Raw genomic sequence first — 72089 nt, 5'->3', positions numbered from 1 at the left:
GCTACTGTCTTAAAGTGTTAATGTTCAAAATAAGCAGCTCTCTACACTGTAAAAAAACATAGCTGTACTGTATCTCTTTCATATCCCTCGATCACAAACAATTGTCTTCCTATGTAATATAGCTTCCTCTAAAAAAATACTCCAGGCTGAACAAATCCCATAATCCCAAAGGAAATACCTGCAATTAAATCTCACACAGACACAAGACAGGAACCCCAGACTGTCTGAACACACAAAGAGGAATAATGGCAGCAAAATAAATGGTTCTGAAAAACAGGAAGCTGTAAGACCAAACTAGGGGCTCCTGTTTCATGAAATTACTGTATATAACTAAAACAACAATGGTGCTGACTGTGTTTCACTGACAAGACTTTCACTAACAATCTACTTTTCTAGGAGAGTCAGTGCTATGTAGCAGGACTTGCGTTCTGTACTGGACAGTATTATCACTCTGCCCTGGTGGTATCTGTGTCCAGTAACACCCCATAACAAAGACAGGCTTCCTCAGTAATTAATTTGACAAGATTCTGTGATAAAACTATCCCAGTCTCTAGAAATGCTGCAACAATTATCTAAATATGTCAAATAACCCCTGGCACAAACACACTACTTAATAAAAAAGGTAATTAATAGTCTTCTTATTAACACAGTATGCACAGAAAAGTTCCTACAATTAAATTACTCCACTCTACAAAATGACATAACTACTGTATTATCCAACCTTAAAATGTCCTTGGCTCAAAATACTCCAGTCTTTTACAACACATTTACCTCCAGTGATGTCCCAGTCTCTGATAATTCTCTATTTAACAAACATGATATCAATGATACTACACCTGTGTGACATAATTATTCAGGCTAAAGATCTCACCTTCAGTAGAAATACTTTTCTCTTTCATAAGAGTTCTATCTCTAATTAAGCCACAGTCTGTAATAATAAAATGGAATCTCAATAATACCTCAGTCTTTAACACACTTAGCTCTTTACATACTGTACATCTGACAGTAATAATAAAATGGCTGAGTCCCACTTACTGGCTGAGCTGTGCAGCACCAGGACAGCGAGAGAGAAGATGGACAGGCAGCTCTCCATTGTCATCAGGACAGAGCGCAGCTGAGACCCCTGTCTTCACCCCTGAGCCCACAGGGCAACTGAGCTACTGCTCCGCACCCTGGACCCCCAGTAACAACACAGCCCCCCGCCCGGCCAATCACACACAGCACTGCCTTTTCAGACTGACAGCAGGAACCTCTCACACAGGCGGGACGGCCAATCACACAGGGCCCTTTCAGTCTTCTCCATATATATCAGAGACACATCACTGTTTCCTCTCCCAGCAGCGCGGAGGAGAGGAGAGACAGGAGCAGCTCTGTGTCTCACTGGAGGAAACACAGATACAGATACAGATACAGATATGACAGACAGCAGGGCTACAGTACAGTCAAATCTCCACCAAACTTTGAGGTTCAATGAAAACTTAAGCTACAGTACTAAGCAAATAAAAAATATGAAATACAATATAAGCATATACATGAGAATTGGATAGTTCTAAAAAAAATGTATTTTGATCATAATAATTATGATATTAACTATTCCCCATCCAAGCACAGAAATGTATAAACATTGCCAACCATTCAATTAGAATTCCAAGCATTCTGGGAATAAAGCACAGTGCCCACCAGAATAACACAATCCAGCGAAGATACCGGAAAAAAAATCAAATTGGAATATCAACCTCACTTTTATTTTTGGCACAAATAATTTCCATAGCTGTGCTGGTGACAAACGGGGGCACTACAGTTTACTTTTCAATTACCCACTAAGGATAGCAGATCACTTCTTCTTCTGAAATTCTTATTTCATTAGACTATAATCAGCCAGTATGATTTTCTCAGTCTGATATCCACGTGACTGAGGGAGCTAGAATATCCCATTTTAACAATAGAGTGAGATCTTGTCTTGACATATTTATTAATATCACAGACCTCTGAGTGTGTCTGAGGACCAGTACAGGGCTGTTCCTGTCAGAATGGAGGCTGACTCTCAGAGCTCCAGTGTCAGTATGAGGAGAAGCTCTCAGACCTGACTGCTGCCAGAGCCTCTGAGCCTGAGTGGCCATGATCACTGAGCTCCTCAGCAGCTGAGAAAAGCCTCCTGTCTCCTGTGGTCACAGTGTGGTGTGGTTTAGTGGGGGCACAGTCTTCCTGCTATTTGCTTCCTGTAAATACACCTAATCTCCCCTTCAAATCTGTCAACACATGCTGTAATCTGCCCATCTCTCTCTTCTCTTTAACGTCATCCTCTTTCACATGCTAACTGCATTGGCAGGTGATAAGCAGAAATGAAAAAAAGTATGAAAAAGTATTTTTCTCCTTCTTGTTTTCTTATTTTCTTCTTGATCACACACATATAATATTGGCTTTTCTTACATAAATCTCTCTAACTGCCATTACATCATATTCAGTTTTTCCTTTTCTTTTTGATTACAATGAGCAGCTGGAGTAGGATCAATTATGGCTTTAATAACACCATTTGGTTCCGCTTAGAATGAACAAGGTGTTTACTGCTTTTATGAAGCAAGTTGTCTTATTTTATATTTCGTTAAGTTCCCCATGTAGTTGTTCAAAAATGATTTTCCAGAACAATCGCTCATGTTTGAACTAACGTCCTTTCACAAAATTCAGTCTAACCGGCTCATGGTGTACATGTCATCAGGCTGGAAAGAGAAGAAAAGAAACGGTGACACCTCTCTCCTTCTGTTTTCAGCCTGGAATAAACCTCTACTGTGTTCCTTTGCAGCCTACGCATGCTGACGCAGCTGCCCTACTTGAATTAAATGTCGTCGTGACCGGCATTGTGACGTCACACTGGGACGATGCCGTTAAACGAAGTGACTCTGGATTCTTGCTATCAAGCTGTTTACAGCTCAGCGTTACTTCTTAAATGTGACTTCTTTAATATTAGATTCACATGTGAGTCTTCAGTCTTAGCTGTGTGCATTATCTAACTGCCCCTCCCAAAATTGCGTTCTTTGTCCCACGTAATCCCAAATGATTTCCGCTGTTTGGTTTAATTTAAGTGAAAAAAAAAGTTTTCCTCTGTGTTTCGCTTCGCAAAGAAAAGACCAGCTTCGCTGGCTGGAACATACAGGTGACGTACATGTGCCGTCTGTGTTATTGTGACACAAGTGTTAACCCGCTTTGTAACAGCTGACACGTCGAATGCTATTGGCTGCACATATATGAGTGAGCTGTGAGGACAAGGCTCTTATGACACATTTGTTTTTGCAGTTAATGATAACTGGCACATGTTTTTTTTTACAGTACCTAGCGACTCCAGACTCCTAGCGCCAGATGTTTCCGCATAACCGATAAACTAACCCCTATGCCCTCAGCCTTAACTGGCTCAGGCTGTGTTCCCGTTAATCAGTTGCTGCGGAAAAAGCCATGAAGGTCTTTGCGCTGATGTTTCTCTGCTGCAGGGATCTTGTCCATGCGGGTGGGTGCCAAATGTTTTGCTCTTCAAGAAAAGCAGCAAGTTTCAACACCAGCGGCACTTTGGGGGAAATTTGAAAAATTCCCGGTCTGAGTGTTTGTGTCTGTGTCTAAATAATAGACACATAATTTGTGAATTTTGGTAAAACGCCAGGAAATTAACACATTGCAGGTCTTTTTGTCTGTTTCCAAAATAGTAACACCAGCTGTCAGTGGGGAGGATAGCAGAGGGAGGAAGCAATGAGGATAGTTTGGCCAGTTTGGGTTACAGCCCTACTCTTTTTGAGTAACACCCTGTGGTTTTTGATCATCTCTTCTGAAGCACAGCATCTTTTTACAGTGTAGTATCCCCGTCACTATACTGGGGCATTAGGTCCCACACAAGATCGCAGGGTGAGCTCCCCCTGCTGGCCCCACTAACACCTCTTCCAGAAGCAACTTCAGCTTTCCCAGGAAGTCTCTCACCCAGTTACTGCCCAAACTCATACCTGCTGAGCTTTAGTGGGTTGCTAGTTGTGAGTTGCAGGGTGATATGGCTGCTGGTGTTTTGTAACACTCTAAACACCAGGTTGTTTTGTAGAGCGATGAGCAGGGGGCATGGCTTCTCAGTCAGTTAAAATGTTCTTGTGTCCTGGAAAAAAAAACATTAAGTCACCAATGACTGGTTAACATCCAGTGGTCCAGTTATCAAAATAGGTCGTAAAATCATGGAAGCACCGATTTGCTTAATGACCACTTGATGGCGTGTGTAAAAACCGGTTAACAGCGCTAGTCTTTTTTTTTCAATGTAACACCAGTCTAAAAATTGCTGCTGTACATAGGTGCTGTGTAGCTTGCGCCCTTGATTTTCTGTTTTAAAAATAAAAAAAAATCCCTTTTCCTCTTCATTCCGATAGTTACAATTCTGACAGGCACAGCAGTGTTGGGGTCTGAGAGTTGGAAGTGAAACTCATCAGTTGGGCTAACAGCTCAGTTAAACGGTTCATATTAAAATGGCCATTAACCGAGTTGAGCTGAAATCTACAGTGACTATATTCTGTTTCTCTATAGATTCTATATACGCCACTATCAGATACACTCTTGCACTGTGCTGGGAATCGGTTCAATTACAAAGAACAGCATAGTGTCCAGCTGGATTTTCAGACATGTTGCAGATCAGGTTGGAACGATCTCTCACTCTTATTCCCTCTGGTTAATCTGGACTCTCCAGATGGGCCAGACCCAGAGTTAGTGGTCAGGGGGATGGTGGGCACTGTCCAGTTCATTCTCCTGTCCTTGTCCTGTTTCCAGACTCGCACTCCCTGTGGTATTTCTTCACTCTCACGATGGGACAGACCCAGATGCCGGAGTTTGTGGCTGTGGGAATGGTGGACGATATCCAGGTGGAATACTACGACAGCGAGATTGGGAAGATCATCTCTTGACGACACTGGCATCCAGGCTCCGAGGTCGAGGAAGCCACGAACAAGGTTCATTCTATGTGGAGTTTGCATGTTCTCCCAGGGACTGCATAGGATTTTTCGGTCTGGTCCAGTTTCCTCCCCATCCTGGTAGCCTGGTTATATTATCACACTGACTTTCCCTCAGACGCCACAGGCCACAGTTTGGAAAGGGATATTTGCAGAGGTGCCTGATCTGTGCGTTGCAGGTCAACGGACCTACCAGGCAGTGGCTGGCTGTGAGTTGGGCGATGACGGTACGGCCCGAAACGAGAGCTGGGACGCTTACGATGACCAGGATGTGGTGGTCTACAACATGAAGAGCCACAGCTGGACTCTGCTCATCCCACAAGTAGTCATTGATATGGCACGGCTGCAGGCCACTAAGTTCTTGACAGAGAATGTCTACCAGCCACTGTGTGGCCGGATCCTGAAGAGCTACCTGCTGCAGGAGAGGAACAGGCTGATGAGGAGAGGACAGCTCTTTAGTCTATGTGTATTTCCTCTACAAGTGGCCAGAAACATCCTGAGCTGTTTCCACACTGTAGCACTCTCCCAATGTTGGTGTACTGTCCATCAATTCCCTAATGGAGTGATGATGTTGCTACATTTTTTTTTCCGGTTTCTTTGCTGGAATGTGTTATTCTGGTGGGCACTGTGCTTTATTCACAGAATGCTTGGAATTCTAATTGAATGGTTGGCAAAGTTTACACAGTTCTGTGCTTGGATTTGGAATAGTTAATATCATAATTATTGCTACTGTGGTTTGGGTCAGTGAGCAACAGACAGCAGAATGACCCAGATAGTGGGCACCCCTTTATTTGCATGGCTGTGGCCACACATAGAGGTCAGTGGTATCAGGGCATTAGGGATGTGTAAAAGACCAGTAACAGCTGCCAGTGCGTTTGCTGTAATCAGTGTCCTGTATTTTTCTCTCTTTTCTTTACAACTCAGCATCAGGGCTTAAAGGCAATGTGAAATATAACTGGTAACTGATACAGGGAAGCCAAGGTAGGAGTCATATGATGACAAAACTAGTTACAGTTCATGCATTAAAATAATGCAAGTTTTTTTTTTCTGTACAGCAGAAAGGACAGTTAAAGAAACCTGCAAGCAAGACATTGTGGTAGTCACTGCCTGATGACATAAAAGATCAACTTTCTATGTAAAATACTGTTACTCTTTATTCCCACATGTTGCAGTGAAGCCCAAGGTCAGGGTCTTTCAGAAGAAATCTGGGGTCTCTGGGGGGACAGAAGTGGTCTGCCTGGCCACTGGCTTCTACCCCCGGGCCGTGGAGGTGACCGTGCTGAGAGACGGGCATCCCATCCCAGAGCAGGAGCTGAGAGGGGGGAAGGTGTTGCCCAACGGAGACGGGACCTACCAGCTGAGGAAGAGCCTGAGAGTCAGTGAGGAGGAGCAGAGCGAGAGACGCAACTATCCCTGCAGGGTCCAGCACAGCGGTCTGGACAACAAGATGGAGGTGAACTGGGGTGAGTGAGAGAGAGACCTATCCCGGTCTGGTGATCAGTGCTCTCCTGCACTGTCAGTCTCCTGGATGACTGGGACTTTGGCACAAACTCTCAAGACCTGCACTGCCAGGCCAGACCAGCAGGATGTCCTGAGAGACGCACTGGTGTGTGGACTGTGATCAAACCTTCAGAATAAGAGCTATGTGAACAAGTAACACAGGAGAGTGAACTACTGAAGCTGAGAATCAGCCAGGAATCAATTTGTTTCGGTGTCGATGTGCGGTAAAAAATGCACGACACTTCTCACAGAAATAGAAGACGATGTGTGAGAGAGATTCTCCACAGTTGGATCTCTGTCCCTAAAGACAGAACAGACATTCAGCTGTTGGGCTCAGCTCTGCAGGTTCTTGTTTGACATTGTGACAACCCGGGTGTATATACCAATTCAGCCTCATTCTAGAATGAGCACAGAAAACACTGGATACTAAATCACACACAACGAAACAGACACATACTGTACTCTCATCAAGAGCTCAGTCGTCCCTCTACAGTGTTGACAGATCCAGAGCCCGACGTGAACACTGGGCTCATCGCTGGGGTGGTGATCGGGGTTCTGACTGTGGCTCTGCTGCTGCTCGTTTCTGCCTTTGTCCTCTGGAGGAAGAAACGACAAGGAGAGAGAGGTGAGAAGATCAATATGGACAGCAGACATAAGAGATAGGAGACAGGGTGAGACAGGAGAAAATGAAAAAAAAAAATTTGGGGGGGAATTTCTGTTGGATCTGCAATTAAGTTGTTGCAATGTATCTGAGTTGCTTATTATTATACGCAGGTGGGGTTTCATCTGACAGTCCATTAGCTACAACACAGCTCAGATTAGAGCACTTCACTGCTGTCTCACTAACACTGATCTGTGATTTGACATCCTAGGAGCCCAGAGTCCCGGCTGTATGAGCACTGAGGTCAGATACACTGCAGCCCAGGATGACTGTGATGAGTCCTGACAGTGGGAGGCCTCTCTGACTGTAGGAATGTTATGACATATAATGTAACTATTGTACAATTGCCCGGCAACACAGCTGCCAGCTTGTTGCTGTAAGATAAACACAATAAGTTGTGGGAATGGGGAACAAGCTGCCCAGCCATGTGGTGCAAGACCATAGCCCGGCTTCTGTCAAGACACAACTGGAGGAGGTCCTCTAATCAGGATAGAAGGCTCTTCTCTACACAAAGGGTGGTGGAAGTGTGGAACAAGCTGCCCAGCTAGTTCTCTCTGGGCTTCTGTGTGACCTTCTGACCTCTCCTGTTGTGTCTTGCAGGAAAAGAACAGAGCAACACTTTTTCCAACAGCTCTGGTCCCTGAAGAAGCTGTACAGACAAGGCGAAAAACTCTACATTGTATGGGCAGAGATGTCACAAGGCCTACATTATTTTTTGAAGGATATTTTTTAAATATTAGATATTTTTCATAAGTAAAATGCATCTGACCGGACTGTATTTCCCTATGGAACAGGACATAGAGCACAGGCAGGACAGCGGCAGGAAACCCACTGGAGAATGAAGGTCTGCGTGTTGTACAAGGTGTACTGACACTGTTTGGTCACCGGGAGGCACTGCAGGGGATGCCAATTCAACACCACCGGCCCTGAGCCCCATGATCCAGGTGTCGCTGGTTCGAGCCCGGGTCTTGTTATGAGCCCCTTAAAAGCAAAGGCTTTAGGGGGTAAAGAGCTATGAATCTGATCACCTAAATTCTTAATTACTGATGTGCATAATTAGGCATTTTTACCCTCCTGGTAAGGTCTATGATCAGCAGATGAGACTGCAGGAAAAATCCTGCAGGATTGTGTCTGTGACACCCTGGATAGCTAACCTCTTTTATACTCTTTTAAACTTAATACTCTTTTATATCTTAAGCTAATCTGTATTCTGCCATACATGGGTGTATTCTATAGATGGCTATATCCTATTGATGTACTGGATTACCTCCTGTTACAGCCCAGGTACTATTGGAACTGAGGTGCTATAGGACTTGATTCTCATTGGGCCACCGCTCAACTCTACAGGTTTTTAAACCATGAAGCCTTGATTACAGTATTATAGGAACAAGTAATAGGTCTATTCCATGCTGAAAAGAAAAGAAAGAAAACACATCGTTTGGGCCGTTGAGCCTTCTGACACGTGAAGAAGGCTCCACGGCCCAAACGATGTGTTTTCTTTCTTCTCTTTTCAGCATGGAATAGACCTATTACTTGTTCCTTTGCAGCCTACACATGCTGATGCAGCTACCCACCTGAACTACTACAGTATTATAGGGTCTGTTTTCAACTTGTAACCTAATTAGAGTCTTAGTTTAAGCTAATTAGACTCTAAGTCTCAGTATTATATTTAAGAAAGTCAATAAAAGCTCTGATTCTCTGCATCACTGGCTTGGTGCGTTGTCGTTATTGAAAAGACAAGAGTTCTGGGGAAGCCCAGGGTTCGACCCAATGAGCTGATCAATACAGCTGATCAGAAGAAAGTGTCAAGATGGGTCCTTTGTCTTCACAAAGACCAGTAGCTCTGTAACGCAGCCAAAACCAGCAGCCATTTCACTCTGCAATTCACAACTGGCAACCCACTGAAGCTCCGCAGGTGTGAGTCTGGTCAGTGCCTAGATGGGAGACCTCCTGGGAAAAACTAAGGCTGCTGCTGGAAGAGGTGTAAGTGGGGCCAGCAGAGGATGCTCACCCTGCAGCCCATGTGGGTCCTAATGCCCCAGTAAAGTGATGGGGACAATATACTGTAAACAGGCACTGTCCTTCAGATGAGATGTAAAACCGAGGTCCTGACTCTCTGTGGTCATTAAAGATTCCAGGGTGTTTCTTGAAAGGAGCAGGGGTGTAACCCTGGCATCCTGGCCAAATTTCCCATTGGCCGCTTACCAATCATGGCCTCCTATTAATCACCATCTATGACCTGGCTTCATCACTCTGCTCTCCTCCACACTGATAGCTGGTGTGGGGGGAGCGTTCTGACGCAGTATGGCTGCCTGTCGCATCATTCAGGTGGGACTGCACACTGGTGGTGGTGGGATTCCCCATTACCTGTGAGCGCTTTAAGTGGAGTGTCCAGAAAAGCATTTCTTATTATTATTACTGAACTTGAAGGTACTAATATGTACTTCTGTGCCTGCAGGCCTTGTGGGTTTTATGAGAAATTGGTCCCGCTGAATAAAAAGAGGCTGTTTTGAGAAACAGGATGCAGAGCGGTTGCTAAACAAGGTGAGGATGCAGCTGTTGAGCCGTTGAGCCAGTTACGTCAGAAACACGCATTGCTGGGCAGGGAGCCCGCTCTCGGCTCCACAGCGACCCCCAGTGGACAGAGAGGTAAGGTGAAACCCCAGTCCGGCTTGAAGAGGATGACGGGATGCTCAGGAAGACACCTTGCGTGACGGAGAGTTTTTCCTCAGGTTTTAACAAAACGTCAAATAATACAAAGGAGAAAAGTGATCCAAAAAGGCAAGTGAAAATAAAAACACACAAAACACTATTCTGCCAGAGGTAATGAAAAATCTGAATACAATAACTTAAGATTTTTACATACATCAGATGTGTTATTTTTACCATTTTTAAAGGAGTTCAAGTAATATTTTGCATTTCTGTCTTACACGCCTTAAAGCATGGAGAAGTTTTAGACCATTTTGTATTGCAAATGTGATATTTACCTGTTATTAATAACACATTAATTGGAAAAAAACATTTTCTTTTCCATATTATAGCTCACAAAGTATAAGAACTATGTTGTTATAAGAACTAATAACTATAACACCTAATAACATATCAATGTCCTTACATCTGGCATTCACATTTAAATGCTTAAAGATAAAGCTTTACTAAATCTATCTAAACAACTTTGTATATATATAAACAGCTCAAAATAAATGTCAGAGTTCTTTTCCTTGCCTTACATAAATCATCTTATTCATAAAACCTAGGACGAGTTTTAAATGTGATTTATTTTACCTTGTTTGTAAGGCAGTATAAGTCAGAAGTTGTCCAAACTAATTCCCAGATAATGTTTTAAACAGTGTTCCCAGAAGATACACAGGGAGGATTGAAGGAGTGTTGACATGGATTCTTTATGTGGTTATTGTTGTCATTTTGTCTTCTTTTCCATACCTTCCAAAAATACATTAATTGTAAAATCTGGAATACTGACAGTTAAAAATTTACTTTGAAGAAACTCCCAGCTTTCTCAGGGATCAAAGACTGGAACCTGTCCAAAAATTCAGTGGATTGAAATTGGGAATCACTTTGCATAGAGAATTATTGTTTTGAATATATTGTAATGGAAAGTTACTGAAGAAAAGTTTTATCCTAAAAATGTCGTGCACAGGCAGAGCTGTGTTGTAAAAGCAGTTGGATTCTATGAACAAAGTGAGATTGTACCTCAGCGAGTCAAGGGCACAGGATGTTCTAAGAATATGTATATCTCTGCCCCAGCAAAAAAGGCAGATACAAAACTGCACGTACAGTAGCTGTCTTCTCTGTCCTTCAAGGCTGCCTGTCTTTGTATTACAAACCAACTATAATGAAGTAAGAAAGTTGAGGTGTTGCATCAGCTAAGTGTATAAAATAAGGGACCTTTCTCTATTTTACTTTGAAATCAGCTCCCACTTGCTGCACAGACTAGTGGTTGCTGTCTTTCCCTATTGCGCAATATGAATAAATGCCTTACTGAGTGAATGAGAACACCTCTCCTGGCTCTTCTTTGATAAAGATTCCACGACAATAAAGTTTCTAATTTCAGTTGATTTTGAAAGTTATATTTTAGTTACAAAATTCTAATATATTCAAATTCAGTTCTCGTCCTACTTTACTACAGAGAATCAAGAAGGTCTTTGTGCTGATACTTGCTTTGGCGCTGATACTCTGCTTTGGCGATCTGGTCAATGCGGTTAGCACAACATTTTGTTTTTCAATGTCTTTCGATTACGGTTTGACTTCCAGCTTTCGTCTCTGTGTGCGCGAAGTTCACACTCGGCGTGTTCGCGTGAGTCTTGGTGAAAGAAACGCGCATTGTGAAATTCACACATCACAGCTCTTTTGGAGATCGGAAGTTCTCAGTATAAGAGCAGCCAGAACTCGCTTGGAATATTTTCCCTGTATCATTGGCCGGGGGTATGTTTTTAAACAGACCTGTGGGCCCCATTGGTCCATAAAAATGTTGAATAGTTTGTGAACCAATGATTGGTTAGATGCAATGGTTTCGCAGTTCAAATTTATTTTAGCGGATGCATTGGGTGATCTCGGGTACAAGTTTACAGTAGCCGGCCTCAAAATGTGCGGTAGAAAATATGATAGTGGGGCACAAGAACGAAAAGCACAGCGGTAAAAAGAGCAGTGTGAGCAGGATCGACATAAAAAGATCCCCAGATTGACTGGTTATTTCAAGTTTGCTGAGCCTGACCCCCATCCTGGGTTTGCGGCTAACATTGCAGCCAGTGCTACAACAACCGCGGTTGAGAAGTTAGCTGCAGCGAGCTCTGGCCGAGGCGCAGTCTACATCCACGCCGCTCATGAGGACGAGCAGCTCCCGCAACGGAGTCACAGGAACACGAGTCAGAGGCAGAGCCGTCCGAAACGCCACCATCTCCACAAGACCCACGAGCCGTGTCTGGGCCGCCGCCATGGCTGTTGCACCTGCTGCCGTGGAGCTAACAGAGGCCGAAACACCCGCTCCCGCTTCCTAAAGCTCGGACCCAGCATGCTGGGGTAAAATAGATTTAGGCCATACGTGGCTAAATTGGGTCCAAAATCGTGTCAAAACCTATTTTTTGCGGCTTTGCAGCATCAGAAAGACAACATAAGAGGTATTTCTCTAAAACCCCCTTCAAAAGAAAACTCAGAAATGACGAGTAAATTATCTGGGGACAGTGATAAGGTCAGTCCGGACTGACCATAGGCTATAGAGACTGGAAAAGAGCAGCTGCACGCTTGGCTGAACACGAAGTGTCGGAGAGCCCTAGGAAGGCTATGGTTGTATACGTTATGCACTGGGCTGATAATAGTCTAATAGATTCAGAACTAAAGACAGTTCGACAACGAATATGAGTATTGGACTAAAATCTTGAAAAGGGTGGTTACAGTGGTGAAGTTTTTAGCAGAGCAAGGGCTGCCTTTACAAATAATTGCTACAATACATAGAATACAGTGTATACAATACATTGGTAATCGTTAAATAATTCCTAGAATCCATTTTGTGAGATAATGCAAAACGATTTCAAATTTACAAAAAATATATCTAACGTTAAATGTAATGATTGAGGGGTATTTCCTAGTGCACTAATAAAAAAAATAATGCTCAGATGTAAGCTATTTTACATTTATTTTAGAGGAGTTAGAACTCATTTTCTGTAACCAAATGTTTTTCACTTTAACAATGATTAGTAGCTTATGTTGATCGAGGAAAGCCTGGAATTGCAGTGTGAAAGATGACATAACTTGATCTCTTTGTAGCCAGAGCACAGGGCAGACCTGGCAGGTTAATATTTGTCTTTTAAAAGGAACTAATATGAATTATAGGAATTAATATCAAGTCTTGCTATTTCACAATGTTTCAAAGGTGAATCACCTAAATAGATTTACTGTATATAGATATAAAACCCATATATATACAGTATAGGCTACTATAATATATACAGAATTTTAACTGAACAAAATGTTACAATCTTTTTGCATTCAGCTATAAATTTATTTCCCTTTTAAACCTACAAAACTGTGTGCATTATTCTCAAATTAATTCCAAATAGAACGTGAATATAGTCTGAAGATGTTACATAACAGTGCCCACCTACGACCAGACAAAACTACAGCAAGTGATTGTAAGAAACATGCCAGACACCGGAAGCAGTTTTTTAATAATCCATTTCCAATAAAATATTTGTACCATAACATTTCAGTCCCTTTCTTTCGACGTAATTACAAAAACTGCAGACCCTTAAAAACATAAAAATGACCTCTCCACGGAAATGATCTTTGCAGTAAAAAAAGTGATACCCTATTATGTTACTAAAGGAAAATCACTTTACAATAAATAAGCATAACCTGTCTGTTCCCCCGGTTTAAAAGAGTGATGCAAACATGATCATCCAACTGTATATACCTGCAAGACATTGTACTTTGTGAAATGTTAAGCTGTGAACCTGAAATCAGTGAACACCTGTTCCTTCAGAAATCAAAGCACTTTTCCAAAACACACAGCCGAATTAGTCTTCATTTATTAATTGCACCTTAATTAACCCAGGCGATTTGTTTTACTGTCGAAATTGCCAGTCTTCTTTTGGAGATTTGAGAGCCAGTGTCCTACAGATCTCCATGGTCATGATTGTGTTTAAATCTGAGCTCAGACTTGTGACTCTGAAAGGATGTCCCTGGAGTCGAGAGCAGTACTGTTGGACATGCACACCCACCCCACGTGGGCTGAAGATGGTCTTTATTCTTCTGTCGTCACCACAGGCTAGTATGGCCCAAATCACAAGGTGGACGCCTTTATGCACTTCTTACCCTACTTAACTCTGAAAAGGGATGCTTCTTTTTCTGCAATGATTTAAAAGGCACTACAGAGCCTTGCTCTGCAGAAGGGCCGCCCTGCTGCTTCGACAGCTGACCTCCGTGAGATCCGTGCTCTGTTCATGTCAGCTCAGTACAAGTTGGAGTTGGACTGCTTCTCCAGAAAGCGCCACTTGAGCATTGTCAGCGCTCCCGGCAGTGACAGCGGTCATGACAGCACACGTGGACTTGCGATTCACCAGCACAGAGGGCGAGAAACGCGTGTCCCGAACAAAGAAAAGAGTCCGAAGTGAAAAGGGAAAGCCTGGGGCACCTCCTGCTGATAGCTCCAGAAAGAACTGACAGCAGCAGAGTGTTTATGCTCCAAGCACTAACCAGGCAGGAGCTTGCTTACCTGAAACAACTGCTCCGCTACTGCCATGCACAAGCCCCATGTAAGTGATGTGAATGAATAGCGCTTTACAATGCAGTGCATTTCAATCAGAGAACAGGAGAGACTTGTTTACGCCAAGAGTGGTCAAAGTATGGAACAGTTTGCCAGGCCCGTTGCTGGAGTAGATATCCTGGCCTCGTGATGAGATCCTGGGCTCACTAAGAAGCTCCCGGTGGTTTGCAATCTTTATGTTATTTTGAGCTGCTTTGGAATTGACGAAAAGCTCGTCTTTGTCTCTCTGCACAGCCAAATTGCAAATTATCAGCAATTTGGTACGAGATGCCATGAAGGCACCAGAAATACATTGGAAACAAATGGCCTCTCTCTAGGGATCTTTAAGCAGTAGAGATACATGCGAAAAGAGGTGGCTTTTTTCCTCCCGGTTTTGAACCAGGGAAGCTTTCGCATGTTAGGCGAATGTGATAACCAGTACACTATGGAAAGCTGCGGGCACTGCTTTTGCTGCTGGCTCTTGTTGTGAATGCAAGGAGCTGTGTTTTTTTAATCTCACGCCATGCATCATTAACCAAAAGTGCCAGTGCATTTTTCATTATGTCACTTGAGCAGTGTGGGGGCTCCAGAGGGACTTGGAGACACGAAGGGTCTAGTTTGCGTATCGGGCAGAGAAAAGGACGCATTACTTTAGGCAGGGGACACTGGAGAGAGGAACAAAGGCCACAATGACAACAGTGTTTCAGCTGCGCATGCAGGAGCTCTCCCACCGCCAGCTCTGGCCTTTGAGTGTTTCAGCATGAGCACACCCACCAAGAGGAGCGGTAGAGTGGTACAGGAATGCATGCGACGTCCAGGAAAGGATTAGCAACAGCACCGCACTGGGTGTCCAGGCATGAAAAAATTGCCACAATTTAGGTTCTGACATGTGAAGGTGTGAGGGGTTGCTGAGCCAGTTTGGACCAGAAGTTGGGTGGAGGAGGGAGCAGGGAAGCAAACACCTGAAGTTCTGCACAATCACAGCTCTCTAACACCCCTAACATCTGCTCAATAATCTACTGAACATACCTGCCCCTCACAGAATCAGTGGAAAAGCCCCCGAGTGGGAGTAATGGAAGGCACAAGAGCACAGCTCTCTAACGCCCCTAATCCCTAGTGGCTGACAGGAGGCACAAGAGATAGGGGTCTTCTCTTCCTCTCACGAACTGTGGGACACAGCAGACACACGGAAGGCTCTGCAGCGCCATTTTTGTAAAAATGCAGTTGTGTCATATGACATAGTCCAGCTCCTTGCACCTCTGGGGCAGAAACGTCAGCCTCAGACGTTCCCACAGCCATGCCGGCTCGAAGTGGGGGGAGATTTTTCCCCAAACCACCTCAGAGACTGGCACCCTGAACTGTTCTGCCACAATCAGCCTGTGGACCACGCTGGTTGGGGCACCCCATTAGGTCCCCAGACTTAACCATCAACCACCAGTCACAGCTTCTCCAGCCAGCTGTCTGGGAGGCTGAGCTTGAGCTGCTCAAATTCCTGGCAGATCTTACTGCCAGACAGCTCATCGTCAACCTCCCGCACAGTGTCGACAATAGCCTGAGCAGGCAGAAAGCCGTCCTTTATTTTGTAAAAAAAGATCCATGTACTTAGACAATCCAACATCATAACAAAGTCTATTCCATCGATACCCAATCAGGGTGGTTGAGGAAAAGAGGCTGCTACAGCAGCTGGGCCCTCGTCTTCAGCATGTAGGAGACAGGCTGCAAGACGAACTCCCCCATGCCTGCAAGACTTCCCTGTAAAAGGGGGGCAGATGTTTCACCAGCCCTGGACTCATCAGAAGAGCCTTCCACCCCACGCCCCCACAGGTCTTGAGGTGACGCCCCATACAGATCTTCCAGACGCTATGATTATCCATGTCAAGGAACCTCTTCAGCTTCAGGCTGACATCAGACAGCCCCAGCCCACCCCTGGAGACTTCTCCAATAACGGTGTTGTAGGCAACCCATGGAGGTTCCCCCCCGACACGAAGCATTTGCATTTGCATTTGAGGACTTTGCATTTGTGAAGGAGAAAAGAGCAGACCGAAATCTTCTATGTGATATTGTACGAGAGACTCAGACTTGTAACTTCTTCACTGGACCATGTGAGTCAAAACTGCTTAATATTGTATATGTTAATAGTCTGGATATGCATGCAAGGGAGAAATTCCTCTCTGTTGCACAGAAAAGTAGTGTGTCTCCCATATTGTGCTGGTTATGTCCTTTTCCCTCTTCTACATGGAATAGAACATAATCCTGTTCCATGAAGTAGTTGCAACTTTGCTTCTGTCTGCTCTTTTCTCATGGTTAAGTTTAAATTTTAAAGTTTGTGAGGAATTGCTTGTAGTGAATACCATCTAACACCAAATGTATACATAAAGCAGAATGTTTATTATTGAATTATGTGTTTCATTGAGTATAATCATTATAAGCGAACACAAGTGTAGTAATCAGCACCACAATCTGAATTAAGACTCAAAATTAAAATGTGTCTGTTTCAGGTGATGTGGACACGCGCTGTTTGGATAGAGCAGGAGGGGGAGGTTGAGGTCCTGCCCTCAAACTGGGTGGAAGCCCGAAGAGAATATGTGTGGTGGCTGAATGATCCAAAGCAGGCCACAAAACTATACAAAGAGAAGGCCAACCCTAATAAAGATACAGATGCAGCCATTCAAAGTGCACGGTACAGACACGTACCGGAGGTAATTGGCTACGGCGTCACGCATCGTGACGCAAGATGACGCGGGGTACCGCGGTACGTGATTGGTTGACCGACAGGTTCACTCGTGGTCCGTTGGTCTGTTGTAGAAAGATTTACAGTAAACATCTTTACTGTGCCCGTTGTAGTATTGAATATTCATATGGAATTTTACCACTGAAGGAAATCTTAGTAGCTGAGCATAAAAAGAATAGGAGCATACTGCAACACGTGTGAAGGCCATAAACGATATTAATTTTGGAACATAAACATACAGTATATGGCTGGTCTCGGTACTTTAAAGAAAACATACACGAAACATGGTTTCATTATGAACAGTATCGGTCTTGAGATATGTTTAACTAGATTTACAGTATTTGAGAGGTATGTCTTGACAATGATACTACGTAAATACTGCTCACGTATATGTTTCTAGGTTTATATTATGCATTTCATACGGTCAAATTACTTTTGAGCAACTGATAAGAAGCGCGAAACGGTATGCCCAGGGCGTTTTAGTTTTCGTTTTGTTTTAATGCAGTGCAGTGGATTGATTAGAGGTATCAAGTACATACAAGTCATTTTTTAAATGTTGTAGTTCGTCTTGTAAAAATGTTACGAGTACATCATCTGTCAACAATTACACAGGTTCTGTTTCCATATTGCGGATTTTGGTTACGTAATATTATTTTCTAATTTCACGTTGTGAATATATGATTTGGGCAAACAGAGACGCAAAGAAGTACATTATGGGTTGTTGTTTGTTTTTTTTGCAGTTTTATCTAGAACAAGCGATGCTTAAACCTTTGTCTGATTCTTGTGAAACTATCCACATTTCTGTATGAACCAGCTTAGAGGGCTAAAGACAGCTTGTGTTTAAATTGAGTATAAGGTAATTTATGCTTCTAAAGTCATGGTCAGCATTTATTATTGTACTGTGCTGTAAACTTCTTCTGTGCCTAATTACATTATTTTATAGCTTTATCAAATCTGTACATTGTCTGTCAATAATGTTTCTGTAGTGCTTTTTCAGCCCTCAGCATGTGACTGTGCTGGTGGCGCTGTGGGTTAGGTTCCTGACTTCCATTTCACATGGTCTGTGATTGAATCCTGTGGAACTATGACTATTTCTTAACAAACATTTCTTTGAAAAAATGAAACGTTTCCCTTGGTCAGAGATTAAATAAAACCTCACTCGCACCAAACAAATGTATATTTCGAAATATCATAACATGATCGAATTTAAGTCTTTTTAATAACAATGAATAGTCACCTATGTGTTACAAAATAAACATTTATATTGATTTGAATCGCGTTTTGATTTAAATCGTAAACGTGTGTTTAAATATATGTGTTTAAAGGCGATATACTGTATAAAAGCACTGATTCTTATGGAATGTGTTCCGCCGGGGATTCAAAAATTTTTTTTTTAATCACGTATCTAAAAGCAGTATAACTTTGTTCATGCACATCATTATACAGTATCTCATTTTGTATTTCTATAAAAAAAATTTGTTTGCCCAGCCACTATTGTTGTTATTGTTTTTATCCTGTAAAGCGCTTTGAGGAGCACAGCTTTCTCACCACTTAGATTACTTTTTGACACCATCCTTACACAAAGCAGAAACTGATTGTATTTTCCGATGACATACAAGTGCAAAGATTACAGATTTTAATCGTCTTTTTTCTGAACCAGGGAAAATCTGATCATGTTTCTCTATAACAATAATAAAAAAACTTTATTTTACATATCACCTTTAAAAGTGGCATCTCAAAACAATACAGTAGATGTAAACCACAGATTACAAAGTAAATACCCAGACAAACGCAAACGCGTTTTTAATAAAATGCTTTCATTCATTCAACAGAGAGAGAGCGTAAAACCTGGGTGTAACAGCTGTTCCTTTTTCTGATCACTCGCTCTCTGGATAAATGTCTCGCCTGTCCAGTTCTTTGTTTTCCTAATTTGCTGATTATGCCTGCTGCGATCCACTCCTACCCTCACACCTAAAGAAGACTATTTAAAATTTATTTGCGCATCCTTAAGGTGATATCACATAAAGGTGATACGTAAAATAATGTTTTTATATTGTTGTTATAGAGAAACATGATCAGATTTTCCCCGGTTCAGAAAAAAAGATCTAAAGTATACTAGTTAAGAAAAATAAATCTAAACGGGGAGAAAGCTATGCTGAAAGTTTATTAAGATACTTAGAAGACAAAGATATCAATTTATTTTAGTCAAAATTTTATATATCACCTTTAAAAGTGGAATCTCAAAGCAAAGTAAATACCCAACACTGATTGTACCCATCTGTCATGCTAATAAAACACCTTGAATTGAATTGAATTGAATTGAGGGAGAGAGGGGGGGAGGGCGAGCGAGATAACCAGGACGTAAGGCAAATAAGATACACTCCACAGGCATTCACAACAGCAACATATGGAACGTTTGCACATATAGTTAAGTTATTACTTGGTTTTCAAAGTGCAATGAAATACAATATTGTTGTTGTTGCTGTTCTTGTTGTATTTATCCTGTAAAGCATTTTGAGAGGCCACCTTTAAAGGCGATATATACTGTAAAAGCGCTGATTCTTATGGAATGTGTTCCGCCGGGGATTCAAGTTTTTTTTATTTTTTTTTAATCGCGTATCTAAGGAAATCTCAGTATAACTTTGTTCATGAACAAACAGTGGCATGTTACATTATTAATTTGGGTGTCTTAATTTGATGTATCTAAAGCAGTGAACTACTGTAGGTGTAACATAACATTCAGAAATACAATAATGTAACCGGGCATCCATATGAATCAAGTAACAGGTTTATTCCATACTGAAAAAAAGAAGAAAGAAAACACATTCCATAAGAATTGACTGAGCTCTGCTCTGTACCACGCAATGATCCCCCCAGAGTCTCTGCCCCGGGTTATTTGGGTTTTTAGACAGAGGGTAAAAAACTCTCTCTCTGGCTTGACCTCCCCCTCCCTGTGTATTGTCTGTTTTTTTGTTAACAAGGCTCGCCAGCTAATGTGAATCGAAACCTGTCTTTCTAGCTTTTAAAGTCGTGCGATGTGTAAGCCACAATTTCTCAAATAGAGAAAAAAGAGCTGACTGACAAGATTTAAGATGTGGCTGTCAATGTTGGATTAAAAAAAAAACACATTGCCCGACGTTTGTTGCATTGCTTGAAAAATAACTTTATTTCGAGAGACTAGATAAGTAATTCAAGTGTTTTTTTTAACTTCCTGAAAAACAACGAATAATTTAACTATATTAGCAAACGTTTTATGATATGTCGCTGTTGTGAATGTCTGTGGACATGTGCTGGCTGGACAGGAGGCTCTACTGTACACAGAGAGGGGCGGGAGGAGGGGACAAGCCGATAAATACTCTTAGAGTTTGATTAATAGGGAATATAATACAAAAATATAGTACTAAAAATAAGATACACTCTACAGACATTCACAACGGCGACTGTCAGAAGATAGGACACAGCGGCTCAGGCACCCGCTGAATGGAAAAGGGGCACTTTAATGTTCTGTATGGCTAATACTAAAGCCAATACTAATATTCAATACTTTAATATTCTTTTCTGTATGTTTAACAATAGTGGGTTACTGGCCTAATTCATCCCTGCTCCCGTTGTTAGGTGTTAATGTGTTGTTAAGTGTGAATTTGTACTTGTTTCCCTGAGGTCTGGCTTTTTTTCTGGAAAACCATAACTCTGGTCTTGTCCAGATTGACTGTCGGCGCCCAGGTCTGACAGTGCTGCTCCAGCAGTGCCAGGTTCTGGCGCAGCCTCTGTTCTGTGGGCAACAGCGGGACCAGGTCGTCTGCAAAGAGCAGGAACTCGATTTCCATAATTAATGCAGATCAGTAAATCAAGGGACAAAACAACTATTGCTCCCGGGTCCTCAATGGGCTTTGACGTGCTAATGCATTGGTTTAACAGTCCGGGTGTGGCAAGCCTCTACTGTTTAACCTTTAACTGTTTTTCCATCTACTGTATTGCTTTGAGATGCCACTTTTAAAGGTGATATGTAAAATAAAGTTTTTCATTATTGTTATAGAGAAACATGATCAGATTTTCCCTGGTTCAGAAAAAAAGATCTAAAGTGCTACACCTAGCTTTCTTATTTCGATGTATTTAAAGCAGTGAACTACTGTAGGTGTAACATAACATTCAGAAATACAATCGAGAATAGTTTTGTGGTGTTTGTTTAGATGAAACGTTCCTAAAACGTATAATGTAACAAAATTAAAGACGATTAAAATCTGTAATCTTTCCACTTGTACTGTATGTCATCGGAAAGTTTCTCCTTTGTGTAAGGATGGTATCAAAAAGTAATCTTAAGTGGTGAGAAAGCTGTGCTCAATGTATTTGAGGGACTTAAAAGTAAAAGGAGATGCTTCATATTGCTTGACTAATTTTAAAAACTAAGTTATAAATGCAGTTATAAATCCCTCGGTGCTGCGCCGGGTGTAAATATCAAAATATACATTCATCCCGGGCAGAGGCCGAAGAGCGCCCGGCTGGGGTGCGCAGGGAAGAGCAGGACAGGAGTGAAAGGCGGGGTTTAGGGAGGCGTCCAGTCTGGGCAGGTATAGATTACACTTTTCTAAAACGTATTTGAAAAATAAAAACGATTACAATCTAATCCTTCCACGTTTGATCCCAAAATCCCAAGAAAAATAAATCTAAACGGGTAGAAAGCTATGCTGAAAGTTTATTAAGATACTTAGAAGACAAAGATACAGTATCAATTTATGTTGCATTAGCCTGATTATGATTAAAAAAACACATATAATTAAACACGCGTTTGTGATTTAAATCAAAACACGATTTAAATCAATATAAATGTTTATATTGTAACGCATACTGTCCAGCCTCCATTTCTATATAAAATTGTACTCTATTACACACACACACAATAGAAGCAGGAAGCAGAAGCAGGGACCGTTGTCAGAAGGGAAGAAGGTGACTATTCATTGTTATCAAAAATGACTTAGAATCGATCATGTTGTGATATTTTGAAATATAAAAGTCAATTTATTGTCCATAATATTGCTATTGTATTTTTTCGAAGAAATGTTTGTTAAAAGAAAAGTCCAGCACCAGCTGGATTTAAACACACAACCCGTGAGTTGGTAATCGGGCACGTAGACCAGTGGGCTACAAGGGAAGTCACATGAAGAGAGTTGAATGATAAGTGTCGCATTTTAAATCATTTTTGTAGTTAGAAATTATGAAACGCCCTGTTAAAAGCAAGGGAGTTTTTATGCCCGTTGAAGTAAAACAAAATGCCTGACAAAGTATGGCTTGGACAGATTCCAAGTGCTTGTACAAATGTGCTAAAGAAATTATACTTTGAGTATACAGCTTGTCCAAAGTCATTCATTATTAATACTATTAGTAATATCTTTGGTAAAGGCTTTGATGCATAAATATTTCTGATAAAGGTAGGTTGTGTACTTTTGTCCAACCGAGCAATCATGCTTTCATAAAATATACCAACATTTTAATGACTGATGATTAACATGCTGTAATACACAGGTCAAAATTAAAAGCTCAAATGCTGTACATGAGAGGTTAAGCTCCCCCTGGAGGTTTTACAAGGTGACGCCGGATACGTTCCGGCATGACGTCAAATGACGCGATTAACCGCGTGATACTGCGTGATACCGCGACACGCCCACCGGGGTATGCCGCGAAATGCCCCACCCATTTTGAGTGGCTGCATCTGTACATATTTTTCAGGTGTGAATGTGTATTTTCAGAATAAATTTCAAAACTAAATCATTGGCTTGGTTTACTAGTATTCTTACTGTCATGTTCTTTACCACCCCTGGGTGCTATAGGTGGACTGGTGTCACATTATGGGCGATACTCTGCTTTGCACCCACTGCTTGCCAGGATTGTTCCAGTTCCACCACAACCCTGAATCGAGTGGATGGGTATATTAATGTATATTAATCATCTTACATATTCCTGTTCTTCACTCTATAGGCATCCTCTCACGAGGCACCAGTAAATGTAGGGGTTTTGTGCTTAACTGGGACAATTATTAATTATAGCAGCAAGTCACAAAACTTATTCTTTTGATGGCTATTAGAATCAACCTTGCAGGATAACTCAAACAACGCACACACGCAGATACTAATACACAACAATACATTTATTAATACAAAAAATGTGCATAAACATAACAGATCTTATAGAGGGGGTTAGCAGTATACCAAAGGTATATATTCAATCACGAAGAGTTACAAACCAAGAGGGACATACATTCCATATATCATTCATTTAGACCATTTTGTAAATGAACTTTGTTACAACTTGTACATTAGATACTCAAAAGCAAGTACATGACTCATAGGAATTAAATTGCTATCAACTCAGGTTGAGGTAACAATTGAATTCTCGAGCTGTAATGCAGAAAGTTGAATACTCATCCGCTCTATGGGGATTCAGATCTCCCGCGGATGCAAAGAAGCAGTGGCAGGCTGTTGCCGTGTCCAATCGGTGCTCTCTGGCCTGGTGCAAGGCAGTGCTGGTTCGACTTGAGAGAAGGAGAAGGAGGGAGAGATTTCTGCTGAGGTGCGCTGCTGATGCTCTCTGAAGACCTGTGTTGGCTGAAACTAGCAGAGTTTGCACACAGAAAAGTCACACTCTTTAGACAGGAATAAGACCGGTTCGTTCCCGATGTAGCGCGAGTCCTGAATACTGATATTCAGCTGTCCACAGTTCCAACCGTAGTTCACTCGTTGATCAGGTGAGCATTCGCGGTGGGTTCACGAGGCTTGCTGCTGGGCTAACCTCGGGTGGATCCTTTGGTTACACGCTGGCAACCTCCATTCTCAACTCTTAGAACAAGGAAAAGTCCTGGCACTGGGACACACTGGCCATTACGTGACTGTCTGAGCCAAGTCTGAGGATGTCCAGGAGGAGCTGGAGTTGTACCTGGAGGAACTATGGTCGCTCATTGGTTGAAAGTTCGTTGGGCATTCAAGAATCATTTCGTGACTTACTGCTACAATTAACAATTGTCCCGGGAAATGCACAAACCCCTACAGTTATTGGTGCCCCGTGTGAGGATGAGTAACCATGAACTCTGACCTTGGGGTTGTAAACCACTTGGGATGAGACTCTCCCTTGGAATCTCCCAGACAGCAAGGCACCAGCGATGACCATTCACGTGTCTCAGCTTTGGGAGTTGTTCCTTATCAGAACACACTGTCAGCTAGAAAAACACCTTAAATGTGAACCAAATGGAATCGCCTCTCTGTGTCCAGCACCACTTGAGATGAGGGAGAGAGAGACTGGCAAGGGAGCAGCAAACTTAATTCCTGTATTTTAATAAACCTTGCCGCTACAACGGTCTCTCTCCTGAGTGAATGCGCTGGTGGGTTTTTAAGTCACTTGACAGACAAAACTCTTCCCAAACTGACTGCAGCTGAACGTTCTCTCTCCTGTGTGAATGTGCTGGTGGGTTTTTAAGCCACCTGACCGACTAAAACTCTTCCCACACTGTCTGCAGCTGAATGGTCTCTCTCCTGTGTGAATGCGCTGGTGGGCTATTAAGGTACTTGACTGACTAAAACTCTTCCCACACTGACTGCAGCTGAACAGTCTCTCTCCTGTGTGAATGCGCTGGTGGGTTTTTAAGTTACTTGACTGACTAAAACTCTTCCCACACTGACTGCAGGTGAACGGTCTCTCTGCCGTGTGAATGCGCTGGTGGGTTTTTAAGTTATTTGATTGACTAAAACTCTTCCCACACTGACTGCAGCTGAATGGTCTCTCTCCTGTGTGACTGCACTGGTGGTCTATTAAGTTACTTGACTGACTAAAACTCTTCCCACACTGACTGCAGCTGAACAGTCTCTCTCCTATGTGAATGCGCTGGTGGGTTTTTAAGTTACTTGATTGACTAAAACTCTTCCCACACTGACTGCAGCTGAATGGTCTCTCGCCTGTGTGAATGGGGTGATGCCTTTTTAAGTGACTTGCCTGACTAAAACTCTTCCCACACTGACTGCAGCTGAAAGGTCTCTCTCCTGTGTGAATGCGCTGGTGGTCTATTAAGTTACTTGACTTACTAAAACTCTTCCCACAATGACTGCAGCTGAAAGGTCTCTCTGCTGTGTGAAGGTGCTGGTAGGGTTTTGAAATGCTAGACTGACAGAAAAGCTGCTCCTCCCCGTGCCATAATGGCAGTTTGTCCACTCCATCTGAGCAAGGCCTTGAGTGATTCTTCCTCATCCTCTGATCGTGCTGGAGTCTCTTATTCTGCAAATGCTCCATGGAATGGCCTTGCTCTGTGTGCTGAAACAGAGCTGTGTTTTCTCCACCGTGACCTTCAGTGTGCTGCTCAGCAGTGTGAATCATCTGGGGCTCCTTCTCCAGCCCTCTGACACTTAAGCCGTCCAGTTCATTCAGCTGTTTCTCTCTTTGCCCAAGAACAGACATCCTCTCCCATTCATTAAAACTTTCAACAATTTTCTCAGTAACCAGATTATTAAACCTGTGTGTAAACTCAACAGAATCTAAGGGATCATATGATTGTTTTAGACTGTGCAATGACAGTCTCTCCACTTGAACAGAACAAGGCCTAATTCTTATCAAGCCCTGTAGGAGCTGCTGTTGCTCCTCCCTGTACTGACTCTTCTCAGTGTGCTGTGACTCAGTACTTTTCTCTTTACCAGACACATCAGTCTGCTTCTCTGCAGGGTCAATCAACTTGGGATCCATATCCTGCTCTGTAAGATATAAAACATCCAGTTTTTTACTGTGCTCTTGTACAGAGACGCAGCCAAGTTCATTACAACTTTGTGTAATATTGATTGTGTCCAGATTATTCATCTTCTCTGTAAAATCATCACATACTAAGAGCCCAGGTGGCTCACTCTCAGGCTCTGTCTTCATCATGGGCACAGAGTCCAGATCCTTGACACTCTGTCTGCTGTCTGTGTGCTGCTCACTAAGTGCCTCTTTCCCTTCTGCGGCAGTGAGCTCTGTCTCCTGCATCAGACTGGAGCTCCAGTCCTCCTTCCTGTGCTGCTGTTCAAGAAGAGCCCTTTCCCCAGCATCGGAGAGAACACTGGCCTCTGAGCCTGTAAACAAAGGACAAGAAGACACGACCTTTATAAGAATAAACTTTATTTTATAGTTTTATACCTATAAAGAAGTGGCTTCTCAAAGCATTTTACAGAATGCCAACAACAAAAAATACACAAAATTTGCACGATGAGAATACACAGTTAGAGGAGACAGTAGACAGTGGTACTAAGTACAGTAGGAGCAGAGGGGTACAGAACAGTTAAATAAAGGCTTTTCTGAAGAAAAAGTTTTTGAGTCTGGATTTGGAGTTTAGAGAAGGTGACTCTCCGATATCCTTAGGGAGAGAGTTCCAGAGCTTGGGGGGATAACAGGTGAAGGCCATGTCACCCATACAATGTAGACAGGCTTGGGGGACAGTAAGGAGAGCAGAATTAGAAGAGCGAAGGTTGTGAGGTGGGGAGTAGGGTGATAACTCAGACAGGTACCGAGCCATGGAGAGTCTTATAGGTGAGCAGGAGGACTGTTAGGTCGATATGAAACTTGACAGGAAGCCAGTGCAAGGACTCCAGGATAGGAGTAACGTGATCATTTGTACTAGACCTGGTCAGGATTCTGGCTGCTGAATTTTGGACATACTGGAGTTTGTTCAATGGGGATTTAGAATCCCCAGAGAGTAGAGCGTTACAGTAGTCGATTCAAGATTAGACAACACTTTTCAGCCACAGTTAGTGATAACATAGGGCGTTGTCAAGCAATATTTATGAGGTGAATGAAAGATGTTCTGACAACATGCTGCACATGTGGGTCGAAGGTCAAATATCATCCACAAGTTTTTCAATTTAGACTGAAGCTCAAGTACAAGACCATCTACAGATAGAGTTACACATTGGTTTTACAAAGTTGATGGGTGGTGCCAATAAGCATGACTTCAGTCTTGTCACAGTTAAATGAAGGACATTTTGAGTCATCCAAGTTTTTATATCGGGGATACAAATAAATAGAATAGAGACAGCCACATCAGTGTCAGGTTTGATATGGATGTATATTTGAGTATCATCAGCATAGTAGTGATAGCTGAGGCCATGTGATCTTAAAAGCTTTAAACTACACACACGCATACAAGTACACTCACAATCAATTCGGGTTGTTTAAACATAGTGGAATAAGTGGGTATAAGGGCGTGTTCTGATTTAGCTTCGTCAGAAACCTAACTACCATGTAAAAAGTCTACTGTAATAATATCACAATTACATTACATTTACATTAACAGTGCACTGAGAGAGAGAGGGGTTCATACAGACACACTGACTGCACACTACAGGACATTAACACTGCACTGAGAGAGAGGGGTTAATACTACGCTGGGCAAATGTTCCGAGGTCAAATGCTTCCAGCACGGGGGTACCTTTAAAGCGGAGATGACGGCACCGAAATTTTTTGGCGCGCCTTCTCTTTAAAGCCCTGGCCAAATATGAAGACAGTACGTACAGTTATAATTCAAACAGAATTAAAAACTACACATCCCAGTTACCATGGTGGTGCTTGTGATCATTGCGTTTAACCAACGAAACAGGGCGAAAAATCAGTCACATGACTTTGGGGCAGAGTTTCGAAAGCTTAACCTATCAGCAACAAAGCGAAATTTACACGATAGGCTACCTCAAACTGTCAGTTACACGACTGTGTATGTCGCTTAAGCCACTCCTATTTGGCATTTTAGTTATGGAGGTGAGAAGACGCCCCCCCCCCCCCCCTCTGGGTGTCTGATTTGCCGCCATCTTTAACTGTTCACTGTCCGAATCGTAGTAGCTACGCGTATGAAATGAAGTTAATCCCAGCTACAAAACATATATTTTTGTGGTAAGAGGGTGCAAAACATCAGTATTTACTGCTATTAATTACTGTACGATTTATAGTTGAAATATGAGCCTAGATATAAAGTTAAAATCTCGATAAAGCAATGTAGGAAATAGAGAAAATAAATCCTTTCTGACATCTAAAATCAGTTTCGATCAAGGTCTCTAAAACGAACAAGAAAAAGAGGATTTTCGGAGGGCAATTACGCTGTGTTTATATAGAATAACTGATTTAGGAGCAATCTAATTTCTTGTTCGTATAAAACAGTGAAATGTCAGCTGCAAAAGATCGCACCAGAAACGGCACTCTCTCTGCCTGTCATAGACGTTCAGGAAAGGCTGAATGAAGTCATGTCAAGTACAATAATTCGGTGATCAATAATAACAGTTGTAGGACAAGAAACAAAAGATAGTGAAAACTTAAGGCTAAAACTCAAATTCATTCTACAAATTAATGCAAATGAAAATTCAGGACGTTTAAGTGCTAGAGGTGTAAAAAATACAAAAATGCACATGGGCAAAAAGTTTTAGAAATGGAGCAGGTGTTGCTTTGAAATAAGCAAACAGAAAAAAAGCCATGACTACAGTGCAGAAGAGGGATGCAGGAACACTTGCTTAGATATACAAAAAAATCACAAAAAGGTGTATGTTACAAAAGAACATGCAAACATGTTCATCATGTATATGAACATGTACATCAATTTCCCTTCGCGATCAATAAAGTCTTATCTATAAACATGAAACAGAGTGAGGAATCAGAAAATTATCATGCATAAAAAACAGCAATTCTGTCAGTGAGCCCTAAATGAATTAATAGCAACCATGGTTTCATGGAGGGCTTCTCAGATAGTTGGGCATTCAGGTAGATTGGCAGGTGAAAGGATCTGTAAACATATTTTGTTAAAGCAAGTCAGTTTTTTCCACAACACATAAAATACATTTTTCCAAGTTTAGCCTTTGTCACTAATGAAACCACTAAAGAAAGACATAAATATAGGAATCTTAAGATTTTTTTTATTCAATGTTGGTAGCAGGATGAACTGTCAGGTTGAGCTAAGTGTATATTTTGTCGCAGAGTTGCTGCAAGATGTTAACAGTGAAAAAAGGTATTTAGAAATGAGTTATTTCAAGAAGAACATTTTCAGAATAATTGCAAATCTAGCAGGATAGAGAAAGCACAGAAAACAGGCAGTTAGATTGATCAGATTAGTATGAAAAGTCATTTAGCAAAGGGAATGAGAAGAGTGACAAACTAGTATACTTTAGATCTTTTTTTCTGAACCAGGGAAAATCTGATCATGTTTCTCTAATTTCTGAACCAGGGAAAATCTGATCATGTTTCTCTATAACAATAATAAAAAACTTTATTTTATATATCACCATTAAAGGTGGCATCTCAAAGCAATACAGTAGATATAAAAACAGATAAAAGGACCACAGATTACAAAGTAAATACATATAAGAAAGACAAGCAGTTAGAGGTGCTACCAAAATTAGAAAACGAAGCAGATACAGACACTAAGTCTTCTGAAAAGAAAGGTTCTGAGGTTAGATTTAAATGCATTTAGGGTACGTGACTGATATCAAATACAAATTGAGAGCTCTGGGGTGCAGCTAGAGAAGACCCTGTCACCCACAGAATGTAGATGTTCTTGAGGACAGCTAATAGACCAGAGTCAGACGGACAAAGGTGGGGAGTAGACAGATAATAAGCCATATACTGTAGGTACTGAATGAGGATAAGGATTTTGAAGTTGACTCGAAACCTGATAGGTAACCAGTGCAAGGACTTGAAAACAGGTGTAATGCATCCCTGATAGGATTTTTGCTGTCATATTCTGAACATATTGAAGATTGCTCAGTGTGGATTTAATTTCCCCAGTGAACAGGATGTGCATTTATTAATTCTAGAAAAAAAAGCCTTTCTTGATTTCTCTAGTTCTTAGTTTCTCTAGTTCCTTTAAAATAAACTATTATTCTACAATGCAGAGTATTACATGGCCAGTATGTGTTGGCTGAGTTATTGCAGGATAAAAGACTAGAGATGTTGGTAAGAAGAAGATAATTTGGGGAAAGCTGAGGAATACACTGATAACAAGCACACTTCCTAATGGAGTTAGGCATACTTTTGATGAAGATGATGAAGTTAACAGACTGTATGTTTACATAGATACTGAAATGAGGATTGTATTTTAGATTTTGTGTAGTTGCTGGCATTGAACTGTGTGTTGGATGCACATGAATTGAAGGAATGGGCAAACATAGCTGATGCAGATCCACAGAGCCAGCATATTAAGATGTTTATAATTAGAGGCAATTTGTTTAAATAACTAGGTATGGATACTGATGTGCAAGAGAGGTGGAAAGGCTGTTTCCTTAAGCCAGCACTATAAAATATTTTATTCTCAGTGAGATGCTACCATTTCATAATGGGTTTCTAACACTGTGTATAGTTCCATCCACACAGTGCCTTTACTTCCATCCATTTCTAATCTCTTTATCCAGTACAGAGGATTTGGAGCCTATCCCAGTAAGCAACGGACACAAGGCAGAATACACCCTGGACATAGCGCCAGTCCATCACAGGACAGACAGACACAAACACACACACACACCAGGGCCAGTTTTCCCATAAACCAATTAACTTACCAGTATGTTTTGGAGTGCGAGAGGGAGTCATATCACACATATGGAGAAAAACCATGTAACCCAGAGAGAACATGTAAACCCCACACACAGGAATACATTTTATTATTCATAAACAGTTAACATTGTTAGCAAAATATTTTGAATTATATTTAACCCTATTTTTTCTTTAGTTTTGTATTTAACTTATTATATGATAGTCAGACTTAATGTATATTTGAACAATGAAAAAATATTTTTACAAGATGCGGGGGAAAGTGCAACAACTTATTACAGTGCTAAATTTAATATTATTGATTGCTAATAGTTTATGCTAACACCTAACTTTCTTAATTAGATGTATTTAAAACAGTGAACTAAGTGTAACATACTATTCAGAAATACAATCGAGAATAGTTTTGTGGTGTTTGTATGGATGAAACGTTTCTAAAATGTATAACGTAACAAAATTAAAGACGATTAAAATCTGTAATCTTTCCACTTGTAATGTCATTAGACAGAACAAGAAGTTTCTGCTTTGTCTAAGGATGGTATCAAAAAGTAGTCTAAGTGGTGAGAAAGCTGTGCTTAACGATAATTAAGTGACTTAAAAGTAAAAAGAGATGCTTCATATTGCTTGATTGATTTTAAAAACTAAGTTATAAATGCAGACGCGATCGCTGCCATAAGCGCTCCAGGCAGCAGAACGTTCGTTCTGTACTGCTGCGCTCTGCGCCTCCTCCCTCTCTCGGTGCCGCGCCCCTCTCTGACGGAGCGCAGTGGGCGGTACGCTATTTTCAGAGCCTCTGATTGGGAAAAAAAGACCTGCTGATCAGTTTCACACACCAGGAAGAGAAAAGAATGGGATTTTTTCTCTTTGAAACGTGTGTTGTCTTTATGAAATTCGTGTATTTTAAACGTTTAATTAAGAAGTAAAAACCTTACAGCGTACACAAAGATTCTGAGCTGATCACGAGGAAGAAAAATCACCTATTTTTCGCGCATAAAAAGTGGTTTTTAACTCTCGAAACCTGTTTTTATATGTTTTTTTAAAGTCGTGCAATGTCTAAGTTAAGCAGGAACACATCATTATATCTCATTTTTTATTTATTTTTTAAAAATTTTAAAAATCGTTTGCCCAGCCTATTAATACAGACACACTGACTGGACATTACAGTACTTTAAAACTGCACAGAGAGAGGCGGGTTAATACATACACAATGACTGGACACTACAGTACATGAACACTGCACTGAGAGAGAGGGGTTAATACAGACACACTGACTGGACACTCCAGTACATTAACACTGCACTGAGAGAGAGAGGGGTTCATACAGACACACTGACTGGACACTCCAGTACATGAACACTGACCTGAGAGAGAGAGGGGTTCATACTGACTGGACACTCCAGTACATGAACACTGCACTGAGAGATAGGGGTGAATACAGACAGACTGAATGGACGTAACAGCATGTAAACACTGCACTGAGAAGAGAGGGATTAATACAGACACAGTGACTGCACATTACAGTACTTTAAAACTGCACAGAGAGAGGCGGGTTAATCCATACACAATAACCGGACACAACAGGAAAAAGACTGCACTGAAAGAGGGCTACACACAGGCACTGCGACTGGACAATACAGCACATTAACACTGCAATCAGAGAAAGGGGTTAATAGACACACACTGACTGACTGGACACTACAGCACATTAACATTGCAATCAGAGAAAGGGATTAATACAGACACACTGACTGCACATTACATTACTTTAAAACTGCACAGAGAGAGGCAGGTTAATACAGACACTGACTGGACACTGCAGGACATAAAGACTGCACTGAGAGAGAGGGGTGAATACAGACACAGTAACTGGACACTACAGCACATTAACACTGCACTGAAAGAGGGGTTAACACAGACTGACTGGACACTATAGGACATTAACACTGCAATCAAAGAAAGGGGTTAATACAGACACACTGACTGCACACTACAGGTCATTAACACTGCATTGAGAAAGAGAGGGATTAATAGAGACACACTGCACATTACAGTAATTTAAACTGCACAGAGTCATGTTAATACAGACACACTTACTGCACAGTACAGTACATAAACAATGCACTTAGAGACAGAGGGGTTAATACAGACACACTGGATTAATATTCCAGAGGAGTTAAAACAGACACAGACCCTGGACGACAGTAATACTTAAACCAATTAAATAATGTCTATATACACAATCATTAGTATACTTATAAAATTTAGACCAATACAACGTAAATACAATATTTATAAATGATGTTTCCTAATGACGTTGGAGTACAAATTGATTCAAAAGTGAAACAATTGTTGAATGTGAACGAGGTGTTTTCAGCACCGTAACCGGACAAAACAGTTCAGTTTCCAATAAAGAATCCCGTTGCTACATCACACGTCTGTCCCACGTCACTCAGCATCTCTCCACTATACTCTCACCAGTGAGGAAAGTTTGATGACGGTTTGATACTTTGTTAGAACGCGTACTGATAATGAGAAGGTTTACTATTGTGAGATGTTTTTTTTTAAATAAAGTTTGTTGTTTAAAAAATCTCACCATTGAGTTAGTTATAGACACTGGTTTTTAACAAACACACACTCTGACTTCATACAAGTCACCACACTGACCTGAGAGCTGCAGTTCCGTGTCCATTTCTTCTTTTATTTCTGCAGTGACTTCACAGAGAAGCGTGTGTCCAACACGATCTGTCTGTCCCTGATCTCCTCCTGCTCCCGACTCCTTCTCGCACAGCTGCAATCTCACCTTCAGGCTCTCGTTCTCCTTCTTCAGCTGCGCCATTTCACTCCCGACACTGTCCTCCACACACTGTGTGATTTTAATCACGGCCCGTCTCACCAGAGTTTGGACGCTGCGGAGTTTGTCTTGAAACTCGTCATCAGAGTCAGAAATTCTGTTTCCAAAAACTTCTGACATTTCATACACAATCGATTTGAGCAAAACCTGCATGAACGAGTCAAGCTGGGTTTGCAGATTTAACAAGCACTCCGCCATCCTTCTTCAGAGTCGATCAGAAACAAAGGCTGACTTGCGATGTTTAAACAGAACTGCTTCTTTATTTTTATTCTTCACAGATTCTGTTGTCAGGGCTGTGCTCTGTTCAAGCATAAACACAGTTGACAAGATGCTACGTTTTCAGAAACTGAAGTTATTAAAAAAAACAACTTTCTTCTTTATAGAAAAGAAATCATTCAAGCACCCACAGTACGCTGTGTAGCGCCGTGTGATGACGTCAGTCGTTAGCGCGGCCGCGGCTTCAAAACAACCGAGAAGCGGAGCTGAGAAAGAGGAGTTTCTGCAGACGGATATAAACGTCACTGCACCTCCTAGCGCCACCTAGTCAAGAGGAGTGCGACTTGCACCGTTCGTAAGTGTGAATTTTGTGAAACGGAACAGATTTATTGTTTTGCCCTACCACAACGAAAACGTCTCCCTTTGCAGGTTTTTGGTTAAAGAAAAAAATGCTGTCATATTCTTCCCAGCTGGCAGTATTTATTCTGCATCATAAGCAAAATTTGTATTTCATATTTCGCAAATTGTATGCATTTCTCGAAAAACACGTTGTCCCAAGAAAGGAAATAAATACTTCCATTAACAAAATCAAGCCATATGTGATTGTCCTTAATGATACATTCTGTATGACAAGACAGGAAGAAACGCACCTCAGGATTCCAGACACAGGATCTCCTGTTTATTGAGAGAAGTTTTAACCATCTGTCAGTTTTCATGTCCAAGGAGCTCAATTTGCATTCCATGTACAACAGCGTGTCCTCTACACCCGCCACTGAAGCACAGCACAGGCTCAGCATCTTGACATCTCCCTAACAGAGACACGCAGAGACCTTTTGGTGGGCAGTGGCTCAAAAGGGGAGAAGAGACAATTTCTGGAGCAGGATTTGTTAAGTTGGAGTATTCTGGACACAAATCAGTGCCCGCTTGTATTTCTGTGTTTTTTTTAATTTTACAAAAAGTTTAAATGTGACTTTTAAGGCATTATAATTCACAACCTTGGCAAAAAATGGTTGTCCATAATTGTTGATTATGTTTGATTAACAGTAAAAATATGACAACCCCTCTACTGAGCATATACTTTATTTTCCTGATGTAACAGATCTTAACAAGAGGGCAAAGTAAATAAAATAATTAGCATCTAATTACATGCAATACCAAATGCAATCTCTTTCCATCTTAAGAGCAAGGGTTCACATGATACATCAATTCAATTTTTTTTCCCAAAAAAGTGTGTATTGTGGGACAAATAATCAGGAAGTCGCTATAAATTATCATCTGGTACCAATTTATTTATGTATATCAGAATCAATGATGCTCCAGGAGATGCTGGAACTCACAATCTCAACATGACTCTGCTGTATAAGTATGCTGACCTATTGTGCCACCGGAGCAGCATGAGTCCCTCTCCTCACACAGACTGACGCTGCACAAACAGGGTGAAACAAGCAGGGTTTTGGCTGTAGATCCATCTCTACATGAGGGAAGGGGAGAGTAATACAGCAAGGAAAAGACAGGAGAAGACACTGAAAGAAATGTGCTCACTGCAAAGGAGGAAGGAAAGATGTGGTCAGACACATAAAACAGATTGGTGCATAATTTGAAGTGACTTTTTTATTGTCAATCAGCACACGGATTTCCCTTCATCTGTCTTCCTGTGGAGGACATGACGGGAAAGGGAGAGAACATGAGGCTCATGTACAGGGGGATCATGAGGTGTGTCAGGGTGAATGGTTCCCTCACGATCTTCTTTCCCGTGACCAGGTAAATGTGGCAGGGTTGCCCTCTGTCTGCCCTGCTCTACTCCTCAGTGGCTGAGCCCTTGGGCCTGGCGATTCTCAGGAAGGAGCGGGTGCACGGGTTGCCTTGCCTGGGGGCGCTGCCACCTCACTGATCTATTAATATGCCAACAACACCATAGGTGGTGCAGGCCTACTGCACTGCCTCGGGCACCAGGGTAAACTTGGAGAAGTCTGAGATCATGCCGGTGGGGAGGGTAGACACTGACCCGCTCCTTGGATACCCCTTCAAGGTGGAGACGGGTCACCTTAAGGTCCTCACAGTCTATATTGGTATTGATGAGTAGGCCACTGGGCTCCTGCTGTGGAAGGAAAAGCTTGTTAAGATGAGGGTCAGACTTGGCAGGTGGAGATGCAATTCCCTGACCTCTAAGGGAACGGTCTTATTGGTCAAAATGCTGTGCCTGTCCCTCTTGTGGTACCTTCTATCTGTGATGCCTCTTCCCTAGAGGATTGAGAGAGAGATTCAACAGCTGGTGGTGGGCTCTGTTTGGAGAGGGGACCCTCCACAGGTCACCTACAACACCCTTATTGGAGAAGTCTCCATGGGTGGGCTGGGGCTGTCTGATATCGGCCTGAAGATGAAGAGCGTCCTTAACACGGATAATCATAGCGTCTGTATGGGACGTCACCTCAAGACCTGCAGGGGTGTGGGGTGGGAGTCTCTCTTGATGAGGCTGACTCTGGGGCTGGTGGAACACCTGCCCCAATTTTACAGGGAAGTCTTGCTGGCATGGGGGGAGTTCATGTCTCCTACATGCCAAAGATGAGAGCCCCGCTGCTTGAGCAGCCTCTGTTCCTCAACCACCCGGCTCAGGTCTCGATGGCGTAGATGTTTCTATGAGGCTGAATTGTCTAAGTTCAGGGATCTTCTTTACGAAATAAAGGATGGCTTTCTACCTGCTCAAGCTATTGTCGACACTGTGCGGGAGGTTGACGATGAGCTGTCTGGCAGTTAGATCCGCCAGGACTTTGAGCAGCTCAAGCTCAGCCTCCTGGACAGCTGGCTGGAGAAGCTGTGACCGGTGCATGGCTCAGGGAGATGACAGTGAAGTGGGGGGACCATGGGGTGAGCCTCCTGGGGTGCACCACCAGCGTGTTCCACAGGCTGATTGTGGCAAAGCAGTTCAGGGCACCGGTCTTGGAGGTGATTTGGGGAAAAATCTTCCCCCACTACGAGCCGGCGTGGCTGTGGGCATGTCTGAGGCTGCCTTTCCTTTCCCAGAGGTTGAAGCAGCTCGACAATTTCATCCAACATAATTGCATCTTATGAAAATGGTGCTGCAGCACCTTCTGTATGTCTGTTGTGTCCCACGGCTTGTGAGAAGAAGAGAAAGACCCCTTTCTATTTTGCCTTCCATTACTCCCACTCGGGGGTCTTTCCACTGACTCTGTGAGGGGCAGGTGTGTCCAGTAGATTATCGAGTGGAAGTTAGGGATGTTGGAGATGCAGCTCCTTGCATTCACAACAAGAGTCAACAGCAGCAGCAGCAGTAGTGTCTGAAGCTTTCCATACTGTAGTGGTTTCGCCTAAACGGAAGGTTTAACAAGCAGAAACAAGCCACCTTTTTTCCCATGCTTCTCAACTGTATAAAGGTCCCTAGCGACAGGCCATCTTTTGTCAATGTATTTCTGGTGTTTCATGGCATCTCGTACCAAATGCACTTTCCTTCTGTACATGGAGCTGATCACTTGAAAATTGGCTGTGCAGAGAGACCAAGATGAGCTTTGTCGACTCCAAAGCAGCTCCTTTGTAAAACGCTGTTTGTTCACATCACTTATGTGGGGCTTATACACAGCGGTCTCTAAAGGTCTTTGCTACCTGATAGTGGGGCATTGCAGTAGTCTAACCTGCTGTATGCAAGAGCATGCATTAATTTCTCTGTGTCTTGAGTGGATAGAAACTGCCTTAGTTTTGCAATTTTTCTTAACTGTAGGAAGCATGTTTTGATACTCTTTTAACATGAGAGTTAAACGAGAGCCTTGTGTCTAATATGGTTACGTGCTGAGTCTTTGAGGCAAATTTTTGAATCCACTGAGTTAAGTGCTGAAGTTATAGTAGTCCTATCAGTATTGTAGCCACCAAACAACAGAACCTGTTTTATCAGAGTTGAGTAACAAAATGTTTTCACACATCCAAGTCTTTACTTCATTAATGCAATTAAATAAAGTGATAATAGAGGAGTTGTCGTTAGGTGTAAACAAAATGTTTATTTGAGTGTCATCAGCATATGAATAAAAGTTAATATTATGTTTTTGGATTATCCTACCTAGCAGCAGCATGTACAGAGAGAACAATATTGGCCCCAGCACTGATCCCTGTGGTACCCTAAATTGACATTGAGGAACCAGTTCAATTATTAGATATTGGAACATTTAAAAAGCATCAGATATTTATTTCTTGATATTGTATTTATACTTTATGTTACTCTTTTATACATGTTATATCAGAATTTATTTTACCTTCATTTACACATTGTAACATTCAACCTCTAAGTAAATAACAAATGCTCAAACATTCCGAACAGTAATTATAAATCCTCTTAGTCAATAACTTCGGAAAATCAAGTTAGAAACACTTAATCTCTGTCTGTAATAGATTCTTGTAAGTCTTGGATTTTAAATAAGTCTACTGTAGCTGAATATATTTCATGTAAAAGCAGAAATATTACACATCCTTAATCTCTTTAATGACCTCTCTGCTACATAAGGCATCTCAGTGAAAAGTATTAAGGAGGTGGTATAAAGAATCTCTACTTAATCTCAATCTCTTCTCTACTTAATTGGATTTCTTAGCAAAACCTTAACCCACTTGATATTTGCAGGAAATGTGATTGTTTTTGTTAAACAATTGAGTACGTACTGTACAGCTTTTAATATGCGATAGTGAATTTTCCCGTATTCTGCGGAGGGAAGAGAACTGAAATTAAGGAAATACATATTTAAAGGGGTGATAGTCTTAAATGTGTTCTGTCATATCTGGGCGTTTGAATAGATTTGTTGTATAATTTATTATGATTTCACTCTATACTTGTGTTTCTCAGGAGAAAGTAGTAACATTGGGGATTTGAGGGTACAGAAAATACATTGTACTGTATGGGTAAATGTAAGGTTATGTTAAAAAAGAAACTTTTCGGCACCTTTTTGAACGTGATTATTAGACACCTGTTGAATCTCAACCAGGGTTTCTTGAGACATCATTCAGCGAGCGAAGCCTCCCTCTGGACTCCGCACTGAGTTGAAAGCTCACTGCTTGTTGTGTACTGTTACCAGAAATCAAGATAAATCATGTCAGACATTTTTCCATCTTTAATGTGACCTTGCAACCAACAAAATTCAAGAGAAAACAGATAATTATTAGGAAAAATCATTGAAATTAAAAAACCTACTGTCACAGACGTCCAAAGGGACTAACCGTGGAGAGCAGGAGAGTGGAAAAAGACCCATATGCGTAGCAGCGGAACGGGGAGTTAGCCCGGGCTCATTCGTGCAAAGAGTTCAGGAGTGCCGTATAGAAACCAATGCCCTCAGGTAGCGAACGTGGGACGACCTGGTGCTAGATGGGTCTCAGGACATCTGAACATCAATGTTGAGCCAGGGCAGAGTGCAAGACCCGGAAATATATAGCCCCAGAGAGAGAGAAATACCGGAAGGACAACAAATAACCGGAAATGAGAGACAGGACAGAGAAGGAGCACCCTCTGGCTGCAGAGGGCGTGACACCTACAACACTCTGGTTGCATAAGTGTGCACACCCTTTTATAATGGGGGCTGTAGCTGTGTTCAGAGTTAACCAATCACATTCAAAATCATGTCCAAAGTTAAGTAGCATACACCTGCCATTAATGAAAGTGATTATGATTAACCCCAAATAAAAATCAGCTGTTCTTGTAGGACTTCCTTGTAACTTTCGTGGTTGAAGTCTACTGGGATATCCATGGTCCTCAAGGAGGTGATTAAAAATATAAGGGATCTTATTGTTGAAAGGTACTGATCAGGAGAGGGGTATAAAAGAATATCAAAGGCATTGGATGTACCATGGAGCCCTGTGAAGATTATCATCAAATGTGGCACCACAGGGACATTGACAAGATCAGGACAACCCTCCAAAGTTAATGACGGGACAAGGAGAAAACGTATTAGGGAAGCTACCAAGAGGCCTACAGAAAGCTACAGAGGCCTACAGAGCTGCAGGAATTTTTGGTGGGTATTGGTCACTCCTTGCATGTGACAACAATCTCCCATATTCTGCACGTCTGGGCTATGGGGTAGGAGGCAAGACAGAAGCCATTTTTCACAAAAAAATAAATCTAAATTTTGCAATAAAATGCATTCAGTCACCCTAAAAAATGTCTTATGGTCTTATAAGACAAAGGGTGAGCCTTTTGGCCTTAAGTTTAAAAGATATGTTTGGTGCAACACAGCCCATCATCACACACCACTTGGTGGTGGAAGCATCATGCTTTGGGGATGCTTTTCTTCAGCTGGGACAGGGGCTCTAGTCAAAATACATAGGATAATGACTAGCTCCAAATATCAAGATATTTTGGCACAAAACCTGCTGGCCTCTGTCAGAAACCTGTCATCTAGACACTGTTCCCAGAGCTGGATAAGTGACTCCAGATTCTACAGCTCTCTAGCAATAGAGAAAGTCAGGTTACAGAAGTGGAGAAATGGCTACAATGTGGAAAAATATTACCTTGACGAGTAAATTTCCTGAAGTTCAATACTTTATACAAGTTACCCCTTCCCACCTGGCAAAATTTAAGGGCTTCAGTACAAAATCTGGCTGAAACAAGTGATCGCTATTATTACACGTTTTTGCAGACCTCACGGTGCTCTACACTGCTCTTTTCTAAACTGAGCTGCTCATTTGGAAACCAAAAGGCAGAGAGGCATTCTTATACTGGGAGCCGAACCCGGGCCACCTGGGTGAAAACCAGGAATCCTAACTGCTAGACCAACGTAGTCATTCTGTGCATAATGCAGGCAAATTGTAGTTCCTGTCTCTATGCCGTTCTTCCTAGAGAGCTAGCTGACAACCAGAGCGCTGCAGAGTCTAAACAGAAGGCCACACCTGCATTCAACATATTCACACCAGGACTTGAACACAGATACACCTGATGAAAATCTTCCCACATTATACACTTGCAGCCCTGGGTCTCAGTTCATTTTTGGTAGCCTTAGCCAATCAAAGCCTGTATGGCTCCCAATTATTTACAAAGAATTGTCCAATCACAGTCTCCGCTCTCATTCTTGGTAGTTTTCACCGAATCACAGCCTGCTGTCAATCAAGTGGGGAGTTTATCCATTTGTGTGCTGGTTAATCAATCCGGTTTTTCAAACTTGAAGTACCAGAAACTGTGGGCTCCTTGTGTTCCTTTGTCCTTTTTAAAATGTTTCTGGTTTATAAAATAACTGTTTTTGACATCAGCTTCTCCGGTGCTGTTAGAAATAAATATAAATAGGTATGTGGAATTTTAACAAATCTGGTGTTTGAATCAATTAAGGGGTGGCTCCATCTGCTTTGTAGTTATAAAAAAAATAAATAAAAAATGTTAGTGAAGCTTGATATGAGGGTATTCTGTGTTTTTACGAGTTGGGTACTTAATAGACTTGTGGGTTTGGATTTTGAATCATTATTGTCATGCTCAGGGTGGGACCAGCTTCTTTCTTCATAGAAATGTTTACACACTATAAACAAGTAAACCATGTACACTCAGGAAAAAATCTCAATTTCAATTTCTCATCTAGTCTATTTTGATCTTACAGAAGATTGATATTATTGATATATTATCTTATCTGTATTATTGATAGAGCTCATGTATTTGTTGTAGAGTATTTATATTCTTGAGAGAACAACTGTACAACTGTTCTTTTTCTCCACTTCCCATCTCCTCTTCTCCACCTCCTGCTTCATCTGTTCCATCTCCTTCTATACAGTGTGTCCAATAAGAGTCTGTCCAGATGAGACTATACAGTGTATCTAGTAAGAGTCTGTCCAGATGAGTTTATACAGTGTGTCCAATAAAAGCCTGTACAGGTGACGCCACACAAGGACAGAGGTTCTGTTCACTTCTCACCTGTCTCTGAGTCTCAGGAACTCTGAAGTTCCTCAAAGGAGGGGGCTCCTCCAGGGGTTGATGGGGGCGGCATGGCACAGTCACCAGGGGTTTCTCTGAGCTCAGATGATTGAGGAGGGAGGGCCCAGGGGCGCCGAGGTCCAGGAGAGGGAGGGATGAACATCTTCTTTTCTTTAACAGCCTCACCCATCTGGATCGTGCGTCTCCTTGGCTGTGGAGACTGAAGACACACAGAAGACCTTTCTGTTCCTGCTGAGTCCCACAACAAGTCAGACTGTCCTAAGACTACTACAAAGAGAAAAAATTAACCTGCTATTCACAGACCTCAGCTACAGGGACTCCCAGGTTGTTCTGCAGGATGAGGTCGAGCTCTGCTGCAGACTAGCAGAAGCACTTGTCCACCTCAGAGAAGTGACACCTGACCTTCGTGTTTTCGAAGTAAGACTTCAGTGTCTCCTTCGCCTCCTCCTAGTCATCCTGCTTCATGATTCCTGTGCCCTGGAAGGGAAAATCCTAAGAAAATGGGGAGAGAGAATCAGGCAAGATGTCCTGACCATGTCTGCTGCCGTCAAACCAAACCTCCATTATCAGAGCTCTCGTTGTGTTGCCTGTTGTCTTCACTGTTTTAATTTTGGGATTTGGTAAAATTTCTTACCATATCCTCTGTTAAACTTCACTTACTCAGTACCAACTCTTGTACCAAAGAGAGAGAACAAAGACAGTGAATCATCATCATCATACCTCCACAGCGCCAGACAGGAGATGCAACCTAGGGGTGGAACTGTGGTATCTCTAAAGCCAAAAGAGAGGGGGAGGGGGGTCACCCCACTGTTAATAGAGCCAATAGAGAGAGGGGGAGTAACCCCACTGTTGCCATCGATGACCAAGAGTCTCACCACCCACTCTATGATGCCCCCTAGTGGTGATCTGTAAGCGGTGTGTTTTTCAGCCACCCACTTGAAATAACAGCAGGCTGGTGTCCCAGCCCAGCTCCTGTCTCTCTCCCCTTGGATCTGGGAGATTTCCAGGTTGAGTGGGGTGACGCAGGTATCTTGGAAAGCTGAGGGGGTCAGGAGAGTCGCCCCAGCCCCTGTACCGCCCCGATACCACAGTGTAAGCTGGACAAGGGGAGGGGTTTCAGTGACTCACTAATCCCACATATGCTGCCTCCAATCCAAACTTGGCCAGGACCTCATCGTACAACTCCAGGCAGTCAAGCTGGATGGAAGACATCGCATTCTGAGCCCTGGGCCACACCCGGCTCTCCTCAACCTAGAGCAGCCCCTCCAGTTCGACCCACAGGTCCTCCCTGAGCCACCACAGGGCAGCCGGGGCCTTACCTACACTCTTACCTACAGTTACACTATAACTAACACACAAATACGGCCAATATTACAACAGTAACACTGCAATTAAGCCTTACAGTATCATTATTACTAACAATAACACAAACTTAGCAGTACACTAATAATACCAATAATAACAATAATACTATCAAAAGAAATAACATGACAATGAGTCTTAATATTCTGACACTAACACTATGATTATCACTAATATTAACATGAATACTAGAATTAAAACCAAAATTAAAAGTAGCTCTATCATCACTAATTCTCACATGAATACTAGTATTCAGTAGTGCTATCATCATTAATACACACATACAGATGCAGCGGTACAAAGTGCGCGGTACACACACGTACCGGAGGTAATTGGCTACGACGTCGTACATTGTGACGCTCGATGACGCGCGGTACCGCGGTATGTGATTGGTTGACCGACAGGGGAACTCGTGGTCCATTGGTCTGTCGTAGAAAGATTTACAGTAAACGTCTTTACTGTGCCCGTTGTAGTATTGAATATTCATATGGAATTTTACCACTGAAGGAAATCTTAGTAGCTGAGCATAAAAATAATAGGAGCATACTGTAACGCGTGTGAAGGCCATAAACAATATTCATTTTGGAACATAAACATACAGTATATGGCTGGTCTTGGTACTTTAAAGAAAAAATACACACCAGTATTCCATTTCTCCCTAAACATTTTAAGCATCGAAGTCTTTAACTAAAGAGATACTGGAGTCAACAAGCATACTTTTAGAATTTGATTAAAAGGGAATATAATATGGAATCGCGTATCTAAAGAAATTAATAACGATATAATTATATTCATGTACCGCAACACAAGAATAGTACATGCTGTACATTGTCTGTCAATAATGTTTCTGTAGTGCTTTTTCAGCACTCTGCATGTGACTTTGCCGTTGGCGCTGTGGGTTAGGTTGCTGATTCCCATGTCACATGGTCTGTGATTGAATCCCACTATAACTCTGACTTATTGCTTTAACAAACATTTCTTTGAAAAAATTAAACGTTTCCCTTGGTCAGAGATGAAATAAAACCTCACTCGCACCAAACAAATTTATATTTCTAAATATCACAACATGATTGAATTTAAGTATTTTTAATAACAATGAATAGTCACCTATGCGTTACAAAATAAACATATATATTGATTTGAATTGCGTTTTGATTTAAATCGTAAACACGTGTTTAAATATATGTGTTTAAAGGCGATATATAAAAGCGTTGATTCTTATGGAATGTGTTCCGCCGGGGATTCAAAAAAATTATTTTTTTTAATCGCGTATCTAAGGAAAATTGCAGTATCACTTTGTTCATGCACAAACAGTGGCATGTTACATTATTAATTTGGGTGTCTCCTTTTGCCAGAAAGCTCTAAATTGCGGTTTTTGACTTTTTCTAAATTGCAACCCATAAATAAAGCTGATACAGTTTAGACTTACTGTATTTTAAACTGTATTACAGCAGCACATTGGACAATGCAACGTAAATTGCAAAAATGCACTTGGAATCTGTCCAAGCCCTACTTTTTCAGGCATCTTCTTTTACTGCAACGGACATAAAAACTCTCTTGCTTTTAACAGAGCGTTTCATAATTTCTAACTACGAAAATTATTTAAACTGCGACACTTATCATTCATATCATTCAAATAAACTTTATTTTATATAGCGTTTTAAGCGAATAGGTAATTAGATTGCTCATAAACCTAATCGCTTTTTCTACATAAACATAGTGATTGCTCTCTGAAAATGATTTTTCTTTATATTTAGGCTCAGATTTCAACTATTGATCGAATTATTATAAACTTTCTTGGAAAAATGTCTTTTATGTAAACCATGTTTGCTATTAATTCATTTAGGGCTAGAATACGTTCATTGTCTTCCAATCGAGTCGAGTTGACATTGGAAGCTTGCCACGCCCGGACTGTTACACCAACGCATTAGCATGTTAAAGCGATTTCATTGAGGAGCCTAGCTTTCTTAACTAGTAAGTACTGTACTTCCTACTTTGAAAATACCTCTGAACCGGTTTAATTTGTCACAGCCAGCACTCCCGCAGAGAGGGGGGTTGTACTCGTTAATGTCTTAGCACAAAGCAGAAACGTCTTGTATTTTCCAATCTAATTACCTATTCGCTTAAAATGCTATATAAAAGTTGAATGATAAGTGTCGCAGTTTAAATAATTTTCATAGTTAGAAATTATGAAACGCTCTGTTAAAAGCAAGAGAGTTTTTATGTCCGTAATTATTGAAAATTCCCGGTAATGTTGACTCTGGTACTGGTAGTAATTGTTTACTACTGCAAATATCAAAATAGTTCAGGTTTTGTGGAAAAATTAAATTTTTGGAGTGATAATGTTTACTATAGGAGGAAGTGCGTCCCTGGGTGGGATCAAAAAACCCACTTTGGGGTTAATAGCCGAACATGCTAACCAATTGCACCACAGAAATGCTTACACCTTTTTCATTTACATACTTTTGGTGAACAAAACAATTCGCTCGCATTTCATCTTTCGCAAGCTATATGATTAAAAAAAACAAGTTGTTCTGCAAAGGAAATGAATAAACGCATTAAACCAAATCAAGACCTTTTTGAGTGTCCCAAATTACATGTTCTGTAAAACAAGACGGGAAAAAAGGTACCGCTGGAATTCGGATCCAGGATTTCCTCTTTATGAAACAGGTGTTTTAACCAGCTTTACCACAGCACCAGCAGAACACTATTCTTATACAGGTGGGTACCCACCCTCAATGGAATAAACCTATTGGAATAACATGGAATAAACCTATTACCTATTCTTATACAGCCGCTTGGACACACCGCTCTGAGGCATCTGAGGTCGATGTGCGCTGAGCCTGGTGGCCGAGCAAAATCATGCCCAAGGGGGTTAGCCCTCGTCACGAGGTGGCTGAGTGGTTAAGGCGATGGACTGCTAATCCATTGTGCTTTGCACACGTGGGTTTGAATCCCATCCTCGTTGGTTTATGTTTTCGACTTGTTATCCATTTCTAAGTCGGACTTGCTTTCTTTAGCTACTGTAGTAGAGCAGTAATATTTCTAGCGTTGGCTGAACATGGCTTACAGCAGTAGCTGACAGATATAGTCTCTTAATATTTAGGTTAAATTGATGCTTTGTACTGCTTTCACCTGCTATTAATAGTAGTCCTGATGAACGATTTAGGGACATGGCGCATCTTGAAAATGTTCTTGTTAATTTCAGTTTGGAAAAGATGCACTCACCAGAAGCAGAAACTGGTCGTATCTGCTAAATGTGCAATGCAATAGCAATGTCTTGCTATGAGTCCTTACCTGTTACAGGAGGCGTTGTAGGACTTTTTTAGTTCAGAAAAAGCTATCAATTCATCTTACATTTCTACTCCATCAATATAAGCAATGCTATCTTTACTAAGCTCTAAATATAGCTCTAAATAAATGCCAGTTTTAAAATACATTTTAAAATAAATGCTATTCCATATGTTGTAACTTTGTGGTATTTAGAAATTTTATCTGAGGATGCAAGGGAAAGTATTATACAACTGTGAAAGAGGCTTGTATTTTAATACAATTTTCGATCAAAAGAAAACCAAAGTCCCTATGATATTACCGTCAATATCCCTTGATATCAACGTTCAGTTGAAAGATTTGAAGAAACTCTCAAACAAGCAACTGCAGTAGCAGAGAGTTTTGATTTGAACCGATGCTTGCAGCTCAATACTCCATTCATCCTTGAAAGAAGCAAAGACAGGGATGTTTTGAGTGTCTCCATGATCCTCTTCTCAATCCAAAAGAAAGGTTTTATATGATCCTGATCCCAATAGAAAAAGGGTCAATTTCAGCCTGCACTGATGTCCCTTCAAACGTTTTATAAGAACTCTGGTCCATTTCTTCTTCTGAACGAGACTATGGGAGTGAGTATTTTGACGTCGAACTCGGATTTAAATAGAGGAACACTACACTACATTGGGCTACATGTGTGACAAAGCGTTTACTTTCCGACCTCTTGATAGCTCAATTGCTAGATCTTAAGACTATAGACAAAAACAGTGGGCATTTCTTATGTCCCTGGTTTGAATCCAGCTCGAAGGATGGTGTTTTCTTGTTCCTTAATCAAAAAGTGAAAATTGCAAATTTGTCTTTTACTTTGATGTTCACCCAAAAGCTCAGTATACAAAGAAGTAAAGGCTCCTGTTCTGGATAATCCTCACGTCTGATTGTTTTGCTTAGACCTTTAAAATGTACACTGTGGACTGTTTGCTCTTCCTAACACAATTAAAAAGCCGCTGACAAACTTAACGATCGGGAGTTTAGTTCAGTGATAGCGCGCACTTAAGATGCTCCGTTATCTATCGCCGGCATCTCTGTATTCTTTTTAAACGCGATATTGTTTATTTTTCGTGTGTGAATTTCAGGCTGACTCATAAACCCTTTGTCTGTTTTAAAGATACATTATTTTAAACCAGACATAATGAAAGACGTAGTAACTAGACACACGTACAACACACATGAATAGTAGCAGCTCTGAACTCAATGTGGTGCTGGATGGGAATGCAATACAAACGCCAATGGCACAATGGATAACGTGTCTGATTACGGATCAGAAGACTGTAGATTTCTACTCCTTCCTGGTTCGTGAAAAAGCTTTTAAACCACACTACTCAACACTGACATCGTAGTATGTGAGGTCCTACACAACCTTACTATCGACTGGATGACTGGTCTTCTGTTCTATCTCCGATTCTTTCCGCACATTCCTGCTATTTCACCACCGTTATTGTAGGATAACAGCCACAGACACGAGAAGATATACTATTCCGAACAAATGTCTTAAAAAATCACGTTGAAAAGGGTGACAATAAGTTTTTGTTTCTTTAAGGTAACCTTATTTTTGCCTGTAAAGTTCACATTATTTTCTGTAGCCGCAAATCCCCAATATTTCTGCTGTCTCTGGAGAAACACAAGCGTGGAGTCAAATCATATTAAATAACACAACACATCTATTAATGTAACACCCAGATGTGACAGAACACATGTAAGACTTACACACAGCTTTTAATATGTATCTATAGTGAATTTGCAGGTATCCTGGGGAGGGAAGAGAACTGATTTTAAGGAAATACATATTTAAAGGGGATGTAAGTCTTAAATGTGTTTTGTCACATCTGGGTGTTAACTGAATAATTTTTTAGCATTATTTATTGTGTTTTGACTCTATACTTGTGTTTCTCAGGAGACAGCAGAAATATTGATGTTAACATTTATATTCACATTCCCGGTGATATTGACATAGGTACTCAACTATTTACTTGTAGTTTGACTCGTGTAAAAAGTTGAAAATCTCTCCAAACATCAAGATGGCTAAGGACGTGCAAAGAAACTCAATCACATTTAGAGAAGGTAATGTTTAGATCGGATTAATTCGAAGTGTGTCTCTGGGTGCGTTTGATCTACCAACATTGTGTTTAACTGAAGGACACCCTGACTGAGTGTGCCATAGAAACTAACACATGTCGTATTCTTCTACATTCACAGATTTTTGGCTAAAGTAAAAACAAATCGTTGTCATTTTCTTGCCAGCTGGCAGTAATTATTTTGCATTGATAAGAAAGATGAGCACTTTATCTTTCGCAATGTGTGGATTTCTTGAAAAACAAGTTGTGCCAAAAACTAAATGAACACTTCCTTTAAACATAATGCAGAAGCATGTTGTCTATAACAATAAGCGGTGCGAGAAGACAGGAAGAAAGGCACCGCTGGGTTTTGAACCTACGATCTTCTGTTTACTAGACAGGCGCTTTAACTAACTAAGCCACAATGCCGGCAAAGTACTTCCCTTTTACAGCCAGGTGGACACACCACTCTGTCACATCTTTGTTCGGTGTGCGGTGAGCCTGCTCGCTGAGCAAGTTGAGAAAGGATGTGAAATGGCTTTTATCCGGCAGTTTCATTACTAAGGAGCTCAATATTTTTTTTGATGATCTACAGGGTGTCCAGTGCAACACAGGCGATGGACTGCTGGGATTTGGAGCCAGGATTTCCCGTTATCTAGACAAGTGCTTTAACCAACTAAGCCACGGCGCCGGCAGAATTCTCCTCTTTTACTGCCGATTGGACACACCGCTCTGAGACACCTGCGTTCAGTAAGCGTTGAATCGGCTGGCTGAGCACGTTGCCTCCTTTACATTCAATAGGAGCCCCGACACTAAGAGAAACGTACGGAAATGGCTTTTATCGGGCACTTTTCATGTCCAGTGCGCTTGACATCTCCCACAGACGACAGAGTTCATTTACGACACTTTTCCTTTCTTTCTTTCTTCTTTCTGTACTATTTGATGGAAAAAAATGAGAAACCATGTAAGGTTAAATGTCTTTTTTCATGGAGAAAACGTGCACCAGGAAATGTTGTGTTTAGAAGAAGTGAGTTAACGTGAAAAGTGACCTAATTTACCGGAGCAAATGCTCACCTAGCAAGGTCTGCTTTACTACAAGAGAGAAGTAGAGTGAAAGACGTGATCATTTCACGCCGTTGTGGAACAAAACGCTTTTTTCTTTGAATTCTAAATCAATTAGAAATTCAGAGCGACACATAAATGCTTTGTCTGTTTAAAAGTGATGATTTTTTAAAACTGATAAAAATGTAGAAAGCACGTTTCTCTCAAATTGTAGATGTGGTGGTGTACTAGTAGCGGCGCTGAACTCACCAAAGCGCAATTCAGTTATGTGACGGGCTAGTGGTTTAATGGATAACGCGTCTGATTTCGGTCTATAAGATTGTCGATTCGACTTCTACCGGGGTTGTGTGATTTAAATCAGGCTCCTCAGAAATAGATGTCCGTTATGTAAATAAACCGCACCTGAAAGCAAACGTTGGGTCTGGTTTCCTTTCTTTCCTGCATGAAATAGCAAATCGTTACAAAAAACACCAGCTAATGTCCTATAGCATTAATCATTTAAGCAAACATGAATATACTGTAGGTCTTGGTACATGGGAGTGGATTTCAACTACAATTAAAAAAGGACAAATTATAATTACAGGCTTCAGACACTTTTTCATACAAAAGTGACCAAACACTCCCTAACTTTCAGGTTTGCTTGAAACTGTAACAAAAAAGCGGTCTGAAACTTCCATTCTCTGATGTCACTGTCTCTAAAGTCGTGATGTTTCGCGGATGTGCAGTGTGCCTTTTCTCTTGTCGTGTTCAAGATGAAACACTGCATAAACTCCTGACTGGGTGTTCCATACTGCTCTGTTATTTCATTCAGATTACCTAGGTGGTGTACAGATAAAACGCAACTGCGTGGTGTAAAATCCAGGTTCGGCACCAGGAGCATCTACAAACACATCAGCTGACCTCGACGTGATTTGAACACGCAACCTTCTGATCTGGAGTCAGACGCGCTACCGTTGCGCCACGAGGTCACTCACCATAAGGGCTTTTAATTCACCCAAAGAGAACAATCAGCGTCCCTGAAAAAAATTTTCAAAAAAGATTTCATTCTCTCCTGTGAGGAGCGCCGCTATTCCAACGAGGGTCTCTTCTTCCCAGACCACAGATTATTCTTCCTGCCCGGCTCTTTCACAGAGAGCAGACACACCGTCCCCACTAATGTCTTCACTACATCTACAGATCTGACCCCCTACAGCCCCGATATTCCTGGACAGGATATTTACCACCAGCCTCGTGAACTTCTCATCTTGTCCTCTCCCAGGAGGAGAACAATTAACACAGCATCCTCTCTCCATTTAGCAAATAACACAAAACACTGTTTACCTTTGAAGACAGAAAACCAGGCTGCTCCAGGTGAGGCTTAAACTCACAAACTCGGCATGACTCCACTGATTATGTCATTTGACATGGCCTGACCCAGGAAAGAGATTGGAAGTCGAGAAGTTATGGTGTTGTTTTAATACTTGCCTACTCTTTTAATTTTAAATAAAAAATATTTTATTTTGGAGTACTTTCAATTGATAATCCTAGTCCCGATGAACGATTCTGGGCCATGATGCATCTTGAATAATGTTCTTATAGGCTTCAGTTTGGAAAAGTGCGCTCTTCAGAAGCTACCGAAACTGCTAATGGTTACATAACACTTAATGCAAAAGCAATGTTCGGGTTTGAAAAAGAATATTACTTGCTATGAATACAAACACTGTTACAGGAGGCGTTAGGGCTATTTTATCTTAGATCATCAATTCATCTTACATTTCTTCTCCATCTATATCAACAGCGTAATCGCTACCGAGCGCTAAAGGCAGGTCCTGGCAATACAATCTTCTTTAGAAAACATTTTTAAAGCTATTTCCACTACCATCCCTAAAGTAAAAGATACCGATTGCACGCAACTCATAAAATATCTTTTCCAGGGACGTTGTAGCTAGATGCAAATTACAATCGAAAGTGTATCAGCTTTAAAATTTTCTTTTGGATCCACAGGACGATCAGTACGAGACTCAAAATATACCTGTGATTGATTGTATAGCATAGATTGAACAGCATTTATGTTAAAATTAAGGTAAATATATCAAAATATCAACATCCAACTTCACAGTGCTAACGCAACAATGCTTGTCAAATTCTCAAACAAATCCACGTTGTATTTCTTAAGTATTTTAGCAGAGGATACAACAGGAGTATAAATGATATCTCCCGCCAGCCCTTCAAAGATACTTTTCCATGGGTGAATATGGATTTCTGGGGAGTTGCGGTGTTGATCACTATTGGACTTCCCTGGTCTCAAGTGTTGTTGTTGGACACGGGCAAAAGACTCGCATTTTCGGCAAATATAAAGAGGGTTAAAGTTTCGGCTTTTGTGGAGACAGTGTTAACATTGACAATAATAATAATAAGAAGAAGAAGAAGAAGAAGAAGAAGAAGAAGATGAAGATCGTCCCTGGGTGGTTTTGAACCACCAACCTTTTAGTTAATAGCCAAACACGCTTGCCGGTTGCACCACAGAGACTGATGAGAAAGGCTTTGCTCCATTCGCACCTTTCTGGTAAGAAAATAAACATTGCTTGCATTTTCTTGTCAGTCGGCAATATTCCTACTGCTCTGATAGCCAAGAATTAAATTTCATTTTTCACAAGCTGTATGAATTTCTTGAAAAACAAGTTGTTGCAGAAAGGAAATGCATTAATGCATTAAACTAAATCAAGCCCTATGCGGTTGTCCAAAATGGTACTTTCTGCACAAAAAGACAGGAAGAAGGGCACAGCTGGGATGTGGAGCCAGGATCTCCAGTTAACGAGACAGATACTTAAAGCAACTAAGCTACAGCGCCTGCAGAATTCTCCTCTTTTACAGCCGCTTGGACACACCACTCTGAGACACCAGCGTTCAGTAAGCCCTGAGTCTGCTGGCTGAGCAAGCTGCCTCCTTTACACGGAACAGGAGCCCTGACTGTAAGAGAAACGAAGAGAAATGGCTTTTATTGGGCACTTTTCATGTCCAATGCGCTTGACATCTCCCACAGACGACAGAGTTCATTTACCACACTTTTCCTTTCTTTCTTCTTTCTGTACTCTTTGATGAAACAAAATGAGAAATCATGTAAGGGAAAATGTCTTTTTTCATGGAGAAAACATGCACCAGGAAATGTTGTGTTTAGAAGAAGTGAGTTAACATGAAAAGTGACCTAATTTACCGGAGCAAATGCTCACCTAGCAAGATCTGCTTTACTACAAGAGAGAAGTAGAGTGAAAGACATGATCATTTCACGCCGTTGTGGAACAAAACGCTTTTTTTGTCAAGACAGAAAACCAGGCTGCTCCAGGTGAGGCTTAAACTTTCAGCCTCGGCATGACTCAACTGATTATGTCATTTTACTGTACATGGCCTGAACCTGGAAGAAGATTGGAAGTCAAGACGTTATGGTGTTGTTTTAATACTTTCCTACTCTTTTAATATTCAGGTTAAATATTTTATTTTGGAGTACTTTCAATTGATATTAATCCTAGTCCCAATGAACGATTCTGGGCCATGGTGCATCTTAAATAATGTTCTTATAGGTTTCATTTCCAAAAACAACTCAGTAGCAGGCTATGCGGAACAAGCAAACACATTAGAACTGTTGTGAATGCAGTGGAAATAATTAAGTCACTAAATAACAAGCTTATGCACCACTCACTTGAAAATTGTTATATTTAACAAAAATTGCTTTCCAGACACCACAACTATTCACAATAATTTTATCAATACATGTCTTAATGAAAAGTGTAATTTTTTAATAATTAACTTTAATGTCCATCTTTATTAGTAGATGTATTACATGTACAGCCTTTAATATGCGATATTGAATTTTCAGGTATCCTGGGGAGGGAAGAAAACTGAAATGAAGGAAATACATATTTAAAGGGGTGTGTTCTGTCATATCTGGGCGTTTGAATAGATTTGTTGTATAAGTTATTGTGATTTCACTCTATACTTGTGTTTCTCAGGAGAAAGTAGTTACATTGGGGATTTGAGGGTATAGAAAATTGTGCTGTATGGGTAAATGTAAGGATATGTTGAAAAAACGCATTGTCACCTTTGTGAATGTCATTATTAGATACCTGTTGATTGTTTAGCGACCTAGGCCTCCCTCTGGACTCTGCACTGAATTGAAAGCTATGGGAGCTCCTCACTGCTTGTCCTGTATTGTTACCTGTGCTCTCGTCTACATTATCTACGTGCAGCACAGCACCAAGAACACCATAAACTTTGTTATGGAAAGTGCTTAAGAGCATGAAAAATATTGAACATTTCAAACATTCATAGAACAACTTGAAAAACTGAAGGACAAAAGACCATCTATTCACAGTAGTTGCAAGAAAATCAGTCGCCTGACTAGGGACCTAGAGATAAAAAGTTCAATATTCTACTGACTGGGCTATTTCTATCTACTCAGTTTCTCTCTGAAACAACCTTTTTCAAGAAATTTGCAAAATTTAAATACAATACTTGCTTAAAAGTGCAGATTATTTTTTACCCAAAACTGCAAATGGAGAAAACTCTGTGGTACAATTGCTTAGTGCGGCCAGGTTGGGACTAAAATTATAGTAAGGTGATGGTTCAAGCGCATCCAGGCACACCTTTCTCACTGTTCCAACGTGAACATCATCTATGGAAAAAATGGCATAAAATGTTTAACAGATTATTGACCTTATTGATACCGACGTCTTACCACTTGGCCACCACACCTGCAGTTCCGCTTACTTTCCCATCAAGGCTAGCATGTTTTTTAAAATACAAAAAAGTTAAATCTTTGAGCACAAATTGCCATGGTAGGAGGAATAAAACAAATATGACTGTTCAAATTAATTCTATTGAAACTGATTTAATCGTGCAGAATGTACAACAACAAAACCATGATTCTTAACAAGGAGATACTGGGCAGCAGTGGGATTCCGACTCATGCCTTCGAAGAGACGGAGCTTTAATCCAGCTCCTTAGAGCGCTCGGCCGGGTTACCCTTGATAGCAGCTTTTCAGCACTTGTAGTCTGACTTTGTGGTGTTATTCTGCATGGAAGAGACTGCACCTCCTTTTTCTGAGATGCTTTCTCTCACTTGGTGAAATATTCACTTCTTTGGCCCTCTGAATATAGTTCTTCTGTTAAGCAGGCTTCAGACTCTGCTTATAGCACCCGTGTAGAGATTTTATTTTTACAGGAAGACGCATTCCGAAACGTATCTCTGTAGTTTTTTAAAAGCTTTGAACAGCGTATTTTATACAACGCACAAACAGTATTCTAAATTCACACGGCAGATCTGTGCAGCAATCATACTCGATTTGACTGTGATTCTGAAATACTTCTAGCAAACATATTCAGGTTTCCTTGAACCTTTAATAAAAAAAATACTTTGCGATGTTCCGCAGATGTGCAGTGTGCCTTTCCTCTTGTCGTATTCAAGAGTACTCACTGCAGGAGCTCCTCACTGCGTGTCCTTTACTCTACTGTGATTTCTTTTAATTTATTTACGTGGAGTGTGGGAGGAAGATCACCTTGAACATTTTTGGTTTGTGAAAGGAAACACTAAAGAAAATACAAGTGATGAACATTTAAAATAACCACAGTACAGCTAGAAGAGGGAAAGATAAAAGACGATTTAGAATGACATTCACAATACATTGAAGAAAAGCACAACAGCCCAAACAGGGACTTGAACCCTGGACCCTCAGATTAAAAGTCTGATGCGCTACCTACTGAGATATCTGGGCTCTAGAAAAAGCAAAGCCACTGCTGGGATCCTCGCAAATCACATGTCTCTTCTTGTGCCGAAGTGCAGTCATACCTGACCCATCTGGAATGACCACTGACAGACTTTATCCAGAAGCGACGGCACAACTCCCAGTAGAATGAGCGAGAAATACAGAACGACACGAGGAGTCAAGGGGCTCCCACAAGTCATCTTTCCTCACATTACTGATTTTTTCACTAAGAATTTGACCTTTTCACAATCAGATTTTTTCGCATTTAATAAGATCTTTTAATCAACAACATTTAAGAAAGAAAACAAATGGAACATTTTTTGGAACAATAATAAAAAAAAAAACTTTCAATGTCTTGGTTGTATAAGTGTGCACACCCTTTATAAAGGGGGTAGCAACTGTGCTGAAATTTAACCAGTCACATTCCAGATCATGTACAAAGGTTATTTGCCTTTGCCAGACATCAATTGTATTGATTCTTATTAGTCCTATTTAATATCAGCTGATCACATATAACTAACCAATCTCGGAGAATGTACGTTCAAACTGCAGAGCTGAACCTGAAGAGAAATCCGACCGCTGATTGTCACCAAAGAATGTCGTTACAAATTATCTGCGGAGTTGTTTTACGTATCCGGCCACCTCTTTCCTTTCTACTTTGCAGTGAGCACAATTCTTTCAGTTTCTTCTCTTGTATTTTCCTTGCTGTCCCTTTCCCCCATGTGGAGATGGATCCACAACCGAAACCCTGTTTGCAGCCTGTGTTTCTGCAGCGTCAGTCTGTATGAGGAGAGGGTGTTAAACAGCTCCAGTGGCGCAGTCGGTCAGCGCGCGGTGCTTATACAGCAATGCACAGCAGAGTCATGCTGAGGTTGTGAGTTTGAGCCTCAACTGGAGCAGTGTGACCTGTGTATTTAGCTACTTGTTAAGGATTCGGCCAGTGAAACCGAAACCAAGTAATGAACCCACTTGCAGGAGCCGATAGAGACAAGTCGTGCTCCAAATACCATAGACGAAGGAGAGAGCCGAGAGTCCAGGGGAAGCCAGAGATCCAAACTGAGAGAGAGCAACCGAAGCCGAGCCGTAATCCAAAAAACCTAGTAAGAGGGGAGAAACCAAAGTCGGAACCTGAAGAGTACGAAGAGGTAGAAGGCGTAACGCAACTAAGTAGCTCTAAAGGCCAACCAATACTGAGCGAAGAGGTAGGGAAAGACTAGTGCGTAAATACAAGATGAGACGGAGGTGTTACCAGGTGATTATTTCTTCACATAACCCTTGCAGAAAAAGAAAAATTAGGACCTCATCCTCCCAGTGAGTCTCTGCTGCTGCTACTCTAAAGTCTATGGCATAATCCTGTGCAGACCTGCGGCCCTGGCGGATAGATGAGAGGCGGTAGGAGTCTTGTCCAGCTGAGGAACGACAAAAAAAAACCTTAAATTTTTCTAAAAAGAGATCATAGTCCTGTACCTCAGGAGCCCTGCGATCTAGTAGGACAGTTGCTCAATCCAGAGCACGGCCAGTTAACAGAGAAACTAATGTACGAAGGCAATCTTGTCTTGAGGAGAAAAAAAAAGTTTCCTGATGGAGCCTGAAAACCAGCGCACACTGTGCTAAGAAACCCCGACATCTCGTATGGTTGCCGTCAAACCTGTCAGGTGGTGTAAGTGGAAGAGGTCGAGGAGCGGGTGTAGAAGCTGGCGGGGGCGGAGCCAAAGCGGCAGCTCCAGCGTTACTTTCACTATTACTGGTAGGCAGCACTGCCGACAGGTGCGGTGAAATCTGTTGGACGGAAGCCTGTAACTGGAGTAAGGCTTGCCAGTATTGATCCAAAACCGAGCGAAATTCCTCTTGTTCTGCTGGGTCCATGTTAAGTGGCTCAGTATTCTGTTAAGGATTCGGCCAGTGAAACCAAAACCAAGTAATGAAGCCACTTGCAGGAGCCGATAGAGACAAGTCGTGATCCAAATACCGTAGACGAAGGAGAGAGCTGAGAGTCCAGGGGAAGCCAGTGATCCACTTCTTGGGTAGATGAGATATATGCCCTTAAGTAGGTTAGCAGCTCTTGATTCATACGCTCAGTTTGACCGTTGGCCTGAGGGTGGTAAGCTGAAGTAAGCGAAACAGTGACTTACAGAAGGCATTCCGAAATTGTGAAATAAACTGGGGGCCCCTATCGGAAACAATGTCTTTAGGGATGCCATGAAGACGGAAGATATGCAGTACGAACAGGTCTGCTAGTTCCCTAGCCGAAGGCAAGTAAGGTAGGGGAATAAAATGGGCAGATTTAGAGAAACGATCTACTACTGTCATGACTGTCGTGTATCCTTGGCTTGGTGGAAGGTCAATAATAAAATCAACTGAGAGGTGGGTCCAAGGACGGTTGGGGATAGGTAAGGGTTGAAGAGGGCCTGCCGCCCTCATCCGAGAAGACTTAATTCGGGAACAGATAGAGCAGGCCTGGACATACTCCTTGACATCTTTAACCATGGTTGGCCACCAGAAGTCTCTAGAGATGAAATCCAAGGTACGTCAGAAGACAGAAGACAGAAGATCTGACTGGGGTTGAGACAAATAACTTGTCCGGAGGGCACTAAGGAGGTACAGTTTGTCCAGCCAAGGCGCGCCTAGCTACAACTTCTATGTCCCATCTGACAGCTGCCAGGAATTTACCAGAAGGGATGATGGGTTCGGGAAGCAGTTCAGCCTCAGGGGGGTCGTGGATCTGTGAGAGAGCATCAGCTTTGATGTTCTTAGAGCCTGGAGTGTAGGTGATAAGGAAATTAAATCTGGAGAAAAAGAGGGACCATCTGGCCTGGCGAGGACATAGACGTTTGGCCGATTGTAAAGACTCCAAGTTTTTGTGATCTGTGTATATCAAGAATGGATGATGAGCTCCCTCCAGCCAGTGCCTCCATTCCTCCAATGCTAACTTAATAGCCAGAAGCTCACGGTTACCAACATCATAGTTCATCTGTGCAGGGAATAACTTCTTAGAAGGAGCAGGGGTGAAGAATTTGTTTTTCTCCATGACGTTGAGAGAGAACAGCGCCCACACCATGGCCAGAAGCGTCCACCTCAACAACAAAAGGCAAAGAAGGATCAGGGTGTTTCAGGATGAGGGCAGTAGTGAACAGGTGTTTCATGTCCTGAAATGCCTCTTCTGCTTGAGGGGTCCATTTACCTTGTCTGGGTCCTTTGCGAGTTAAACAGGTTATGGGAGCAACCACCGAGCTGAAGTTTCAAATAAACCTCCTATAGAAGTTGGCAAAATCAAGAAACCGTTGCATGTGTTTAAGGTTCTTGGGTGTGGGCCAATCAGTAATTGCAGAGACTTTACTTGAGTCCATTTTCACCCCTTCTGGAGAGATGATGTAACCTAAAAAGTGAATCCTAGAAGCATTAAAAGTGCACTTCTCCAGTTTGACATAAAGTTTATTCTTTATGAGTCGGGAGAGAACTTCTCTGACATGGAGAACATGATCCTGGAAGGTATTAGAGAAAATTAGAATGTCATCAAGGTATACCAAGACAAACCTTTGTAGTGTAAGAAAACCGGCTCAGGGACGCCAAATATGTAATCATAGTGGCTCTCTGAAGGCACCAGTTCTGTAGGGTTTGGGCATTTACTGAGACAATTATTAATTGTAGCAGTAAATCACAAAGTTGATTCTTTTGATGGCTTTAGAATCCAACCATGCGACATAACTCAAACAACGCACACACACAGGTACTAATACACGAGGATACATTTATTAATACATAGAATATGCATATAAACCTAACAGATCTTATCGAGAGGGTTATCAGAATACAAAAGGTATATATTCAATCAGTTACAAAGTGTTACACATATCAATAGGACATACGTTCAGTATATCATTCATTAAGACCGTTTCATAAATGAACTTGGTTATAACTTCTACATTAGATACTCGAAACAAGTACATAACTCTTAGGAATTAAATTGATATCAACTGGTTGGGATAACAATTGAATTCTCGAGCTGTAATGCATTGAAGTTGAATACTCATCCAATCTTTGGGAATTCAGATCTCCTGCGGGCACAAAGAAACAGTTGCAGGCTTGTTGCTGTCCAATCCGCGCTCTCTGGCTCGGTGCCAGGCTGTGCTGTGCGGCTTGCGACGGTGCGCTGCTGATGCTCACTGTTGGCTTTAACTAGCAAAGTTTGTGCACAGGAGAAAAGATGACTGTGGGTCCCAGCAAGTCAGGAAGAGGACCGGTTCGTTCCTGATGAAGAGCTAGTTCTGAATAGTGATTCAGCTGTCCACAGTTCCAACCTGTTCACGAGGCCTGCTGCTGGTTACTCTCTGGCAACCTCCACTCTACACTCTTAGAACAAAGGAAAGTTCTGGCACTCGGACACACTGGCCGTTCCGTGGTTGTCCGGGCTGAGTCTCAGGATGGTCAGGAGGCGCTCTGCGAGAATGTCCTGCCCTTGGGAGCCTTCTGCTCCTGGGCTGTCCTGCCCTGGAATTCTCCTTTGAATTCCCTTTAGAACAGTCCACAGAATCCTCTCCAGAATCTTACTGAATCTCCTCTGAATCTTCCCTTTCTTGTTGAATCTCCCAGGCTCTCTGTGTTGCCTGTTTTTACCTGGAGGAACTTCAGCTTATTGATTGGTTGAAAGTTCCATGGGCATCAGAGTCCCACGTGGGTTACTCGGCCCTACCAGTCCCTGATTGGTTGATCAAGGTGAGATATGAGTCACTTACTCCTGACACTTAGGAATGCAGTCCAGATGTCCATCTGACACTCCCTAGACAGATAGGCGCCAATGGATGACCATTGATCATGATAGCCAGGCTTAGCTCCCTTTGGGAGCTGCCCTAGGACCTTAAATCACCCTGCATGAATGGTCTCTCTGTGGCTGCACCACAGAGATGAACAGAGAAATGGGGCCTCATTTGGGAAGGCTCAGAACACTTAATTCTTTCTTATTAATAAGCCTCGCCGCTACAGTAGCAGATCACAAAAAATATCATTAATAAAGGTTTGAAACACTGCTGGGGCATTTACCAAACAAAAAGGCATGACCAAATATTCATAATGTCCATGGGTTGTCATGAATGCTGTCTTCCACTCGTCCCCTTCCCGAATACGGATTAAATTATAAGCCCCTCGTAGATCCAGTTTGATGAAGATCTTGGCCCCATGCACGGACTCAAGCGCTGCCGGAATTATGGGCAAAGGGTACCGGTTCTTAATAGTGATCTCATTAAGGCCACTATAATCAATACAGGGACGGAGCCAACCATCCTTCTTTTCCACAAAAAAACTGGCACAAGCAGGAGAAGTGGATGGGCGTATAATTCCAGCCTTCAGAGAATCTTGTATATATATTTTCAGGGCCTCGGATTCCATATTGGAGAGTGGAATATACGACCTTTAGGAGGAATAGTTCCTGGCAAAAGGTCGATGGCACAGTCATAATGTCGGTGGGGTGGGAGAGCCAAGGCCTCTTGCTCATTGAAGGCTTCCTGTAGATCAGAATATTGGGGGGGGTATCGTAGGAACACCAGAAGGGGGCGTTTCCATGAGTGCAACTCTTACAACCTTGCAGACGACAGCAACTACCAATACATTGGGGTCCCCAAGTTAAAATTTCTCTACGGGCCCATGAAATGTAAAGGTCATTCTGTTGGAGCCAGGGAAAGCCTAGTACAAGGGGATGTGATGGGGTCTCGAGGAGATAAAACCTTATTAAAAAATCTTATTAATTCAGTTTGCCATCTTATAAGTCCTGGAGACACTGGGGAACCATCAATAGATTGTCCATGAAGAGGAGGAGTCACCTGGGTCAGGGGTAATTTCCAAGCTTGAGCTAAGGAGGCGTCGATGAAGTTCCCTGCTGCCCCCGAGTCAATAAAAGCAAGAAGTGGCGTCTGTTTATTACCCCAAAACAGTGTAGACATAATAGAAAATCCTGAGGAAAACTTAGAGGATTGAGTTAACTCACTCACCACAGGATCTTGAGTAGTAGGGAGGCGCCTCAAAGACGAATGTAAAGCAGGGCAGTCAGCTTTAAAGTGTCCTAATTTTCCACAGAACATATAGTGGCCCTCTCGTCTGCATCTCTCTCTTTCTTCTGGAGTTAACCGGGTGCGGGCAATTTCCATAGATTATTCCGAGTCTAGAGTGTTGGTAGGTGGTGGCCGAGGAACCTCTAGTATCTGTGTCTGAGATCTTTCTATATTCCTCTGACAAATTCTAAACTCTAATTCCAACACCTGGGAAATTACTTCCTCCAAAGTTCTGCCCAACTGTGGTATAGTTACCAGGTGATCCTTTATTTCTTCACATAACCCTTGCAGAAAAAGAAAAATTAGGACCTCATCCTCCCAGTGAGTCTCTGCTGCTGCTACTCGAAAGTTTATGGCATAATCCTGGGCAGACCAGCGGCCCTGGCGGATAGATGAGACGAAGGAGAGAGCCGAGAGTCCAGGGGAAGCCAGAGATCCAAACTGAGAAAGAGCAACCGAAGCCGAGCCGTAATCCAAAAAATGTAGTAAAAGTGGAGAAACCAAAGTCAGAACCAGAACAGTACGAAGAGGTAGAAGGCGTAGCGCAACTAAGTAGCTCGAAAGGAAAACCAATACTGAGCGAGGGGGTAGGGAAAGAAATACAAGATGCTTAAGGTGCTTAAATACAAGATGAGACGGAGGTGTGGTGGTGAAAGCGTACAGTGATAGGTAGACTAATGAACTAAGACTACGCCTTCTTCTGCCTCTTTCGTTGCCGGGAGGCAGGGATCGTAACACATGGTTCTAGTGTAATACTGCTACTACAGCTACTACTACTGCTGCCACTGACACAACTGCAACTAATAAAATTTTACAGCTACTCCTACTGCTACTACTAATGTTACTAAAGCTACTAGTAGTACTGTTACTGCTACTAATACTGCTGCCACTGACACAACTGCTAATACCACTACTACCATTACTACTACGACCATGACTTCAGATTCTAATGCTAATTCTGATACTAATACTCCTGCTACTATTACTGCTGTCATTACTACTAATAGTGATAAAAACAGAGCACTCACAGCTCTGTAGACATTGGTCTGGACTCTAGAAAGTGATTCCATTTGCAAGCAGCTCTGGACCTCAACACCTGTTGATGGGTCACTTCTATCAGACACAACATTGGAGCCCAAGCCCACCTACAAACACATTCACACACAGAGAGATACAGTATACACCTACACACTCACACACATTCACACACACAGACACTACACATACTGACTAACACCATACACATTTATACACACAATCAGACACATACATGCACAAATACAAACTAGCACACATTCACAGACACACACATACTGTAGACACTACACTCAGAGATACACACCCACACACTGATACGCACACATTTACAGAATCACACATAGACAGTACACATACTCACAGACACAAACTCACACACTGATGGACATCACATACACTCTTACCTACAGTTACACTATAACAAACACTAACAAAAATACCACTAATATGACAACAGTAACACTATCACTATGACTAACACTATCATTATTACTAACTATAACACAAAGTTACTACTACACTACTAATACTAATAATAACAGTAATAATTCAGGTGGGTAGCTGCGTCAGCATGCGTAGGCTGCAAAGGAACAAGTAATAGGTTTTATTCCATGCTGAAAAAAAGAAGAAAGAGAGAAAGAGAGAGTGTGATACCTGAAGTAGGCTCCACGGCCGAAACGTTGTGTTCTCTTTCTTCTTTTTTTCAGCATGGAATAAACCTATTACTTGTTCCATAACAGTAATAATATCACTAAAACTAACATGACTACTAGTGTAAATAGTCTAACAGTATATCCATAATAAGCACTAATATTAACATGAATACTAGCATTAATATTAAAACTACCAGTTGTACTCTCACTAATTTTAACATGAATACACTAGTATTAGTATTAGTAGCTGTCCGTGACGTCACACCGCTCTTTGTGATGAAGGCGAGACACCTAGCCGGGCACAGTGACTTGGCGCGTGTCGCCGTGGTTACCATACTTATGATTTGTAAACAAATAGAAAATGCATTTTAACTGTTACTTAAACAAATTTATCAACTTGGAATATAATTCTCTAGTTCTAGGATTAAATTCCTAAATAATAATTTGAATAACCATTCTTTAATTTCGGATTGAACATTATTAACACTAAACGCACTATGGTACTGTAATTGATCGATACAGGCGGTATTGACCGTTTTCTAGATATTTAAAACAGGGTCAAGAACGGGAAAAGAATCAGTACTCACCAGTCGATGAAGTTAATCGTTTATTCAACGGTTCTTCAGTTGAATTAATTGGTTGTCGATAGATAAGTGATCAATAACTCTTCGCAGTGCGTTCCGCGCACCTCCCGCGGTCTCGCTCGCTGATCCCGGCGCTCTGGCTGGTGTCTCTGACGTCACAGTGCTCTTTCTGACATATACAGATGCAGCCATTCAAAACAAGTGGGCGGTACCGCATTATTTTGCGGTGGGCTTTACACAGTCCACTGCGAGTTACCGTAAATTCTCCTATAATACCGCAAAAAAATAATAGTATCTGGAATTTCCGCAAGGTGGAGCTAATGAAGCTCAACCTCTCATGTTTGAGCTGTCGCCATCAAAGTCTTTAACGAAGATATTACTAATAGTGTTAATAATGAATGACCTTGGACAAGCTGTAAACTCAAAGTATTGCCCTGGTCCACATTCTTTTTTTCATTGACCGTTTTTGTAAAAGTAACACCACAGCATTTCGCAATCACACATTTGTTTCCAATCATGCAAAGTACAGTAATTTTTGAGAATCGATTCACCATACCTTTCACATGCTCATAAAAGAGATTGATTTAGGAACATAACATATTACTGTATGCAAACTGTACTGTATACAGTATGTATATGTATATTTAATGTCTTAACTGTGCCCGTTTAAGTATTGAATATTCATATCTAATTTTACCACTGAAGGGAAATCTTAGTACCTGAGCATAAAAAGAATAGGAGCATACTGTAACACGTGTGAAGGCCATAAACGATATTAATTTTGGAACTTAAACATACAGTATATGGCTGGTCTCGGTACTTTAAAGAAAACATACACACCAGTATTCCATTTCTCCCTAAACATTTTAAGCATCGAAGTCTTTAACTAACGTGATACCGGAGTCAACAAGCATACTTTTAAAATTTGATTAAAAGGGAATATAATATGGAATCGCGTATCTAAAGAAATTAATAACGATATAATTATATTCATGTACCGCAACACAAGAATAGTACACGCTGTACATTGTCTGTTGATAATGTTTCTGTAGTGCTTTTTCAACACTCTCCATGTGACCTTGCTGGTGGCGCTGTGGGTTAGGCTCCTGACTTCCCTATCATAATGTCTGTGATCAAATCCCACTGAAGCCATGACTCTCTCTTTAACAAACATTTCTTTGAAAAAATGAAACGTTTCCCTGGGTCAGAGATTAAATAAAACCTCACTCGCACCAAACAAATTTATATTTCTAAATATAAATATTTCAAAATATCACAATATGATCGAATTTAAGTCATTTTAATAACAATGAATAGTCACCTAGTGGTAGTGGTAAAATTCCATATAAATATTCAATGCTAAACTGGGCACTAAAGACATTTACTGTAAATCTTTCTACGACCGACCAACGGACCACGAGTGCCCCTGTCGGTCAACCAATCACGTACCGCGGTGTTTTGCATCAATTACCTCCGGCACTTTGAATGGCTGCATCTGTATAACATCTCCAAAAAAAAAAACACACCGGGCTTTGAAGAGAGGCGATTCATAACAGCTGGAGAAGGTGTAATATTTGTGTGCGTCAGCAGTGAAACTGCATGTTGATTGATGGAGGGCTGAGCGGGGAATAACGGTTGCTCAGGGTCACAGGTCATAGTGAATTTAGGAGCTAACTGGATCGGAGTTACAGGTTAAATAATAAAGAGTTTGTTCGAGTGTCACATCTTCGTCCTGGGTTTTTAATTTTTACACTATACGTGTACGAGAAACAAGACAGTGTGTGTGTGTGCCCTGGTGATTCTGGGAGACAGATCAAACCTGGGCTAAAAGAGAGGGGACTTAGCCCTCTTCCATTTGCTAGTTCAAAGTTGTACAACCCATTTGTATCTGCTAGGCGGCGCAGTCGTCGTGCATAAAGAACGCTTTGAAAAGCGTCAAAAGCAAGTCATTCCGAGTTGGTCGTTTGTGTTTTCGAAATGCTGAATTGCTGCGAAATGCTGAAATGATCTCTCGGCTCCTCGGTTGTCATTTCTGTTCCGTAAAGGAATCACAGCACGCGTCGGCTTCCAGCACGGTGGGTCGGTACACTATGCCGGGGGTTGACAAGAGCGATGTCTTCCTCGTTAGTATAGTGGCAAGTATCCACACCTGTCACGCGGGAGACCGGGGTTTGATTCCCCGATGGGGAGTCACTCTTCTTCTACCTCCTTAGAGAAAGGACTGCCTTTCACTTCTCTGTGTCTTCTTTCACAGCACCGTGCACCTTTTCATTGCTCTCGCTTTCAGAGCCTCTGCACGGCACACGACTCGACATAAGGACGCGCATTGAAGTGAAAGCAGGAAGCGCTCACAAGTGACTCTGGACCTCAACACCTGTTGATGGGTCACCTTTGTCAGACACAGCAGTGGAGCCCAAGCCCACCTATACAAATACTCACACACACTGACAGATATATGCACACACACTCACACATTATCACACACTGAAAGACCCACATCCAAATATTCACACACAGACACTACACACACTCACAGACACACACATAGACACTACGAATACTTATAGACACACATCCACAAACTCACAAACACACACTCACACACTGACGGACACCACACACTCCTCACAAACACCACACACAAACAGACACATACACTCATAACTACAAATACACTATAAATAACACTAATTCAAATACCACTAATATTGCAACAGTAACACTATCACTAAAACTTACACTATCATCCTAACACTGACACAAAATACTGCTACACTAATAATACTAATAATAACAGTAATGCTATTACTAAAACTAACATGACTACTAGTGTAAATAATCTAACCTTTTCTCTGTAATTATCACTAATATTAACAGGAATACTAGCATTAAAACAATCAATAGCACTATCATCATTAATACTCACATGAAAACTATCATTAATATTAAAACTACCGATTGCACTCACACTAATATTAACATGAAGACACTAATATTAGTATTAGTTGCTGTCCGTGACGTCACACCGCTCTTTGTGACGAAGGCGAGACACCTAGCCGTGGACAGTGACGTGGCGCCTGTTGCTGTGGTTACCATACTGATGATTTGTAAACAGTGGAAAAATGCATTTAAACTGTTACCTATACAAATTTTTAAGCTCTAGCATACAATTGATGAACGACAGAGGCCACTCCGACCTCTTCTCGGTTTTCTTCAATGACTTACTAAGGATCTTCTTCACATTCGCCCATGCAGGGGAAGCCAGTTACACCAAAGCAAACACAGGAAAGTGCATTTCAAGCAGAGACCAGGAGGCACTTGTTTACACCGAGAGTGGTCAGAGAATGGAACAATGCGCTCAGCCCTGTTGCCGGAGCCGATTCTTGATGAGATCTTGGGCTCACTAAGAGGCCCCCGCTGGATGCTAATCTTTCTGTTGTTCTTGCAGGTCTTGGTACAAGAGTGCATGAAGGCACCAGAAATACACTGGGAACAAATGACCGGTCGCTCAAGACCTCTGTGAACTCAAAAAGAGGCTGTTTCCGCCTGGTTTTGAACCAGGGACCTTTCACATGTTAGGCAAACATGATAGACACTACACTACGGAAACCTGCACACACCCCTTCTGGTGTCTCGCTTGCGTTTCGGGCTGAGAAAGCTTTCCAAAAAGGGTCAACTATATTGACAATACTACTGACAGCAGGAGGATTAAAATATTATTTTCTCAGCAGCTTATTAAAAACAGCTCCCATGATGTTCAAACCGTCTTTATACACAGAACACTGACACAGCTTTGTGTTCTGAATCTCTTTTTCTCGTGCTTTTATTTAATGTGGCACAATGCACTGGTATAGGGGTATTCTGTTCACAAACCAATAGCATTTAAACCACAGCACCCACAATGCTGCAAGTAAGTGTTTTGCACACTAAGCAGGTCCTCTGACTTTTCCCAGCTTTGTTTTGGGTTGTGGAACCTTTATTTTTTTATGATTTTTTGAAGATAACACTACAGGTAATACACTGGGATAGGTGGGTCGTCTTCATGGCTCAATAGCATTTCAAATACAACAGCCACACTGCTGAAACCAAGTGTTTTACACACCAGACAGCCCCCCGAACCTTATACAACCTTGCTGTGGCTGTGGCCCCTTTCTTTATTTTGTAGCACAACAGCCACAGTGCTGCAACCAGGTGTTTTACACCAGACATTTCACCTAACCTTATACAACCTCGCTTTGAGTTGTGGAACATTTCTTTATTTTTTAATGATTTTTTTACTGTAATCAAGTGATGTGCTCACTAGGCAGGCCTCCTGACCTTTCACAGTCATGCTTTGTTGTGTGCAACTTTAATTATCTTTTTAGGATTTTTTGAACATGGCAACTTCCACCGAGATGGGTGGGGGGTGTGGGGGTGCTATTCAATAGCTTTTTCATCTATACACACAAACGGATGTAACCAAGACACTCAGAACCTGTCACGCAGGGGCTGACTGCTGAGGATAGGGATCCAATGCGGTGCCCTTGGTAGGGTTGGCACGAGACGCAGGCGTAGTCGGAGTAAACAGGCAGGGGTCCGAGTCCGGGAAGGCGTAGTACAGGCGTAGGCAGAGAATCGACAGGCGAAGGCGTAGTCGAGGGACTGGCAGGGGTCGGAGTCCGGGAAGGTGTAGAAGTTGCGTCGGTAGACAGAGGCATAAAAGAAGAGACAGGCTTGGGTCAGGATCCGAGACAGCATAAAACGGGCGAAGGTACAAAATCGAGTGGCTAAAGCGGTAGTCGGAAAAGCGGGGTCGAGGTCCAGGGGAGAAGTCGTAGTAAGGCAAAGGCGTAGTTCGTAGGTAAGCTTCGGGAGAGAATCTCAATTGTGAGCAATGACCGGGGGACAGATGAGGGTTTAAGTAGAGGACTGATTGACGCGTGCACGTTTGGTATGGGGAGAGCTCGAGGGAATGCGGGAACGCTTGCCTGCGTGAGGGAGATTCGTGACAGAACCAACAAAATCAACCTGAACTCATAGAAAAACAAGAATGCCCCCGAGACACCTGAATCCCTCTCCTGGACCACTCTGGTATCAACACCCCCAAACCCATCCATACCAGCTAACAAGACCCAGAATCGGTGCAACCCTCCAACCTGGACCAGGAGCAGGATTGGACAAGAACCTGCACCACACTACGTACACAGGTTTGTATTTTTGGCTGAAGATGAAAATGTCTAACATAGATTGTTTTGGTTCTAGCAAACAATAATAATAGTTGTTAAAATCCAAACACACATAATGAGATCACTCTCTGTCAGTATGTGTAACATTCTGGGTCTGAGCTCCTCTGTATTTGGGCTAAAGAGAGTTCAACAACATTATTAAATGCACTGACATCATAATCTGACAAGAGACATTGTTTAGGGGAGACTTGACCACCCACTGTCCCCCTGGTATCGTGAAGTTCATTGTCCTTTAGCTTTCCAAAACCAGAATCACTTGGGACTCCGGGGAGATCGGTGTATGCAAAATATGAATTCCTTATGCAAGAAATTGTATATGGTCAATATAGTGATCATATCTTATCAGCAGATGGTAATCTCCAAGGAACAATCTCTGGCCATCACAGAGGACAGTCACCACCCCGGGCAGGAGCGCTTCACCCCACTGCCCTCAGGCAAGAGATATAAGAGCATACGGACACTTACCACAAGATTCTTCAATAGCTTCTATCCACAAGCAGTGAGACTGGCGAACACATTTAGCCATCCCCCTCGGACCACACCTACACCATGACCATCTACCTCTTTATGATTTCTTATCAATTGCACATCTCCAGTCATTGTTTACACATCTGTGTTGTTTACATTCAAACTGTCTACATGTTTACTTGCACATTGTCTATTGTTTGTTTGTACATTGTCTTGATGCACTGTTTGCACTTTGTTTTGTTTTTTACACTTGTTTTACAATCGAGAGACTTTCTGTAAGAATTCCATTGTACCAGTACCGGTTACATATGGCAATAAAGTTCAAGTTCAAGTTCAAGTTCACAAGTAATAGGTTTATTCCATGCTGAAAAATGATCAAATGATTGATGAACCCAAGTGATTTGAAAGAAATGTTCCACAACTCAAAGCGAGGTTGTATAAGGTTAGGGGAGCTGTCTGGTGTGTAAAACACCTGGTTGCAGCACTGTGGCTGTTGTATTTGAAATTCTATTGAGCCATGAAGAAGACCCACCTATCGCACTGTATTTACCTGTGGTGTTATCTTCTGAAAATCATTACAAAATAAAGAAAGGGGCCACAGCCACATCAAGGTTGTATAAGGTTAGGGGGCCTGTCTGGTGTGTAAAACACTTGATTTCAGCAGTGTGGCTGTTGTATTAGAAATGCTATTGAGCCATGAAATCGACCCACCTATCGCACTGTATTTACTTGTGGTGTTATCTTCCGAAAATCATTACAAAATAAAGAAAGGGGCCACAGCCACATCAAGGTTGTATAAGGTTAGGGGGCCTGTCTGGTGTGTAAAACACTTGATTTCAACAGTGTGGCTGTTGTATTTGAAATGCTATTGAGCCATGAAGAAGACCCACCTATCGCACTGTATTTACCTGTGGTGTTATCTTCCGAAAATCATTACAAAATAAAGAAAGGGGCCACAGCCACAGCAAGGTTGTATAAGGTTAGGGGGCCTGTTTGGTGTGGAAAACACTTGGTTTCAGCAGTGTGGCTGTTGTATTTGAATGCTATTGAGCCATGAAGTCAACCCACCTATCCCAGTGTATTACCTGTAGTGTTATCTTCAGAAAATCATAAAAAAATAAAGGTTCCACAACCCAAAACAAAGCTGGGAAAAGTCAGAGGACCTGCTTAGTGTGCAAAACACTTACTTTCAGCATTGTGGGTGCTTTGGTTTAAATGCTATTGGTTTGTGAACAGAATACCCCTATACCAGTGCATTGTGCCACATAAAATAAAAGCATAAGAAAAGAGATTCAGAACACAAAGCTGTGTCAGTGTTCTGTGTAAAACGTCGGTATGAACATCATGGGAGCTGTTTTTAATAAGCCGCTGAGTAAAGAATATTTTAATCTTGCTGCTGTCAGTAGTATTGTGAATATAGTTGACCCTTACCTGAATGAAAACAGGACGTAAAGGAAGGGTTTCAGAAATCAAACAAAGCTTTAATCCCATGCTTACAGTCTGGGTAATTGGAGACTGCGCTCTTCTGCTTCCTATGGTCATATATGGGTTTTTCGCACGAAGCCGTATTGAACAGTATTTCTCATGTTGTGAACGTGTGCACACAGCGGTCCCCCGGGTTCCAGTTCGTGCGTAATTACACACCGATGAAAAACCGGAGGTTTAAAAAAAGATAATTAGCTCACTGATAGTTTGATGTAAAGGCTGTGGAAATATCCACAAGGCGTGGTCTTTAAAATGAATTTGGTTTGAAGGCGTTCTGTGCTTCCATTGCGGAGATATGGACAAAATAATATTCATGCTTGGTAAAAAATGTCATAAAAACGAAAAAGTAAAGGCTGAGAAAGCATTCACAATGTATTTTATACACAAAGGAAGTATTCTCGCAACTCTAAGAGGTTTCGTGTAAACGCTACAGGCGTGCCAACATCCTTTTCGAACTTCAAGCTGTTTACCCCGGTTGGCTCTTCTCTCTTGCAGGGTGATGGCAAACTTCTTGAGAGAGGGAGTCTCCTACGTAAGGCTGCTCTTTGTCAAGAGTGGAGACAACAGAAACAGACTTCAAACCGACATTCATTACTGAGAGCAGGCGAAAATGTCTTTGGAAAAGAGGAAATGACTGCTGACCGTAAACAGAGCTCACGCTCAGCTCCGGACAAGTGCTCCTCATTAGTATAGTGCTGAGTACCCCTGCTTGTTGCGCGGGTGACTGGAGTACGTTTCTGTGACAGGGCGCTGGTTTAATTTTTTTTAATTGTTGAATCATATTTAAATGTTAAACAACTGAACAGCATCTAGCTGTAGACCAGGATGGCCAAGTGGTTAAGGCGTTGGACTTAAGATCCAATGGACAAATGTCCACGTGGGTTCAATCCCCACTTCTGGTAGTGTTGCAATAAGTTTTAAGTGACAGAACACTTTGATGATTTACACTCTATTTAAATATGAATTTACTAAATTTCTGTTCAGTTCTCTTCACTCCCACTCCCTGGCATAACTGAACTCTCACTATCGCATACTGAAGGCTTTACATGCATTAGCTGTGATACAGCTCCCAATAAAGACAGAATCAAACAGTTTGTTCTATTTCTCATGGTGATCCTCTTCTTGATCCAAATGAAATGGATCATTTAATATGATGACTCGAGAAAAAAAAGGAGTGAATTTCCGCCTGTAATGATTGATGCCCCATCAAACATTTTGTAACATCCCCGGAAGATTATACAGTAGAATCCTGGTTTGTGGCTTAAATTCAAGGTAAACAAGACTAAGGAAACGAGTTGGAAACTTGATGTCGAACTGGAATTTAAGTACCCGGAATATTTCACTACATTGGGCAATATGTGCCAGAGAGGAGCACTTTAAATCCCTTTGATAGCTCAGTTGGTAGCGCGGCTGACTGTATTAGAAACAGTTAGGAATCCTTAAGTCGCTGTTTCGA

The 72089-nt window shown here is 41.7% G+C and overlaps 1 protein-coding gene, 4 non-coding genes and 1 pseudogene across 5 annotated transcripts; 2 read left to right on the top strand and 4 right to left on the bottom strand.

Annotated features, from left to right (window-relative positions):
- The first annotated feature begins 3447 nt into the window (after positions 1-3447).
- On the top strand, positions 3448-7769 carry LOC138243395 (BOLA class I histocompatibility antigen, alpha chain BL3-7-like). Its single transcript, XM_069198959.1, has 6 exons — positions 3448-3499; positions 4786-4917; positions 5144-5428; positions 6137-6427; positions 6967-7089; positions 7726-7769. Exons 1-6 carry the CDS (start codon positions 3448-3450, stop codon positions 7767-7769), a joined length of 927 nt encoding a protein of 308 aa, XP_069055060.1.
- A 15472-nt stretch (positions 7770-23241) lies between these two features.
- LOC138242786 (uncharacterized) lies at positions 23242-33902 on the bottom strand (annotated as a pseudogene).
- A 16395-nt stretch (positions 33903-50297) lies between these two features.
- Positions 50298-50369, bottom strand: trnaw-cca (transfer RNA tryptophan (anticodon CCA)). Its single transcript has one exon. It is a non-coding gene; the product is annotated as a tRNA-Trp (tRNA).
- Positions 50370-51836: 1467 nt separating this feature from the next.
- On the bottom strand, positions 51837-51910 carry trnan-auu (transfer RNA asparagine (anticodon AUU)). The gene has a single exon. It is a non-coding gene; the product is annotated as a tRNA-Asn (tRNA).
- Positions 51911-55075: 3165 nt separating this feature from the next.
- On the bottom strand, positions 55076-55148 carry trnak-uuu (transfer RNA lysine (anticodon UUU)). The gene has a single exon. It is a non-coding gene; the product is annotated as a tRNA-Lys (tRNA).
- A 16304-nt stretch (positions 55149-71452) lies between these two features.
- Positions 71453-71535, top strand: trnal-uaa (transfer RNA leucine (anticodon UAA)). The gene has a single exon. It is a non-coding gene; the product is annotated as a tRNA-Leu (tRNA).
- Positions 71536-72089: the final 554 nt, after the last annotated feature.

This window comes from Lepisosteus oculatus, chromosome 14, assembly GCF_040954835.1.
Source record: "Lepisosteus oculatus isolate fLepOcu1 chromosome 14, fLepOcu1.hap2, whole genome shotgun sequence".
Classification (NCBI taxonomy): domain Eukaryota; kingdom Metazoa; phylum Chordata; class Actinopteri; order Semionotiformes; family Lepisosteidae; genus Lepisosteus; species Lepisosteus oculatus.
Note: the sequence above shows the minus strand (reverse complement) of the source record. Positions and strands in the feature narration are given on the sequence as shown.

Excerpts from the sequence above, each read along its gene's own strand:
- LOC138243395 (XM_069198959.1), top strand. The coding sequence starts at position 3,448 with ATGAAGGTCTTTGCGCTGATGTTTCTCTGCTGCAGGGATCTTGTCCAT. Across the intron at positions 4,918-5,143 it reads GATTGGGAAGATCATCTCTT|GTCAACGGACCTACCAGGCA; the intron begins GACGACACTGGC and ends TGTGCGTTGCAG. Across the intron at positions 5,429-6,136 it reads AGGACAGCTCTTTAGTCTAT|TGAAGCCCAAGGTCAGGGTC; the intron begins GTGTATTTCCTC and ends CACATGTTGCAG.